Source organism: Harpia harpyja, chromosome 16 (assembly GCF_026419915.1).
Source record: "Harpia harpyja isolate bHarHar1 chromosome 16, bHarHar1 primary haplotype, whole genome shotgun sequence".
NCBI lineage: Eukaryota > Metazoa > Chordata > Aves > Accipitriformes > Accipitridae > Harpia > Harpia harpyja.
In genome coordinates, this window is record NC_068955.1 from 8,099,632 (window position 1) to 8,160,579 (window position 60,948).

Below are 60,948 nucleotides of genomic sequence, written 5' to 3' on the forward strand. Positions count from 1 at the left end.
GTTTAAGCCATAGATGTGTCATGGAGTTCTCCAATGCTATAATTAAGTCTGGTTGTTCTATATTTCAAACATTCATCACAGAACCACACAAAGATTTAGACTGGAAGGGACCTGTGGAGGCCACTCAGTCCAATCTCCTGCTCCAAGCAGGACTGCATTCAAAGGTAAGACAGGCTGCTCAGGGCCTTATCCAGTCAAATTTTGAAAACTTCAGAGGATGGGATTTCTCTGGACCCTTGTTTCAGTGCTGCACTGCTCTCATTTCTTTCCTAATTTCTCCCTTTCCAGTTGGTTGCTGGCTGGCTCTCTATTTTTCAGAGATCTGCATGCAGGGACTCCAGATATCTCTCCCAAGGAATAATACTGTACTTGTAGCCACCTTTTCATGTACTGTCAGGGTTCTCTCTCCTATGAGCACTCTTGGCCTAGGAGATGGTGGATGGCCACCTCCACATCTCAAATACAAGTGCGACTGTTGCCCAAATACCCATGTTCCTAAAAACTGCACCCCAGCACCATCCCTTGGTTCTCCCACCACCTCAGACACCTCCCAGGGGCATCCTTGATAGAGTGAGTCATTCTCCCGTCCACACTACAGCTGCCAACTTGCACAGACTGACGCCATCCTGCCATGAGACATTCCTCCCTCTTTGCTGCTCATGAGGTGGTACAATACTGTTTCCTCCCTGGGCCTCCCATCAATGAACCTTCCTCCCTGCCCTCCTCCACCCTGGCCACACTGGCTTTGGGAGACAGTGCTCTCCCTGTAAGATCTGGGATGGCTTCCATCGTATGACATGTATTCAAGGGACAAGCAATCATACCTGTGACGTTCAGGGTGACACTCTCTTGAGCTCAAGGCTGGATTTCATTTTAGTTTTAGGGCTCTGTTTCTTCGTCATTCTTTTAAACCCTGTATCTCTGGGTTTGCATTTGCCTCAGAAGTTTGGAGTGAAGAGTCCCATCTGTTCCTCTTCTCCATGCTGTCAGGCCTCTTCATCTTGGGAGCTCACAGTTTCTGCATCCCTCTCCCTCAACCCTTCAGAAAAACCTGTTTGAGTTTTCTTGATCATAAAATAGCAGGAGTAAGCTTTGTTCTGCTTCTCTGCAGCACATTTCTGGGTGCAGTTTGTTCCTACTGAAGACAGCCAGGATGAGAACACAATTTGCTCTTCAGACATCTTGACTTTGCTTGTGAGTCCTCTGGACTACCAGAGGGGTGAGGAAGAAAGGGGATTTTACAATTTACCTCATCCTCAAACTCCAAAACACTGTTACTAAGAAATATTCGGTCAAATAGCTTTCTTTTTCTTGGCTACAAGAAAACTGTCTCAGATGTGGTTCTCTCCTCTAGCCACACTGTAAATGCTCCTAGTTAAATACTGATGTCCTGTAAAAATAAAACTATGGTTGTGCCTGATGTCGTCCTGCGCAGTTCCCAAACCAAATCACAGCACTTGCCTCAAAAGACAAGCTGGCTGCTAAGGACACCCCTCACACAGACAATGGCACCACATCTGCAGTAGGGTTTAATGGAATGCTCTGCACATTAGCTCCAGTCCTGTCTTACAGGTAGGTCCCTCCTCATGTCCCAGCTCTCTTCCTAGGGTATATGGCAACAGAGGCAGAGGCAGGTATCAGCTGTGGGGCTGGTGCCTCCCAAGGAAAGCATTACCTCACCACCTCCAACTCCATCACACACTGTGTTTGGACAGCACTGAGACTCTTGATTATAGGCTGTTAGCACAGGCTCCCTGACAATAGCATTGCCTCACTGCACTGTCAAGGAAAAAGACCAATTTGGATAAAAGAAGCCAACAGCAAACAGATGACAAAGAGCCTCACAGCTGCCACAATGGGACAGAATCACTTTGGCATGGTGTGGGATTGCAGCCTCTCCCTGAGGGGACCAAGCAGGGCACCCCATGTACCAGGTGCTTTTATTGCTCACAGCAGAAACTAGAGTTAAGCCTGGTTATGTGAATGTCAGAAACATCTGTGTTGTTCCCTCTTCCGAATCCTCAGGTCACAAGCACCTGCTGATGAGGATATCTCTGAGATGCATGGTGTTACCTGTCTGAGAGAAGAAGAGTCAATGACCTTTTCCAAGGCATAGATCAAAACCAGTTCCTGAGACCCTTAGCAGCTCCAGAAGTCCTCTTTTGCCATGTCCTACTTTAGCCATGTAGTCCATGCACCACTGAATATCAGCTACCTCCTGCTTGGTGCTGAGGTTAGAATGGAGGATTGAAGTTCCTGGTCCCACATCCCCACATGCTCCATCCCTGATTCAGAAGCTCCCAGTGAGGAGCCAAGAGGTGCTCTCTGTCCTACTCCTGATGCTGCTAAGTCAGTATGAGAAGTGAAGCCACACAAACTTTTGGCCACTTGTCAGAGAGCCATGGCAGTTGAAACACATCAAATCCAGCCTGACTTTCCCTTTGCAAATTATTCAGGATCAGCTCACAAGTCCCATATCTTTATCTGTAACCAAACTTGCTGAGCAGCAGTTTTGTGTCACAGTGAGGTTCCAGCCCAGTTCACAGTGAGCTTTGCAAACCAGCAAGAGGCACCAAGGGAGCTAAATCTGGCCCAATACAATGGCCTGCAGCACATTCCCATCTCCAGCCATAGACGTTGCTACTAAGAAGTTATTTGCTGCAGTAACTCCTTCTCCATCTTACTTTGTAATGTCACTCTCTTCCCAGAATACACTGGACCAGGTAAGATATTTCCCCTCTGTGGCAGAGCTTGCTTTCTGACCTATCATGCATATTCTCCAATGTGTGCTTAAAACTGGGCTTTACCATGGCAGCTCCGTGCAAGTGAGGAGAGGGAGCAGGGTTAGAGTCTAGGGAATGGGTAGCATTGTTGCTGGGGTGTTCCCAGTCCCACTGCTGGTGCTCACCATCTCCTCTGCTTCCACAGCCCCAGAGTGTGTGCCTAGGGTTCAGACCAACAGTCAAAAATCAGTCTTATAGGGAAAAAGTCTCTTGGTTTGAAGGTAAATTCTACTGAAAATTCAAAACAAGGCATGAGATAAAAATAATTGCAATGCATACAGCTCCTCTCCACAAAGCTAATGCTGCATGATTGCAAATTCGTCCATATGTAGATGACAACAGATAGCCTTTAAGATATAACAGCATTCCCAGAGCTACAGGATGCAGCTGTTCTGCATCTCGGGACAAGCCAGGTCCTTCTGTGGACTTCAGCAAAATGATACAACAAATGATCCAACTTTGAGAGAAAGTCTGATCCCAGGTCTGAGTCTGAAACTGCTGGCAGGCACCTTTAGAAGATGCCTAAAGAAGCAAGAGTCCTTCACTCAGGTGCAGGCTGCTGTGATGCTGGGAGAAAATGCAGCTTTGTGAACAGGCACCAGCACAAATGTGCATGAAAAACATATGCCTGCTGGCCCTGGAATGACAGCTTGGGTGAAATGACTCTTCTTTTCCAACTTAGGGAGATTTCTGAGAGAACTGCTTTCATGTCCTTCTTTGTTAATAGCTGCAGGAAGAAGAGCTGCAGTTCCAGCCCTATCCTACATGTGCTGAGCACTGGTAGACCAGTGGGGTAAGAGATCTGTGGCTGTAGCAAAGGATGCTAGAGGCTTTCTTGGCTTCCTCCATAAGAGTCAAATCTTTAGAAGGGAGGGCTTGGGGCTTTCCAGGAAATGGCGGAATCAGGCCAGGGTGTTTCTGGACCCCCTTCTTTCTTATTTAGAACAAAAACCCATAGCTGCCTGGTGCACTGGACTGTGAAGGCTGCTGTGACCTACACAGCACTGCCATGGCACTGGGTAGAGGCGAGAAAGCTAGAAGTGGACAGAGGTCTCTGATCTTAGATCAGGCACACCAAGGAGCATCCTCCTTCAGCCACAGTTACATACACCCAGTGGCAGCCTGATGATGACCTTTTCTCCTCCTTTTCCTGACCTCTGCCATCGATGGAGGTGCCATGTGTGAGGAATTCCCTGTACTCAGACACACCTCAGTGCTTAGATACACCACATTCAAAAAGCAGCCTGCTCCTTTCCTTTCCTCCTCCTGGCTGCCTCTGCAAGCCACTGTGGCTGGGTTTAACCTGCAACACTAGCAGCAGTGCAAAGAACCACACAACAGGCCTGTCCTAGGAAAACAGTGTGAGAAATAGGAATAGGTAACAATTCACCTCCTTGTTATTAATGATGCGCCAAATGAAATCTGGAGTCACAAAAGGGCTGATTTGGCCCTTTGCAAAACATGGGCTCCCCAGTTAGGAACCAATACTCAGTAAACAGCTGTCCATGCGTGGCATGGGGAAGAGCTGACACACATCTCTGATGCATCACAGAAAGTAGCCCCATGCCACCCAGGACTGGGGGCAAAGTGGAGTGCCCTTCTCCTGCACCATCTCCACCAGTCTTTGCACAGAGCAGCAATGCCATGGGGACATGGGGAAGCTCAGCTATAGCCTGCCACAGCTCATCTGCATGTCCCTGTGGATCCAGAGGAGCCAGCCCAGGGCTCAGCATACGGATACATGGATGAGGTTCTGAAAGCACCAGCTGCTGGCTTGCTGACTCAATGTTTCATCTTTCTTTTGGGTCAGCAGCTCTGTGTATTCTCAGGTCTCTGGATCATGGGGAAGGACACCACAGTCGAAAGAGCAATGCAGAGGGGCTGTGCATCACTCCCCAGAGCCAGGCAGGCAGGCTGGGTTCTCTGGAGGATGCCACTGTGGAGTACTCATGGTGAGTAGTCCCACTTTGCTGAACCCGAACCCCTAGTGCAGCAGGGATTCCCAGGAGCTTCCACATGTGCCTGCATGAATGGGGATTAGGGAAAGCAGCTCTTTGCCAAATCCAAGTGATATTCCAGAGACAAAGGACTAAGCCCATAGTAAAAGCTTTGCAAGTGACTGCTTTTGCAAGCATCTGATCCCAGCCCGATTCCCTCCCAGGCCTTTGCCCTGAAGGAGGGGGAGAGAGGGGGGGATCTCCATCTCAAGTCTTTGATAAAATGCTGTTGAGAAAGCACAGTAGGTTACTCTATGGCCCATCTCTCAGTAATTGAATGCTGAGGGTCTCCTCTGGGGCATGTCGTTGTTTACGGCAACACTCATGATTTTCAGATGCTCGTTACAGTTTGCCGTTAGGTTGCTTCATAATTGCTACACCAAGGTATGGACCAAGTCCTGCTTTTCCTGTTTCAACTGTAAATACAAAAGACAGTTGATTGCAGGGCATTGTAGTGAGTTGAGAAAAGTTTTGACAAGTCAGCCAAGTCCTGTTGTCAGTTGTATGTGCAGCTCTGAAGCATTAGGACCTTTCAGTGTGCAGGGGGCTGTGCTGCATCCTTCAGCCTCCGGATGGAAGATTATTTCCGTTCCAGATTTGCCAGAAATATCTCTGAGTTCACATTTCCAGGGAATTCTGCAAGTTCAGCCTGCTACAAAAGTCCATGACCTGCTCATCACCACTGAAATATCAAGGGGGTGAAGAGACCTCAATTCAACAGTTTTCTGATCTTCTCCCACTCTGTTGGCTCTGAGCCATGCTCAGTCCATCCTCACTACTTCAGCTGTGTTTGGTGTGCAGAGCCACACTGAAATCTGGCTCTCCCTGCATGGCTGGAGAGCTACTTAGTCTGCCCCAGCCTCTCCCGATCCCTCTGCACACCTCTTCCTTTCTCCAACAGCACCAAGACAAACATCAGAAGGGGACAGAGGGTTTTCTTTCTTTCTTTCATTCTCAGCCGAACCCCTGCGTATTGTTTTGCTAGGCACACTGGTCTTCCATCCTAGGCTACTAAGAGCCACAACCAAAAGCCACCACATCACTACAGGTAGGAAAAGCTGGCTAATACTGGGGCGCAGTATTAGCACTGCACTGTGAGCAGTGCCAAGAGCAAACCTTGTTTGCAAAAGGGGCACAGCTAGGTCAGGGAAGAAGCAGTAGTTTTTGTAATTAAACCTAGCTTACTCGGAGTTTCTGGTGGGGTTCAAAATTGGATCTTAGTGTCCCTGGAGGAAGAGGAGCTCAGCACTGCCCACAGAGCCACTGGCCTGCTGGGGCAAGACAGGGGGAGGTAGGCAGAGTGTTATCCAGCACCCCTACACAATTAAACTAGGTAAAATCCAAGGAAAGGCATCTCATGGAGATGGGATTCAAAGATGCTCATTTGTCTCCTTTGACAGGGAAGGAAAGCTAGTTAAGGCTTGGAGGCTATGTTTTAGACATCTCAGAGCAGACAAATCCCACCTCAAGTGTGTGTGTGTGCAGCGAACACTGCACCGTTCAGCAGCTTGGAAAGATACAGCTAAAACTGCTGCCAGTTTCTGCCCATACACCACAAGGATCATCCCCTTTGGACAAGCACAGCTGTTTCATGCATTAAAGGCATGACTGCCACAAATGACTAATTTCTCCTGCAAAGCCTTTGCAAGAATCCAGGGCTGTGAACAGCACCAACTGCACGGCCAAAGTGTTTAGAGCTGAATTAGATACTCACTGGAGTTTCGCAACTCCAAAGAGTTATTAAAAGCTGTTGGTGCTGTGGTGTGCCCCCAGCAGATGGTCAGCAAGATCTGCTCTATTCGCTCCTTTCTGAAGGATCTCTGGGTGAAATCAAGGCAGTGAAAGAAAAGCTGCAAGAGTCCCTGCCCCCCTACAAGAGAAGGCTCGACACAGCAGGCTGTTTATAAATAGCTAGTTTCAGGAAAAGGCACTTTCCGTTCTGGTGTCAGTACGCTGTAAAGAATAAACAGCTTTCAGAGCTGAAAAAAGCCCTCCTTATCTTCTCAGTATGCAAACCCTGCATCTGCCTCCGTGTGCTCAGCAAGCTCAGGCATTCAGGGCACGGCAGCTGGCAGGAGTCCCTTTGGCCTGGCAGGGAGGCAGGCAGGGGACCCTGCTTCATGTCCTGCACAGAAATGTTTGCTGCAGTTTTTCATGGCCACAAGGCAGAAGGCAGACTTGTTAACGCAGGATGTTCAATCACTTCCCTTATTTCTCCACTGCTGACCTGGGTTACATGGGATCTCAGAAGAACGATGAGGGGCTACAGCATGCTGGAATAGTGCCCACAGTGTGAGGGCACTGCCTCTCATTAGAGGACTTCACCACACTTTCACAAATCACCCGAGCTGGACCACAGGCTAAAATACATAGTAGACTAAGTGAATTTTCTGTCAGTGTGGGACTGGCAACAACGGAGCTAGGAGCAAAGGGAGAGAGCCTGCAGCTTCTGCTCTGAGCACAGGGCAGCTCAGCCCAGCAGCACCGCATAGGAACTTCTTCAAGGACTCAGTTTAAGCCAAGTAGCTTTCAGACTTGTCTAGTAGAGACAGTTTCTGGAATCCTGGCACTTTCTGAAAAGCACACCCTGACTTTCCCTTTAGTCTTCATCCCTGGGAACCCAGGACTATTTTGATGCCCTATGGAAAGGGGTTGGAAGTGGGACAGGAAGGTTTTTCCATCTGTGGGATGGAGGTGAGACAAAGCCCTACAGATAGCTGGGTCCACTTCCACGCCAGGGCCTTGAACTCAGCTCTTCATAGTAGCCAGTGTAAAGCAGAGGAGAGTAGGGACGTGGGGCAAGAAGCCTTTCCTCCCCATCCCAGCATGGCTGTCCCCAAATGAGGAGGGACACTCAGGTGCTGGGGGCTGATTGCTTAGGGGCCATCAATGGTGACCGCATCGCCCTGGCACGGACACCGCGAAGCAGCCGCGGTACCCTGACAGAGCCGGCGAAGGCGAGAAGGGTCCCCAGCCCCCTGGCACCCAGGGCCGCCCAGGAACTCCCACGGGGCGCTGCTGCCCCCCGGTGGCACTGGGCGAGAACCACAGCCCAGTCCCACCACAGCGCTGCGGGAACTGGATGCTGGGGGAGTCCTGGGTTTCACGCCACTGGGGTCATTTTTCAGAAGCTGGTGCCGGCCCTTTCCTTCCCACAGCCACGCTGTTTGTTCCGAAGACAGAGGGATGCCTGGGCTGTGTGTAACGATGCAACATCTTCACATTTTGCACCCTCAAAAATCAGAGCGAGGAGCCAGGGCCCTGGAAGTCCTCCTTGCTGAAGCAGAACATACTGTAAGTACATCAGCATTATGGGGATCTCCCCCAAAGCTATTTCTGTTGCTTTAACTTCTTCTGCAAAATTCCTTTTCTGCCCCATGAGCTCCCCACATCCTATCTCTCCGCCCTCATTGGAGCAGAGCTGATCCTGGTCTGCCCATTGACTCTGCTCCTGCACCAGCACTTCACGCATTGGGGACACCCCCCATTAAACTGCTTAGCAGGCCAGGAAGTTACAAGTGCCTTCAGATACTTTCCGTGCCCTGGATCCAGGGACACTGGACGTGCCAGGGAGTGGCAGCATGGCCCAGCCACTACAGCAGCACAGGACTGGATTCATGCACCTATCGTCAAAGAATGACGGTCTCTTATTAAGTTTAAATCAGAACTTAGGTGGCACAGTTCTCCTGTCTAGGTCTGCCACAGAATTCCCGTGCAGTCTCAGACAAATCATTTAATCTCCACTCCATTCCAGTTTCCTGTCTGCTCAACGATGCTGAGTTCATATTTCATAAAAGCCTTGTGATTATTGTCCCTGTGCTCACATAACACAGGTATGAAGTGCATGATAGCCCATGCTGCTGTACCCAGGAGCATCCTTCTCCAAAAATTTCTTCTGTGGCCATGCACTAGAAGTGGGCTGTAGCACTGAGCTCCACAGACTCCCAAAATCCTGCATCACCTGGCAATACTGATACCTACTGACCTCGTCCTCAGGGCAGATACACAGAAACTGTCCGACTGCACCTAGTCTGAGATCTGCCAAATCCACTGTGCTGCCTGCATGAGCAGCCACATCCAGCTGCTCCAGCCAGAAGCAGAAGCAATTTGCCATGAGACACATCTTTAGAGAGCCTGCGCTTTGATGCGTGCAGCACAGTGGCCCTTTGAAAATTGCTGAAAGCCTCTCTGGATTACCTTTTACTCTCATTGTCATCCCATCCTTCTGCTAAGCATCCCTCGGTGACTTCCTACAGCAGTGAGTTCCATAGGCCAATTACATGAATTGTTTTGACTTTCTATCAATTATCACCTTGTTCTTGGTACGAAACTTGTGGCTGACCGAATTTTTCCAGCCCACTGGCTTCCCAGCCCCAGGACTGGTGGTACGCAGATGCAGCTGTTCTGCTCCAGGACCACATGTTCCCCTGGGCCTTCAAGCATCCCGCATCTCCCCGTCTGAAGTGAGTGCTGTTGTCCAGTTTGTGCAAGGTTTTCCAGTATGAGGAACTTTACTGACTTTAACAGTGAGTCGTGACTTGTAAGAAAAGGTTTTGCCTTGTGCTGGCTCAGCCATATCACATCATTGTCATACAGATGCTCTTGGTTTGCCAGCTATGGAAATCCGCACCTTGTCCCTGGTTTACCACTGCCAGATGCCATCTATAGCCTTATTTGAAAATGATTAGGACATTTAGCACCCTCCAGTCCACCAGCATACAGGCTGTCCCTGATTATATTGCCTGGCCACTGGAAAGTAAAATGGCAAATAAATGCCCAGTGAGCAAGCAGTTTCTCCGGAGGAGTGGGGGCATGCCAAAAGGTTCTCACCCTCTTGGATGCTCAGATTCTCTGCTTTCCTGATGAACACTGCCGTAGCCTCTCCTGAAATAAATCAGAGCCAACAATCTTCATTTCTGCCTGGTGTGAAGACTGGTTATTGCTGTAAGCACAGCAGGAACATGGAGGTCTCGCCAAGCCACACGGTGAGTTTGGTGGAGGGGAAGCAAGGCCTGGCTGAGTGCATGGGATGCTGTCTGCTACACAGGCAGCAAGATAGCTCTGCTGATGAACCCAATTCCATTTTGTCCACACAGCCTACAGGTCAGTTCCTTCCCAGGCTTTATTTCTAGAGACTTTCCAAGGATTTTGAGGCACTATAGAAAATGAAGGCAGTCTGCCAGGTCTCTGCCATGGCTTGATGTAGAAACTCCTCCATGCCAACACGGACCAGATGGTCAGACATGTTATCACCAGTGTCCTGTCCTCTGCATCCCAGTCATCAAAGTGTGGGATCCTGGAGAGGAACTCTCCTGCAGAGCTCCAGCTCTGCTCTTTTCCTGCAGCATGGTCAGGAAGATCCTCCAACTTAGAGCAGTACAGATGTGGCATGTCATTTGAAAACATAGCAGAAACACAGGTCATGCTTAGGTAACATACCCAAGCAGGAACGAGTGCATGTTGCCTAAAGAGGTTTCCAGGGCTTCCCAACCACGCTTTTCCTTACTGCTCAGATTCCAGGCTCTCCAAACATCGGGCATCCATGATCTGCTCATTGCCAGCCAGAGAGCACTTCCACCTGGCAATGAGCTGCTTCCCACTGCTGACCAGAAGCAGGAAGTAGCAATTATATGAAAAGTACCTCCAGAGCAGAACTGATCCTGACAGGCAACTCTGTCATCACCTCCTTGCCTGCCAAACATTGCTGTGTTCACTAGGAATGCCACTTTGCACCTATGCACATCTGTGGTCTCAAAACTAAACACAGCAGACAGAGCTGCAGCTTGCTTGGCTTCCAGGCATCACCTTGATTGTGATGACCCATGGTGCTGCTGTCTTTGTAGTTTTCCTTCTCTGTATCGTCTCTGTGCTTCCAAATCTTCCTTTCGACTGACAGGCCTGTAGTGCATCCAACCAAGCAGACAAAATGTTTTCCACATCCTGTTTCCCTCTCCAGGGATTACTCCAAATTAGATTTACCTTTGTGAAGTTCTTTGAAAGATCTTTGAAGACTGTCATGAACAGGCATTATAGGCACTCTGGACGTGCTAGTTGTTTTCTTCCATGATTGGATTTAGCCTATGAAGAAGATCCTAAATTCATGCTAGCAGCATGCAAGCTCATGACTTTTGTTATGGTAATGAATGCAGTGTAGATAGCTGTGTGTGAATCCAGCCTATACTTCCTTGCATGTGTATGCTCCCTCTGCCACACACTATTGTTCCCCACAGCAGTTTCTTGGGGAAGGATTGTTCCTTCAGTCCAGGAGAAATGTACCACTGAGAAAGGATTAATCTTCCTTGGAGGGCTGGAGATTTTTTAGATAAATCTAGAAGATGAACTCACACTGCTGAGTCTGTAGGCAGATATGCAGTGCAGGTGCAATCCCCAAAGGGCACCAGCGAGCACTGGTGGAGGACACATGCATCACCCTGCATTGTATATGCCACAAGCTTCCTTAGACCCGAGAGATTACCTCAGTGGTCTGTGAGTCAGTCCTCTTCTTTCTACTGCTCATTTGTTCCACAGGCTTCATTTCTCTATAGATAGTCCTATTTCACTGAAGAAGTATGCAGAAGAAGATACTGGTAATTCTGCGTTTGAAGAATTGGTTCTTCAAACACTGAATAAATCCCCCAACTTAAAACCACTGTAAACTTTTTTCTTATAACCAAGCTTTACTTTTTCCACAGGGATGGACAGAATTGGAGCTGGGAGTTCCAGGTACACAGCATGGATTGATTTTGCAATGAAACAGTTATGCCTGATGATGATGAATGTATACAGAGTGGGAAATAGCTGGCATCATGAAGCTTGAGCTGCACTCCCTTCCTCCCCCATGGGTCAGTCAATGTGTGCAATGAAATCTCATGACCCAGAGATTCCCTTCTTTTTGAATTAACATTTTTATTGGTTTTCAAAAAAAAAACCAACTCCCAGGGCACAAAAGCACCTAGGGAAGATCCTGGCGCTTTTCAGCCAGACAATATCATGTGTAAATTATCAGGCCAGAAATTTACACAATAAAGCTTGTCCATCTTCAAGAGACTGGCTGTTTGTCTGTCACCTCTTCAGAGCTGACACTGACAAAACAGAACAAAAGAGAAAGATCTCTTATTCTCTCAGATGAGAGTGTCATTATTCTTCAAAGGAAGGGGTGTGGGATTTTATCACAGCAAACGCACCACACTAAAATGGACACTCTTTCAGAAGAACAGTTCATCCAGGAGAACATACTGTACATCTCAGCTGCAGCCAAACTGCAGCATAATTACAGATCGTCAGGAACCATGAATCCGATGCAGCCAAGACAGGGATCTGGATTTTTCGCAGTAACTTTCTGTCAAGAGACAAAGAAAACCCTTTTAAAGTGCTGCTTCTTTTCTTTAAAGTGTATTTTCATCTTCTGACAATGGTTTGCTTATTTAGCATATGTAAAAGAGACCACTTGCAGTACAAATTACTTTCTACCACAGCCAAACACCACCACATGTTGGCTTTACTTCCATTTATTTTATGAAGCCTTTCTTAGGAAAATATAATTTCAGAGGGATGAGGGTTATTTCTCCTAGAATACTTCTGAAGCTGAAAAGCAAGTTCCAGTTTGTTAATACTCTTAAACAGAGTAAAAAGTGGTGCATCACTAAAATTTGTAGTACTGTTTATTGGTATTTACTACGTTCTATTTCAAATTAGTTTCTGTCACAAATGGGGTCAATCTGGGAATTGTCTATGCTACCTTTGGTGCCCTCTCCAACGCCTGCCTTCTTTGTCATAAGCAAGGCCTATTTGTGCTCACCACAGATTTGTTGAACGTGAACAAGTATTTTAACAGTTCAGAACCTGCAAGTATTTGCCTACCTGCTGTTTCAAGCAAATCATTGGTCAAACCGACTTCAACAAACTGCTCATGTGCTTAAAGCTGAAAAAATATCTATTGCACATACAGGTTTCATCCATAGCCCTGCATTATATTTACCATAACTTTGACCTATTGTGGACACTTCTGCAATTAGAAATTTGTTACTGTATCAGGCATTTCTCAAAGAAGTATTTACACTCTTACTTTTAATCATACATACACTGACTTCTTTACTTCTTACGGGGCATGACCTCAGATTTTTTATTTCAAGATTGGATGTACTTTCTTTAAAATACTATAGCTTCTGCAGTAGGTAACAGAAATGGATGTTAACTTATATTTCTTTACTCTTGATTTGAAAGCTAGCATTGCATTACTAGCTGAACAAAAAGAGGTAAGTGGAGAAACTGTGCAAAAATATTACGAATTTTTTAATCATTTCAAAATGTAAATTGTTTTCAACATTTAAAAAGGTTCTATAGTTTTTATATTTCTAATTATTTTCCTCCTAGTTTATATTCTGATATTGCTAAAGAGATTATTTTGTAATCTTTGTGAATCCACATTGAAATATTTGTACTTTTTATATCAAAATACCTCATTTTTATTGTGCTTATCAGACAGAAATGGACACACCAACAGCTTCACTAACAAATAAACACTGAAATGCAAAATCAAATACCAAACTGGACCAAATCAAAACTGAATTGCTTCAGCGAGCTGACATGTCCACCTCCCCCAGTCAGCACCTGCTACCTGAAACCAGTGAGAACACCTACTCTTTGGTCACCGATTGGAGTTTGCCTTCCACTAAAGCCTTAAAAATGGACTTGCCTATGTAATAAATTTCACAGTAACTTTGTTAATTTATTGGAAGGCATCATTAGCAGTGAAACAATTTTCTTCTTCAAAGGCTGTATTTTCAGGTAATGGGGCTATTTATACCAGCAGGGTGAATACCACTTCAGTATCTTCAGGACTGGTGCAAATGTTTTTGTTTGTTGATGTCGTGGTTTAACCCCAGCCAGCAACTAAGCACCACGCAGCTGCTCACTCACTTCCCCCCACCCCGCAGTGGGATGGAGGAAAGAATTGGGAAAAAAAGTAAAACGCGTGAGTTAAGAACATTTTAATAGAACAGAAAAGAAGAAACTAATAATGATAACACTAATAAAGTAACAATAGTAATAATAAAGGGATTGGAATATGCAAGTGATGCACAATGCAATTGCTCACCACCCACCGATCGATGCCCAGTTAGTCCCTGAGCGGCGATCCCCCCACCCCCACTCCACCCAGTTTCTATACTAGATGGGATGTCACATGGTATGGAATACCCCGTTGGCCACTTTGGGTCAGCTGCCCTGGCTGTGTCCCCTCCCAACCTCTTGTGCCCCTCCAGCTTTCTTGCTGGCTGGGCATGAGAAGCTGAAAAATCCTTGACTTTAGACTGACTTTAGACTAAACATTTCTTAGCAACAACTGAAAACATAAGTGTGTTATCAACATTCTTCTCATACCGAACTCAAAAACATAGCACTGTACCAGCTACTAGGAAGACAATTAACTCTATCCCAGCTGAAACCAGGACAGTTGACTACAATCATTTTTTCAATCAGTTATTATTCCCTCCAGTGGTGCCATTACAAAAGCACCTATAATTTAGTTCATTATATATTTTAAGCTGAAATTAAATCAGGAAAAAAGAAACTAATTTTACAGCATTGGTTTGATTAAAATTAGTTATCTGACCAAACAAATTATGCAACCAATTATTTAAATTAAATTGCTCTGCCGTCTTGAAAAAGGCATTTCCCCAGGAGCCAGTATATGTGTGCCAGGTTTTGTGATGCAATTTAAAGTAGTATTACGTGGAAAAAAATCCCGTAATTGTCTTTGACAGCTCTATAATAATGGAAAGATAAGGGATAGAGTTTAATCGCAAATTGTTACGTATGCTTTACTTCTAAACGCTTATCCATTATTCTCCCACTGCTTTATTGACTAATTATTCATTCTAGGCCTTTTAGAAAGCCGAGAGCATTCACTGCCTTTCAGAGGCGCTACAGCAGGATTTGTCGAAGGAGGCCTGAAACGTCGGCTACCATGTTTTGCGTTGCACTCACGCAAGCACAGGTTACGACCCAAACAGCCTCGCCTTTCCCCGGACCTGCGGTGACACCTTCCCCCGCTTCCCCGGGGTGGCTCCTGGCATTCCTTCGGCCGCAGGGTGAGGCGGATCAGGACGCGGCCCGTTCTAACAAAAACGATCAGCTCCTCGACTCGGCTCCCCCGAAGCGGTACTGCGGGCCCTGGCAGGGACAGGGGCGGGCACGACCCTCCCTCACAGCGAGCAGACGGTGCCGGAGCTCGGCCCCAAGCCCTGCACCCACAGCCGCGGCTCCCCCTCAGCGGCCGGCCGGGCCTCGCGCCGGGCGCGGGGCGGGCGCCCCGTTACCATGGCACCGGGCGGGCTCACCGGCCCTCGAGCGCGCAGGCGCCGGCGGCCGCGCCTCGCGCATATGCGGGCGCTCCGTCAGCAGCACCGGGCAGCGGCGCATGCGCGGAGGCCGGTGGGGCTCTGTCAGTTGGGCCCGGCGGAGCCGCGCTCCCTCCCTCCCTCCCTCCCGCCCCGGCCATGTCGTACGGCCCGCTGGACCCCTACCGCCCCGGGGCGACGCCCCCGCCGCGGGACTTCGGCAGCATCATCCAGACATGCAGCACCAACGTGCAGCGCATCGCGCAGTACAGTGAGTGCGCCCGGGCCCGGGGGGGAAGGGGCGGCCCGGGCGGGCGGCGCCCCGTGGGGAGCGCGGCGGCCGCCTCGCCGGCGGTGCGGGGGGGGTCCCTCCTCGGGGTCCCTCCTCGGGGTCCCTCCTCGGGGTCCCGCGGGAGCCTCCCCCCCACCCCCCCACTCCGGGGCCGGCAGAGCCTCCGCCAGGGCGGTGCCGGGCGGACCGAGGGCCTCCCGGGGGTGGGGGCCTCGCCTCCCCGTGGCCGCGGACGCGCGCCGGCCGGGAGCCGAGCTGGCTCCTCCGTACGCTCTAATTAACAGCTTACATGCTGCTGCTGGCCTGGGCGAAATTCGTGCTCCTGTGGCTCTTGGTGCGGTGTTTATGTCGCTTTTGCCAGGCTGCGCTCTTCCCCGGCGGCACTGAAACCCTCTGTCGCCCCTGGCAAGAGCCCGGCTTCTGGTTCGCTTTTAGGTGCCTTCAGTGAGGTGCTGAAGTGGAAGCAGGGAGCCAAAGGTTGTCACCCTGCCTTGCGCAGGGTGCCTGGGAGGAAGAAGCTGCTGTTGCAGAGATTTCTGAAGGCTGATGTTAACTTGCCCGTTTCCTCTTAACTGCGCTGGCAGAGTTCTGCAGGGAAGCGTTCTGCTGCTGAACAGATTGCTGTTAAGTAAATGGTGTTGCAGTTTCTTGGACATATGGTTGTTGTTAGAGAAAGTTATTGGTATTGTAAGCTGCTCATTGAAATCCTAGTATTGATTGCTGAAATACTGCTTACTAAATGAGTTGCTTCCAAAAGAGTCTTTGATACAACCCCTTTCTAAGGATACAGCCTTTGCTAAAAAAGGCATTAATTGTCCAAGTAAGTACCCATGCAATTTTTTAAGGGGCAAGGTCAGTTGAACATGTTTGTTCCTCTGAAAGTTGGTAACTTCTCCAATTCAATTATACAAAGCTATTAATATTGCTGAAACTGCTTTGCTTTTGCTCAGTCATGTTCATTTCCTCTTGGTATAGGCATGGCTGCTAGTTGAATTGCTTCTAAGTTCACCACATAACACAGGTTGTCTGGGTTTGGTTTTTTCTTTTCTTTTTTTTTTTTCCCCTTTATACCCCCCCCTCCCTTCCATGGGACTTCTGTGAGCCTCCCCTTCTAAGTAGTTCAGCTTCTCTTTCTCACAGGACAAGCTTCCACTGTCTCATGACCAGCAGCCATCCTATCAGTGCACTGCCTATTTCAAATGAAACAAATAGCCTTACAGTTTTTATCAAGGTGGGTGGGAACACACAGAACATCTGACTTAACATTACGGTAATTAACTTTATTACGAGTTTTATAAAAGCTTTCTGTTCAAGCCTAGGAGAAGAAGAGATATTGAAGCCTTAAGCCTGTCCTCATTTCTCCTTTCATTCCCTATAGGGAAAACAGCAGGCAAACAGTGGACACAGCTGACTATTATTCAGCCCTTTTGAGAAACTCTGTAGAGTTAGCATTTCACGCAAAATGTACAGAATACTGGTGAGCTGAGCTGGCAAAACTGTTGCTTGCAAGACTGTTACATTACCTAAGCATCTAGAGCAGAGATTGAAATGTTTTAAGTAATCTTAAGTGTAAAATAGTCAGTATGTGGTAGGCTTTACGGCCTAAAATTGAAAGGGTTTGGAGACTGAAAGCTGTTGACTGAGGGGGCTCTCTGTGTTGATATGTGTACCCACTGTCCAAAGAATAAAGAGCTCCAGCCCCTTCCTTTGGCCTCCCAGACACTTTGCTCTCATTTTGTGTAGACTCTCTGTGTTGCTGTTGGCTGAGATAAACTAAGCACAGCGAATTGCTGAACCTGGCTCAGACCAGGGCAAAAAGCACATTGCCTGGCATGGAAATGGGACTCACACAAGAATTTCCCCCAATGGAGAAGGAAAAATACATCACAGAGTATCTAGATGTTATAGCACAAATGCCATATGCAAAATCCTTGATATTTGCACACAGAGTATAGTCCGTGTGCCATTTGTCAGTTTAACTTGACTGTGAACTTTTCTGACCTTCCTGTGGCTGACAGAGCTGTGAAATATGTGCAGTCTTGCTTGCTAGAAGCCATGTTCAGCTCAGTGTACAGTTGCTAAACAACTCCTCGCGCTGTGAGCTAATAGAAGTCTAGAATTCTCGGCGAGAACACTCTTGCTGGATGCCAAAGCTAGAATACTTGCCTAATTACTGATTAACTCGTGTTGCAGTCTTAGCTGAGCTGCCATTGTTATAAGCCATTGGACATCACTTTAAAAGAAGTGGCCATTGTAGGAATCTGATGTTTCTTCAGCAACACATTTAATCAACTGAAGTGGCTTCCTCCAGGCTGAAAGCAGAAGTTAGACCAGTAGGATGTCACTGAATTGGAAGTAGCTCTTGTTAAACTTATGGGGTATTTCAACTCAATTCAGCTGCCTATAGAACTATACTAAGTTGATCCTTCTTGGTCTTGCCTCTCTCAATGTTTGATGGGATAGCATATGATTTCATGATCAATTTGAGCCAATCAAACTTTGTACTGCTGTCATAAGTGGCGTGCCCGGCATCTTTAGTAACGCTAAAAATTGTGCAGCTGCAGAATAAAGTGGATCAGCTTGTTGATCTGTCAAAATATAATCTTCTAAGGTAAAGGGAGTAGGGAGAGAAGATGGTACTTGCTTTCCAGGTAGGTTAATGGTTTGATATGATTCATTGTGTGGTTGCATGATCATCACTGCCTACACAAGGAAAATAGTGGAAGAACATGGGAGATGAGGGGAGAAGGAGGGCTAGAATATTTCTTCTTGCTACATCATGATTTCAAATTGATGCAAGCTACCCATGAAGTGCACCATTGCTATCTGCTGTTCTTGAAAGATCGCTTGTGCCAGTATTGCAAAAGGTTTGGGCTATCATGAGTAGAAAAATTCAGATTTTTTTTTTTTAAATTCACAGCAACCCTTGGCTTTTTCTTATTTTGGTTTTTTTTAAAAGAGTACTAATAATTTAAGTAACTTTAGAATATATAAAAGTGGCAACACAGTGTAGTAAAGTTGTTCTGCAGCAGTGATAGCCTGAAATACAGAACTAGCAAGGCTGGTAGACAAACAGCTATGTTAGTTGGTCTAAAAAGGCTGAGGAAGAAGAGTGCATGAGCTTTTAGCTCCACAGACTTGTCTTCAGAGTAGGTATGCCTCACTATTGCTTTCTTACCTGAAAGTTAGTCTGTTAGGCTAGATCATGTCTAAATGGGAATGTTTAAAATACACTTTGCATTTAAAGCAAAGAATGTAAGTCTTGTCTTACCAGCTTGAGTTAAGTCAAACATTGAGAGAAATCTTTTGTGGGAAAGCTAGAAGAATATATTCAAGAAGGAATAAAATACCTTGGAACTTGTCTTATTAATGCATCTTGTGATCTCTTTATCTTCAGCTGCTCAAATAAAGAATTTGATGAGCCAGCTGGGAACCAAGCAGGATTCCAGCAAGCTTCAGGAGAACTTGTAAGTATTAAATGAGCTAATATTTATATAAGTTCTCTTTCATTTCTCTCTACTCTTAGAGGAACTGGGTTACTTGTTACTTGCTTTGGGGAGATGCTTTATTAGATAAATTTAATACAGTCCTACAAACCAAAAATTACTAGTTGCCTTAAGTAGTTTACTGGATGAATTAAGGTATTTCTGCAGGACTCTGGAGAAGCCATTCAAAACTGCTGGATAGGAATGGTTAGAAATGGTATAGTTTATTTTAAAAGAGTAGTAATACATCAGCCATGCATTAGCTGTACTCTGAGGACTAGCCATAGTAGCCTCACTTGTGGTTCAGAAGAAATGAATGCTGTACCAGGTACTTGGTCCTCACATAAGAGCAATAAGGAAAAACAGCAAGGAAGACCCATAATTGATGAAGAAGTAGCTTGTAGTACAGATGGATTTAGGCACTAGAAAGATTAGCAATCTTATATGGCAGCCAAAATGACACATGTAATTTCAGAAGAATAATATGCCAGTGGGGAACAATATAGAAGACATTTAAACAGGCATAGTCCAAACCAACTCCTAGAGAGACTGAACAGGGAATCTGTATGTCTGTGCGTCTTCTACAAACTTGTAAAGCATAAATAGCAAGTTATGAGAAGAATAATTTCTGGAGTCATAAAAGAAAACTTGAAAGTAAGTTCGTCCATTATCTCTTCATGTGACTGTACCTTGAATCTCTGAATATGCAACTCCCCCATTTTTTATAATAGTTGATTTTTGGTTAAGTTCATAACTTGTGGTGATAGCTACATATACTACATTTGAAGGATGAAATCAGAGCCCAGTTGGGAGAGAAAGGAATTTGTTTGCTTGAGCTGCTCAGTTGACTTGACCTGTATTTAATTGGTAGATTAAAGAACTAATCACTGGTGACCAAACAAATGTGTTTCCATTTAATTTCATTGTAGAAATGGCCCTCCTCTTCAAGGTGAGAGTGGTTGCACTCCACAAATTGTCAGCTGCCATTCGAATTTAATAGAAAAATGCATGGGTGGTTTATTCAGCTCACACATTGCAGTTCAACTTATACAATAATGCAGGCTGAATAGTTTGATTTGTATATCTATTGGGCAGAATAGGTGACTTTCATTTAAGCATCTTGTATCCATTGAATGCCAAAAAAGTAATGGTTTAGTATTTTGTGTCTTCCTGGTTTACCGTATCAGGTTTTGTGCATATGGCTGCAAAATAAAACTTGCAGTTCTGTTTTCTGTGAAGCACTAGCATTCTTTCTAATAAACTGCATCTTTGATGTACAAGGTGATGTCTTTACATTAAGCTCAGTGTAACTAATGTCTTTCTGTATTGTGGTACTAATGAAGGTGCTGCTGCACTTGATCCTTTGCAACAATAGCTTTGAGTTGCAATGTTGTTGGAAAACAAAAAGGCTCAAGGGAAAGCCGTGCATTTCCCAAAGTAGAAGCTGGATCATTCCTCTCTCTGACCACAAATTTTCACAAAAATGTAAGAATTTAATCTCTCTGAGTCTCTGTACTTTTATCAAATGTACATTTAACCAATGGAGTTGGCAGTTGTCAAGTGACAATTAGTTACCAATCGGTACCCCAAGGAATTTGCCCTAAAAGAGTGATTATGTTCACTGAATAAAGCTGTCTCTCCCTTGAATTTCTCTCTCTTATGCCACTGGAGAAAAATACCTTTTTAAAACTACTGAATTATAGTAGTTAGCAGGGAGCACAGAACTTCTTTGAATCTTTTTTTTTTTTGAACATAGTCCTGAGTCAAGTTGATGGTAAAAGCTAAAAGTACATCTCTGTTCCATTAGGGTAAAAAAAAAAAAAAAGCCACCGTACAGATGTGTGATCTCAGAACCCCTACTTGGTCATTATTTTGGAAACTGAAATCCTCAGAGACTGCTTTTTATGTAGAAGCTTGTGTAACTGCTTTTGAACTTTTATTTCAGACAACAGCTACAGCACTCTGCAAACCGCCTTGCCAAAGAGACCAATGAATATCTAAAGGAGTTGGGGTCTCTACCACTTCCTCTGTCTGCTTCTGAACAGGTAGGCACACAGAATTTTTCTGGTTGTATTTTTAAATCACTCATTTCATGAAACTAGCTTAGACCACAACCTCACAAAGCTTGAATTGGCACAGCAGAAGAGACAGCAGCCTTTTGCAATGAAGAATGTTGCTGAAGTAGGGAACACATTAAACTGGCTACATCCCGGCTGCTTATGTGACACTGGGAAAACAACGTTTCCCCATGGCAAATAGGTATAAAACTTAATCGTGTGAGATAAGAAGCCCTAAATGTTTGGGGATAGCTGAGGATGCAATTCTGTTTTTCCGAGTAAACTTCTGAAAAATAATATTGTTTACAAAGTGCCTGGTGATGCAAGGCAGTGTTTTAGAATAAGAACTCATAGCAAACTGCATGTCAGTATGAAATGTGATCATGCCAAAAAGCTTTCCCTTACATGTGACTTATTAGCCGGGGGGGAAGCTGACTCATCTTGCTCATATTTGAATAAAGCAAAACATAGTGAGGCAATGACTTTATGTCTTGTCAAATAGTCCTTCGAGTTCCCCTTCTCAATGGGAAAGGGAAGCAACAGTCCTCTGCTGTTTCTTGCTCTACTTTAAATCACTACCACAATATTAATACATCTGCTTTTGTGATACTGTTGTGGGATGATTGTGGATATGGGTCAGCAGATGTTGTCTTAGTCTACTTCTGTATTTAAAGGTTTATGTGCCAGTTGTAAGCATGGCCACATTTTGCCTGTTTGTTCAGCAAATATTTTTCAGTTAATCTCCCTCTGGTGAACAAAATCCTGTCATGTGCATCTTGCTGAATGCAGCAGCGACTTTTGAAGCCTAGTGAAGTCTATTGGAGCAGTCCAATCAAAATCTGCAGGACCTGGCATCAGCACACTGAGGATCTCCTCTGGCCGAAGGGTTGTTGCTTCCAGATGGCTCAAATGGAAGCTGTAGTAAATTATGAGGCTGCTGTAGTGGCTTATAGAAAAAATGAATTGAAAATATTTATTTCCTTGAAATGGCTGTTGAATTGATAGAAACTTGTCAAAGATTGCAATACTGGAAAGCCTGCAATTTGAGACAGCTGTTGGGAATCTCTCTAATGGAAGACATAAGAACTGACCAGAGTATTGAGTGTCCTTGGGACAAGCTTTTTCACAACTTCATTTCCCATAGCTGGGATGTCGCAACACCCAAAGGAGATGGTCTGTGGAGGCTAAAGTTGAGACTGTAAAATGAGGATGAAAAGGAATATTGCAACTAATGTATTTGGAAAAAAGAAAAACTGAAATGTTTATCGGGACTAAGGATATTCTCTGATCAAATAACAGCAAGCTTGTAGTGTGGCACAGCTGGGAGAGACTGTGAAACTGGGGTAATGTGTGTTGTCATTAGTTCTGGAAGTGTGGGGCTTCCTGTATTTGTAAGAGAGTTAAGGGGGTTGTCTTATCAGGACAAGAGAAAGTTAAGTACTACCAGGTTGGCTACGTAGAGGAATGGAGGGTAAAGGCATTGTAGGTATCCAAAAGGCACATCATTAAATATGGTAGATTACTGGAATGTGATTTGAATAAAAGTAATGGTGTAGAAGTCCTCTCTACTTCAGACTTAAAACTAGATTGAAATTAGAGAACCTTAGTGCACAAAACTGTTCTGCAACAGGCAAGGTGTACAGCATTTTTTGCAACAAATTAAAATATGGTGGGTTTTTTATTCTCTCCAGTGTCCCAGAATGCTGGAACCAAAAGGTTACTTGAATGCCAGCATTCATTGTTGTTGTTATTATGATGATGTTTTTTTAAGAGTCTGACAGTTACATTATCATGAATGGGAATATCTGAACACTTGTTTTTGTTTCAATTCTTTAGCGCCAACAGAGGCTTCAGAAAGAACGTTTAATGAATGACTTCTCCATGGCCTTAAATAACTTCCAGGCAATACAGAGGCGAGTGTCAGAGAAGGAAAAAGAGACTGTAGCAAGGGCGAGAGCTGGCTCCCGTATCTCTGTAAGTATTTATAGGAATTTTGTATTGATATAGTGAACTACAAGTCTTTAGAGTTCTTGTACTTACCTGCCAACTTCATAGCTGTCTACTGACACGTTACTGAGTGCAGATGAGGCCTCGGTGCATTAGTTTTGTCATTCCAGATGTTGTAAGTAGGCACTCATTTCAGTGTGTTCCTTGTCATTGTTAGTAGAGGAGGGGAGGAATCCTGGTAGTTGCAAATGTTGTGGAGGATGAGATGGGGAGTCTAAGTATAGTTAATAGCAAAGTATTGCAGGCTGCTTGTTGCTTGATGTTAGCCCTAGACTAGAAAATGTAAGAGGTCAGTTGGAAGCTTATCACACCTTAAATTACATCTTAAATCTCACACTATGTTTCTTTATTTTCTTATAGCTTCTGTCCTGCTAATATCTCCAATGTACGTTCAAACCTTCTCGCCATTATGTTTTGACAAACCCCTGTGGCTACTAAGAATTCATAATAAAAAAGCCAGTGAAAGCATTTTTCTCCCCTTGCCTTGGGGTTTTGTGTTAAGTATGCATTCTTAATTTCTACAAGGGAACGCATTTATCCATTGGATTATGATCTAAATTTTTTGCTACATGTTGAGAAAGGAAGTGACAAATGACAGCTGATCTGAGCAAACAGCCTAGCTGCTTTTGATTGCTCAGTTGCCTCTGATTTGCAGAGACAATCTGAATCTGAAAATTAATCTAAAGATGAATCTAAATCTAATCTTAATTAACCTAAGTAAGATCTGAATGTTGAAGTGACAGTGGCATTCTCAAAGAACTCTTTGGACAGTATATGCCTTTGTCTTCAAGATACTCCTGTTGATTTTGAGAGTGGTCCTGGTAGTCTGCAAGACTAATAACTCATTTATCTCTTCCAGGCTGATGAGCGGTTCAGAGAAGAACAGCTTGTTTCATTTGATAGGTAACAGCTTCTGGTACTCTTGATGGTTTACTTTTAACTAAATATAACTGAAGTTTTTGTGGTGAGATGTTATTGTAACTTGGGCAGGGCTCTACTAGCTGAATGCAAAGCAGAAAGATCTGAAATGCAATTATTACAGTACTTGTAATATACAATGTAAAAAATTAACTGCATATGACAGTATTTTATCCTTCTTAAACATAGATTGTGATTGCTGCACTGAGGGGAATAGTAGAGACCCTAGTATGTGGCAGTTGGAAGCTCCTGGTTTTCTGGACTGTGAGCACAAGATTACCAGACAGGACTTCTGTCACTGTGACTCGTTCCACAAAGAGCTGTATATTTATTTCATGGGTTTGGGTGTTCTCTAGCAGCCTAGTTGGAGCTATTACAGAGTAGTGGATGAGGCTGCCTTAAATTCAGAAGTCCTGGATACTATGCACTGGCAAATTAATCCTAGAACGTGCACAAGAAGACAGCATTACTGTCACCTGTCAGATAGCTGCATAGTCGATGGGTTTGTAAAATGTTTTATCAACTCTACAGTGTGGTAAAGAGAACTCAAGACGCTCCATATCTGTGATTACTGTGTCAGTTTGCTGTGTGTATGTTTGAGAAAACTGGGATGAAATATGTTGGCCCTATCTGTATAAATCCTTTAACTTTCTAAATGAAGAGACCTAGCTTACATGTCTTACATCCTCTCTCTGCAAGCAGCATTTCATCTGATCAGCTGCTTGGTGTGCATCCCCTTCATTAGCCCTGTGCTTTCACATCCTGAGTCAGGAGTGAAAACCCCAGGTTGTTCAGTTATACAGATGCTGTGATGAGTTTGAAGGCCTTGCACACTAAAGCAGGGGGAACCAGACAGGTACCTGTTCATGCACAAGCTCTTAGCTCTGTGAGAGAGAGTGGCATACAGCATCTACTCCACATTCAAAGTCATTCTTGTGTGCTACATGTCAGAAACTTCTGCATTAAATATCTGAAAACCCTGCTGACATCTTAGAGCTGAATTGCTGGAATAGTCAGCTGTCTCTGACCTAGTCGTGTAGTTTGTCTTCATTTCTTTTGGCATTTTGCGACTTTAAAACTTACTGTTTAGTGTTGTATACCTAACACTGGAATGTTACAGTGCTTTCCAGCACAGTTCTCTGTGTTGAGAAGAGGGAGATGTTGCCCTTGAAGAACTTTCTATGCTGAACATATAGATGGCCTTTATTATAGGTGCAGCCTTCACTACAATTGGTGTAACTTGTGCAGCAGTTACAAAGTACCAGCTCATCAGGAGAGAGGTAGACTGGGATGCAGAGTTATTTGGTTTTAACATCTCTTTGTGTGTGTGATTTAATTTGAAGTTCTTACTAGACTAATAAAATACTAAAACAGTTATCTCCAAATGCCAGATAGCAACTGAGAGTCTTTGAATCGAGATGCTTGTCAGGTGTTCTTTTGTTCTGATAATGTTGTGCTTGCAGGCTACTCTGTATCAAAACTTTCACCCTGATTTCTCCCTTTCGGGGGATAGTGAGAGGGAAGGAAGGTACAGGTATCAAAAAAAAAAAAAAAAGCAGAACTGAAATAAGGTTTCTTCTATAATGCTATAGATAACTGTCACAATCCTAGAAGAGAGCATTCTATGCATGTAACTCCTTTCCAGTTTCTTCACTTTTCCTGATCTGTCCCTTTTTTTTTTTCAATTGTTCCAATTTGTAACCGTTGTCACAAATCAGTCCTGTCTCTGTATACAGTTGCAGGGCCAGGAACCTAGGGGTTGTTCTGTAGGAAACTCTTCAACTTTAACTCACTGGTGCTTTGCTATAAATGGAGTGTGGAGGTACCTACACTCAGAGAAGGAGTCATACTTTCTTTCCATCTCTTTCTAGTGGTGAAGATTGGAATCAAATGCAGTCTCAGGAAGAAGATGTGGCAATAACTGAACAGGACCTTGAACTCATTAAAGAAAGAGAAACAGCAATCAGGCAATTAGAGGTGACCGGTAGATCCTGCACAGTTAACAGTATTGGGAGATAAACCAAAGAAGTCGTGCAATGCTAACTAATGGGATGGGCTGAGGAGATCTGAAGGTGGAGGAACAGAGTTCCTTGTAGAGAGGATTGATGCCAAGATAATCTCCCTGCTCCTGTTGAAGGAGACTAGGTATTATTTTCCTTTGGTATTGACTGGTGGTCCTTCAGAGATGGTAGGAGCAACTCATGATACAATGTTCATCTCAATTCCATACTGTGCTAGTTGCTAGTGTGATGAAACAAATATTCAGTAGCAGGAATATTGTAGGCTCCTGTGTTAATCGCAAGTTTCATAGACAGTAGCATCAAGTCACCAGACAGTAAATGACTGTATCTATTCTGACACTTTGAGCAATGGTCAGAAGAGGTACTAAGAATGAGGATTAGAGAAATTGTAACCAATGTTTGTTATAACTTGTTAAACTGTTGTCTTCAGGCAGACATTTTGGATGTCAATCAGATATTTAAGGATTTAGCCATGATGATTCATGACCAGGGAGATATGATTGGTAAGTGTGTTTGTATAACAGGAAGTTTCTTCTTAGTTCAATTACATGTTTTGCCTGCATAGATTAAATTTTCCAGTATTTTGTATAAAAAGTATTATATTTCTGATTTTTTTTAACCACTGAAGCTTTGAAATATTTTACAATGAGTTCTCTTATTTTTCCATAGATAGCATAGAGGCAAATGTGGAAAGTGCAGAAGTCCATGTGGAAAGAGCCAGTGAGCAGTTACAGAGAGCTGCCTATTATCAGGTAAATTCTGTATGCTTGCATTATTGTCAACGTACAGTTGAGCAATAATGGAACAGGCATAACAAGACACATACAGAGGACTGTAGCACACCAAACAAGTTATTAAAAACAGCTTATGCAAGCTGACACTCACTCAGAATTGTGCTGTAAAGAGTAGATAAAGTACTCGAGTCAACACAGTATTGAAATTAGCCTTCTACTTCAGAGGATATAGAGTCAGTCTGTTTTTTCACATAGGTGTGCTCAGCAAGTTTAAGTGTTTAGCTGTCTTTGCTGTTCTCAGTAGTTAGCAGAACAGTTAAACAAGAACAAATTCTCATGTTTTATCCATCTTGTAAACATATTAGCCAAGACACTGAAGTACGAAAATCCTTGCCCAGACTCGGGAAACTGCTGCAAATCCTGTCACCAGAACCCTTCTAACTGCTGAGTTTCTATCCTGTAATCTGTCCTCCCTCTCCCATCAAATCTCTTGCAGTGGTTCTCACTGCTGCTTAAATCTCCTTTGTGTATCATATTCAATGTTTTCTGTAGGTTCCTTTCATCATTATTGTCCCTGTAGGTCCAGGTCCTGTGAAGGAATAAGGGTTCTGTTTCAGTCAGTCCTATACAGAGTTTTGCTGCTGGGACTTCAGGCTTCCACAGAAGATAACAGCTTGAAAGTGTCCAATTTTTTAAGTTGGGAGGTACTAGAAGGCAATAAAACTCCAGTGCTATTTAGCACAAGGGAGGGAAAGTAGCTTTTACCATCTGGCAGTATTTAGTAGTATTCTCTCTCTCCATGGTTTCCTTCACAAAGTTTTGACTTCTAAGTTTGGGAGCTATTGGACATGTATTGGATGTGTTTTTCTGGATGGAGAAGGAAGTGGTTATATATAACTATCCTCAAATCCTTAGATACCAAGTTAAAAATATTTGGTGTATATGGACAGACTTTAGTTTCCTATGATGAATAAAGTGATCAAAGCTGTAAAATCCAAGTACAGTAAATATGCATTAAATCATTTAAACTGTAGAAATGCAGTGCTATTTCCAAACCAAACCCAAGTGGCCAAGGGGAGATTGTATCGGAGAACTGCTTAGCAGTTTTATTAGTCTTACGTGAAAAATCTAAATAGCTAGAGGTGTTTGGCTTTCCTTTGAAGCCATGGTGGTGTCAGTTAGGATGAAAAGCATGTGGTAGGTGTTGTCAAGTTCTCCTTTTGTAGCCAACTTGAAGTAAAGCTTGCATTTTCCTTAAGAGAAGCAAAACTTGTCATATTTTGACTGAACTGCATCTCTTAGACCACTGTGCTCCTAAAACTAAAAACACTTATCTGTAGGATCATGCAGTTTAAGGAACGTGTAAAAGTGTTCAGACTACACTGGTTACTTCTCTTGAATAAGTATGAGTATCAAGTGCTCTAGTGTGCCAAAGTTAATGTTGCTAACTGGTAGACTTGCTTTTTCTTCTTGTCATCTGTTCCTGGTGTCAGTGGCTTTTTTTTCTTCTTTTATTAGAAGAAATCCCGTAAGAAGATCTGTATCCTGACTCTTGGTCTTGCTGTGGCTTCTATAATCATAGGATTCATTATCTGGCAGACAGCAAAATGAAATCTTCACATGGAACCTAGTCTCATTGCTGAGATTTTTTTCCCTCAGAGCGAACAGGCTGACTAGTCTTGGAAATGAATTGACCATCCTGAGAGAGCACAAGCTGGAACTACTTCTAGTAATAGATATTAGCAACTAATGTGCAGATAACTAGTATTTGGAATTAGTGAAACATGGAGACAGTATTTATCAGTTTATATTTTTATGTAACTAAAATATTGTGATTTTGCTTTCTGTAATGTATTTATTCCCTGTCCCAACTGTATGCTGAAGTGTGATCAATAATTGGAGATGTCTTGTTTTTGACAAGTGGCACAACTTTAACATTTTATATGTATAAGTAACTTTGTTGGAGTGGAATAAGAATGACATTCAAAGAGGGCACAACACCAATTCACATTACCTTAATGCAGCAGTTTCTAAAGTCTCCAGTATCTGCCCCATGGTTTTATTAGTCTCCAAGTGGCTGTGGTTCTAGATTCTCTTGAAGAGAAAGATGATGTTACAGATTTGAAAGGCAAGGAGAAGTATGGATGGATGATAGTTGGAACCACTGTGTGCTGGTCAGTTTAGCCTTGAGACTTGTGACTGTGTAGTTTAATTTTCTGAGAGTGGTTGGGGTGGTTCTTTTCCAAAATGCATCATTTGAGGACAGGATGTTCTTTGACTTACAATCTAACAATGCAACTTCCTTAGAGAAACTAGCTGGTGGTTTATTATTGGACAAATAAATATCTTCCAATGCTGACTCTCAAGCACTAGAAATACAATGTTTAGCTGCTTGCTCCTAATTATTTTTAGAAGCTTCCAGGGAGAAAATCACACAAAGATGAGGAATTGGGCACCTAAGTTTACAAGCTAGCAAGGTAGATGAGTATTAGCAGAAATCTTGCTTCTGAAGTAGTACTCTTAAAGCTCACTTGTAGTGTACCAGTAAATATTATGTGTGGCTTGTGAACATCTGGTATTTTCTATACTTTATGAAACAAAGTGCAGAACCTGAGTGAGTCAAGTGCTAGGTTTTTCAGACTGAGGATGTGCATGCAAATGAAAAAGATTGCTGGTTCCAACTGTCTTGCTAGTAGAGCTGGACAGAATGTAGCAGCCACTCCCTGCTTTGATGTAGCTCTGAACTGAAATGCACTGAGGGAAGAGTGATCTGTCCAAAGCCCAACAGAGTGTGGTAAATGCAGCATACTGACCCATTTTGTATTTAATCCTTATTCCATGTCTCCTGTATAATAAAGTAAATGTGAAAGCTGGGAAGGGAGGGTGTTCTCCCAATTGCACAGTGGTTTGCACTATTGCGCCATCATTCCATCTAATAACCATCAATAAACACTTTTAAAAGCCTATGTCAGACCTTCTTTCTCTTGCAGTTTAGACACTGTCATAGGTATGTTTGCAGTTCCCTCTGTAAGCAGGGTAGAAGACTTTGTATCAGGAACAGCAGTGTTTCCTCCAGCTTTAGTTCTGTGGTCCCTGATTAAGAATGAAACTAACTGGAAACACTGAATTACTTTCATGTGGACATACACAAAACTCCTCTGCAGAGCCCTGTACAATAGCTGATCACAGAAAAAATAATCTGATGCCTCGGAACAGTGTTGGGTCAGCTTTGACTATATGCCCGTTTCTGGAACTTGAAGCCTTTGCTGAGCCTGTAAAATCTGACTTGAAAGCAGGGGAACTGTGTGTTGTTCTGCTCCTTATTTAAAATATTCCTCCTGAATGGTAGAGCCTGCTGCTTTGTGCACTGCCTGCTGCAGGGGGACAGTCCTTCGGATGTTGTGCCTCCATCTGAAAATGAAAGCACTTGCCTCCTTGCCATACTTAAAAGGGAGCCTGGGTGCATGATTTGTAGGATAATAGCCTGTTTTAGTGCTCTGGAAACTGGAATTGAGGACACCAGTCCAGCTTGCTGACCTCAGGACTGCTGTAATTTCTTGACTCCTTTCTCCTCTTTCTTTACATCATTGAACTTAGCAGTGGAACTGCTGCAGGAACTATTTTTAACAGCAGTCTTGACTAATGTTCCTTAGTGTGAAAAATCACCATCAGAAACTCTCATCGCTGTTGCTGCAGCACTCTGGCACTAAGCGTTCCTGGCTCTCAGATGTGTTTTTTCTACTGCTCTGAGAGTTGCTGGAAACTTATTCTGGGAAGTCTGGCGCTCGCCATGAGAGCCAGCAAAGGGATAAGCTTGTCGTGGTAGCTATCCCTGCCCTGCTCAGGGGTGCGAGGGCCTCTGAGCAACAGCTCTTAGGGGAGCCGTGGCTCACTGGGATGATTCTGGCAAAATGTGGTTTTTCCCTCACAGGAGCTCAGGTACCTGTACGTGTAACAAAGTGCAGGACCCCTGTTACCCGCCGTCTAACTGTTTTTCTGTCTGCTGTTCAGTGGAAAGTTGAGGCGCTGAAACACGTGCTAAAAGGGGGTTTTGAAAACCTGCTACAGGAGGGCTCGATCCGGGCTATTCCCCTGGTGTTCGACTGCTGCCCGGCCCCCCGCCCCCGTCACCCCCTTCCTCCTCCCGCAGCAGCGAGGGGGGCGGCCGCCAGCTGCGACCGGGAAGGCGCGTCGGTGGACGGGGCCGGCGGGCACAGGGAGGCAGCGACGGGAGCCGGCGCGGCTGCCCGAGGGCCGGAACCTGCCTCCGAGCGGCCACCGGGCCGCTGCGCCCAGCCCCGGGCGGCGGAGCCCCGCCCCGCCTGCGCCGCGCGGGGCACGCTGGGATCGCCTCCCGCGCCGGTCCTCCAGCTTCCCATCCTGCCCTCGGCCCGCCTGAATGGGGCAGATGCAAGATGGCGGCGAACGCGAACGCCGCCGGCGGCGGCGGCCTCTCGCTCTTCGAGTGCCCTAGCTGGTGAGCGGGCGGGCGGGCTGGGGCCGCGGCCGCGGCCGCTCGCCTCTGGGGGTGCCGCCGGCCTCCCGCGGGTCTGCGGCGGAGCGCGGGTGCCCGCCGGGCCGGGGGAGTGGCGCCGGGCCGCGGGGCCGGGCCGGGGGAGCGTGGGGCGGGAAGGGCCGTGGGGCTGAGGGCTGCCTGGCCGGGCCTGCGCTCCCTGACCCCGCGGAGGGGGTGGCTGGCTGCCGCGGCGGCTCTTGGCCCGCCGGGGGTCCAGGCTCGGGAGTGCAGCGCTGCGGGCGCATCCATCGGCAGCGACGGCCTGCGGGCTGCCTCGGCTTCACGGCGAAGTGCGGCGCCGGCTGGAGCTTAGAATGCTTCCCGGAGATGCTGTGTCTCTTCCCAACAGCTTAAACAGAATACGTGGTGCAGTACAGATTAAATCTTCTGCTCAAGTTTCTTATTCGTTACGAGAAATCTATCAGCTTGAAACTAGCCTGCATTTTTCTCTTATCTTGAGCTAAGAAGTCAGGGCAAAGTGATGTGTTGGAGAAGCAGTATCAGGACCATGAATATGGCTGGGTTTAGAATCGTAGAAAAGTCTGCGTTGGAAGGACTCTCTGGAAATCATCTGGTCCAACCTTCTGTTCAAAGCAGGGCCTTAGATTAGGTTACATGGGGCCCTGTTTCATTTGCTTTGATTTTTTTTGATACATTGCTACATAGATCTTTGCTGTACCCTCGTCTCTGGGTGCCAGAACATTGATTATTGGGGGGATGTGTGCAGTTATATTTTAAATCACTTAGAAAATGACACAGTGTTACAGCTGAAGAGTCAAGCACTTGTATATTGGTATGAGCTAGCAATGCATGTGCATGCATGATTGCAGTCTTTAATTGCATAGTCATCTGGTTTTTACTACAGGTCCCCTACCTTTTAGTGCTTTGATGATAGTGCTCAGTGAATGGATGCTTAGTGAATACGCTTTTTAATTTTGACATGTTTTATAAGTGCCTGCTTTAGTTAGTAAAACCATTTAACCCTCTCATGGAAAAGAATTGCTTATGTATTTTAGTATTTTATTTGTGCTGAACCTATGCAATAACAAACATCTGTATGAGGCAAGGTGGTGCTCCATAAAATGATGATGTGATAGAGTAGATAAAGCAAAAAATTATTCAGTGTTAGTACGTTCTGGATGTTCAACATGAAATTTGAAATATCGTATCTTTAATTTTTTTTTAGTGCTTTTATTCAACAGTGTTCACAACTAGTGTTATATTCAGTGGTAAATTTGAATGACTTCTGCCTTCGAAAGCTATAGATTGAACAGCTGGAGAAGTATAACTTGTGAAATCCTTAGTTCCAGTAACTTGCATGCTATTGCAGAAGAATTCCTAAATAAATACCATCTGGAGGGGAGGACTGTAACAACTATAACCGTGAGGGCCTCTTCAACTACATACTTTCTGGCTTCTGCTACAAACAGGTCAGGGTCTTACAGACAGAGAGCTTTCTTCTCTGTGCTGACCTGATTTGGTTTTGAAGCACAATCTGTTGTGCTGAATGATAGAGAAATGAGGTGGAAGGGGTGTCAGGGAGATGATCCAAGCCAGGGTTTCACACCCACGAGGAAGGGGGTCATGTTCAGGTGCCAGGGCCTGTTTCATTCTGACATTTCTAAGAGTTTTGATAACTTGCTTTTTGCAACCTGAATGTCCTTTTACTCTAATGTTCTAAAATCCTTCTCGGGTAAAACAAGGCTCGTATATGGACTCTATCCTTATGCATTTTAAGGAAGCTCTTTATTTTCCTTTGTACCTATTGTACATATGCACATTGTAATATTTGAGAGACTGAATTTGGGCAAGCTGTTTGTTTATACTGGTATAGTGAAAGGCGTGCCTGATACAGTTTGATCTTAGTCAAATTGTCATGTGTAGATGTGGCAATTAGTATTACTGAAAGATTCGTTTTAGTGTGGAAAAACTTAACATTTTTCTTTAACATTCCTTTTGAAATAGGTAAGCTGTTGTTTCATAAGTGTAAAAAAAAAAAAAAAAAACCAAAAAAAACCCCAACAACCAAAAAACAACTGTAGCAGGAAGCCAATACAGATAGCCTATTCTGCTGAATAAGCAACTGAAAATAGGAAGTATTAGGTAGTTATGGCTGGTGGCATTCCACTGCCTCATCCAGTAGGAGGGAGGAGCTCTTCTACCAGGTGGATTTATTTACTTCTGGTTTATTTTTCTAGTCTGCAAAAAAAGTAGAATATATTTCATGGTAAAACTTTACATGACTTCCACTGGCATCTACTGAATTACAGATTCTAGCTCACAGTGTTAAAGTATTTATTTCTTTCAGAGCAAACCAAAGAGCACACAGTTATGATATTGAATAAGTGATGGGTCTTTCACTGGTAGGATTCTCCAGAGTGAAAATGGTTTGCAGTAGCAGGCTTGGACCAATAGTATTGTTACCTGAAGCTCTGACTACCAGAAAGTCTCAGTGTAAATGTATCCTGCAGGATCCTTGATGTCTTACACAAGCACTGAAAAGTCTTCTGTATAGGTAGCAATGTAGATCTTTGTAGGGAGAGCTTTGGGTGGCCAAAAAACATGGAGTTGCAGAGAGTCTTCATGGTCAGCAGCAGCTTCTTCTGTAGTGAATTATCTTCAATCTCATCAACCTATATTAAAATCAAAATCACAGTCTTTACTTATCTATTTATTTTTCTGTCTCTAAGTCTACCTGGACTTCAGAAGGGCCTTTGACACTGTCTCTCATGGCATACTCCTTGAGAAGCTGGCGGCTCATGCCTTAGACAAGCGTACTCTTTGCTGGGTAAAAAACTGGCTGGACGGACGAGCCCAGAGGGTTGTGGTGAATGGAGTTAAATCCGGTTGGTGGCCAGTCACAAGCGGTGTTCCCCAGGGCTCAGTATTGGGGCTGGTTCTGTTTAATATCTTTATCAATGATCTGGATGAGGAGATCGAGTGCACCCTCAGTAAGTTTGCAGATGACACCAAGTTGGGAGGGAGGGTTGATCTGCTGGAGGGTAGGAAGGCTCTGCAGAGGGATCTGGACAGGCTGGATCATTGGGTCGAGGCCAATCGTATGAGGTTCAACAAGGCTCAGTGCCAGGTCCTGCACTTGGGTTGCAACAACCCCATGCAGCGCTACAGGCTTGCGGAAGAGTGGCTGGAAAGCTGCCCAGCAGAAAAGGACCTGGGGGTGTTGGTCAACAGCTGGCTGAATATGAGCCAGCAGTGTGCCCAGGTGGCCGAGAGGGCCAATGGCATCCTGGCTTCTATCAGAAATAGCGTGGCCAGCAGGAGCAGGGAGGTGATTGTTCCCTTGTATTTGGCACTGGTGAGGCCACACCTTGAGTATTGTGTTCAGTTTTGGGCCCCTCACTACAAGACAGACATTGAGGTGCTGGAGTGTGTCCAAAGAAGGGCAACGAAGCTGGTGAAAGGTCTAGAGCACAAGTCTTATGAGGAGCGGCTGAGGGAACTGGGGTTGTTTAGCCTGGAGAAAAGGAGGCTGAGGGGAGACCTTATCGTGTTCTACAACTACCTGAAAGGAGGTTGTAGTGAGGTGGGTCTGGGCTCTTCTGTCAGGTGGCTGGAGATGGGATGAGAGGAAATGGCCTCAAGTTGCAGCAGGGGAGGTTTAGATTGGATATTAGGAAAAATTTCTTTACTGAAAGGGTTGTCAGGTATTGGAACAGGCTGCCCAGGGAAGTGGTTGAGTCACCATCCCTGGAGGTGTGCAAAAAGCACATAGACAAGGCACTTCAGGACATGGTTTAGTGAGCATGGTTGATGGTTGGACTCGATCTTAAAGGTCTTTTCCAACCTAAATGATTCTATGATTCTAAGTAGAACTGCCTTGGGGACTGCAAACACAGATCATGTGATAAATAGATCTTAAATATAATCAACAGAAATAGGTTTTTTTCCCTTGTCTTTAAGTTGTTGCCCGTGCTTTTGAGGTTTGCCTCCATCATTGTATCTGTTCTTTCCTAACATGGATAGTGTTTCAGTATCCAGTTTCCAGAAAAGACCTCTCGACTGAAATTCAAAGTTTTAATTGGTTTTAAGTTCTGGCCTTGATTTAGTTCTTATGCTCTTACAGGTTATTTCTTCATAGTTCATAAAATATTTATTCTTTCTTTTCTTGTGTTTCCAAGAGTTAAAACTAGCTCAAGACAGATGAAAAATAATGAATGCTGTCTTAGTAGTACTTGCTTATGCTGGTACTTGTTTATGCATGTACTGTAATTCCTCCATATGTGTTAGCAAAGACATGGGCTATGCATTTAAAGTTGGAATAAAGATGTTGCCACTACTTTGTATGGATTAAAATTTAGCCATACCATGAGATTAGAAAATGTCTTTAGGTAACAATTACATATCCTAGCTTTATTAAGACTTTCCATACCTTCTGAGGTGGTTTTAGTGAGTAAAAGTAATTTACGTGAGGTGCAAATGATCTGGGGTGTAGTTTTGAGGTGACCATCAGATGTTTAATGGATACTGCCTGTCACTCCTTTTGTCCTGGTTTAACCTGCATTTTGGATTGTGAATCTTTCTTTACTCTCTGTCTTGACATGTCATTAGTTGGGATGTCAAGCTTGTTCTGGAATGTACATAAATTTGAAGTAGTATGTTTTAAAGGCAACAATTGTTTCTCTTCAGTTTCTATGAGCCACAAACAAGCTGCTCGTGGCAATGACTGCACACAAATTTCTGGAGAAGATGAGCTCTTGATTTCTGGAAGTTCCACCTTGTCCTTGAAGTTGGGCATGAAGGTGTGTGCAGTAGTTACATAGGCCAAGATTTGTAGGAAGTGGCTAAATTTAGGCTTCTGAGTCCACATTTAGAAACCTAAATAATTGACCTGATTTTAAACTAACACAATAGAATTAAAGTTGTCCTGTCTATGTCCTTAATCGCTACGACTCAAAAGGTCTCTTTAGACTGGGTAGGACGTACTTCAGTTAGGCTGCTGAGTTTCAGCTGGATATAGCTGTTGTGTCCCAGTTGGCATGTCAACATTGAATCTTAGCCTTGTCGAGGAGATACTGTCAGCTAATTGGTAAAACTTCAGCTCTGTTATTCAGTACTAATGGCTAGCATCACATCCCAAAGCATTAATGGCTTTGTCTTCTTTTTCTGAAATGTTTTACTTTTGTTATTCAATATGTTCCTTCCAGGAGCTTGGGGTTTTCTTTCTCTTCTTGGCTGTCTGTCCCTGATTTTTCCCATTACTCTATACTTCTGCAGTAGAGGGTTTGCCATCAGTGGCAGAAATAATATATATAAATTCCTCACAGAATCATCCTGGCATAATGCACAGAGCATTGGAGTGGCCTGTAGAACACAAGGTGAAGAAACTGAAGAAACACATTTTTCTAATACAGAAGAAAGAATTTTTGCTTGTAGGTGGTTTAATATTTTAAAAACTTATGCTGGAACTTCTTTTTGTTCAGTGACATCCCTCTTAAATATTTCATTGTTCATCATTTTAAGCAGTTGGTGCCTTCCATAAGGCCAACAAATCCATACATGTGGCTACTGTGGGAAAACCTGAACTTTACTGTGTCCGCCTGCTAGACTGTATTTTGAAGGAGCTAATTATTCAAGGCCGAGAAGCAGATGTATTATGTCTGCCAAAGACTGACTTTGTCAGATGAACCAGCTTTCTTCAAGACTTTCTTTCAGAACACACAGGAAATGATCATTTTAGGAAGCATCAGAGAGGCTTATACAAGAACTGTGAGTGTATAAGGAATTGATTTTGAGGAGGCAATAGCAGTTGTATAGAGTCTGTGGGCTGGCCCTTTTAGTGTAGCTTTGTTGTTTTGGCTTTTTTGGTTTTTTTTATTAATTACCTTGACAAAAGTGACCACAATACTTGTTAGTGACACAAGCATGGTTGACATAGAGGCCAGAGTATTATCCAGTCCTTTCGCTATAATTTGAAGACCAGAACAGATACAAGATAAAATGCAGAAGTGTAAGATGGAAGATAGGGACTAAGAACAAGAACTACTTCTTAAAGCCAGAAACTTACTATTCGGAAGTAAAAGGACACAAGTTCGTATTCAGAAACAAAAGGACATATATACAAGTACATAGGCTAATCACAGAATGACCATCAATCAGTAGTAATATATAACTCTTCAAAAATAAAGACTAATACTGATGTGTAATAATACATATCTCTTTGTAAGGTAGGGAAGTGTCAGTGCTGTTGTAAAAGGCACTGACACAAATGCATAGTCTGTTACCTGTACTTAATGAAGCTCTAATCAAACTGAAATAGATGCAGTGGGAAAATCCATTGATGGGGAAGCAGCAATCTTATTTTGAGACACAATAGAGCTTTAGTTGTCTATTAAAATAAAAACAACACTGGTTTTCACTGGCTAAAGTATTTTTAAAGAGGGATAGTATTGGGGATTTTTTTTGTTTTAATAGCTGAAGGGAAAGAACAAAAAATTTAGGATGGAAATGAAAGGATTTGATCAAAAATTTAGGATGGAAATCAAACTGTCAGAATAACAAGGCTTTGGAACAGCTTCCTGGTAGGCATAAAGGTTATGGTCCTGTCTTTTCTTCCTCTGATTTCTACAGGTAAATTACACTTCCAACATACCTGTTCTCACTGAAAATGTAGGAATAATCTTATCAAATAATAATTGCATTGTTGCTCACTACTTAATACTCTTTTTTCTATTTAATTCAGTGGCATTTGAATTCAATTTTTTGATGCCATAAAACCTGTAGTTCTCTCTAATAGAATATTTATGGCCCAGCTCCCAGGAATTACATTTCGTATACAATTTCCAGATTTCACTGTATTCCATGGAGACTTTGTTCCTGAGTAAGTAACCAAGGGAACCAGAGTGAACCAGTAAAATCTAGTGCTGTGAGGAACTACATTGTAACAAGAAAATGTACGTAGTGCCAAGGTGAAGTTGGGCAAATGCTTTAATACCAATGGAATGCTTTGTTCAGTTGAAGCAGCCACGTTTCTCATCAGAAATCTTCCATAAAATACTCCTAAAACACAGTGCAATTTTTTTGTGTTCAGGAAAGGTCTGTAATCATCAAGTTTGAACCACAAGCTTTTTTAACCATTTCTTACAACTAGAAGCTTGGTGAGAATTATTTTAATGCTTCTAAGAGTAGAGGAAATCATAAATGCCTCCCATCAACCTGTTGTTTTTTTTTTTTTTAAAGTTCTAATGCCCTAACCAGATTGGATCAGAATTTTTGGTCAGCTCTTTATTCAGTCCTCTTCCCAATGGGAAGAAACAATTCTGCATGAGCTAAAATATTTACCCAAAAGATTTTGGCCTTAACTTTGTCATAATACCTTCTTGTATTGTCGAAATAAGTCACCTAAACAAATCCCAGTGCTAGCTTGGTCTCAATTTCTGTGGTGTGTATGCTGTGCTTTGAGAAAGGCATATGACTCATTTCCATCACTGATGCACAAAATCAGCAACAACTTTGCATTCAACCAACATCTTGGTAAGAGGAGGATTTTTCTTTATTCTGATTTCCTTCTTCAAGAAAGAGCAAAAAACCAGCCATACTAATTGAAAACAGCAGCCCAGATGGTTTGCTATCATATTGTGATAGTGACCAATAACTTACATGTAAGCCTTAAGTATTCCGTCTTCTTGTATGCAGTCTGGACTTTTGGCTGTCAGAAGCAAAGGGGTTTTGTGAGCTGAAGACTCTGTCTGGGTGGTCATATTTAACACCTAACACCACACCTAATCTCCACAAATTTTTTCATTTTTCTTTGTTAACTTACAGTTTAATTCCACAACACCGAGTGACAGTTCTTTCCACAAATTATGCAAGTGTTGGAAAAGGTACTCTCCTTGTTTTCAGATCCAGTGCACCTTGCTGCTTGTGTTTCAAGAAATAATGAATACACTAGTTTTGTACCATTCATTAAGAGGACAAAGGAAATGGATACTTGCCTGGTTTTTTCCAAGCTTCTGAAGTGACGTACTCCTTCTTTTTTCTTTTCTTTTTTTTCTATTTTTCTATTTTTCTATTTTTCTATTCTTCCTCCTTCCTCCTTCCTTCTTCTTTTTTTTTCCCTTGCATGAAGCCATCCTTACTGGTTATCATCCTTGTGCCCTTCTCAACAAGAGAACCAGAACTAATACATCATTCAAGATGTGAAGACATTTTTATAGTTTCTTCCTTATGATGCCTTTGCTTTGTCAACTGTTGATGAGTGTTCCTCTGCTTCTTTCTGAACATAGTCGTGATGGCTCTAGATCTCTCCTGAGCAGCAATAAGGAGCCTGGAGCCCCTGGTTGTGTTTGCGTGGTTGAGGCAATCTTTCTCTAGCATGTACTGGCACTCAGGAGTGCCAATTTCTGCCCCTCGCCCAGGATGTTTTCTCAAGCAGTAGTTCATTATCATGAGATTCATTTGCAGCATTTGAGTCTGATTTGAGTTTTCTGCATAACTGTTGTCATAAGTGATTTTTCTCATTGGTTCATTGGCTCCTTTTTTCTAGACCGCATGTAAACATCACAGAGTCCTTGCAGAACCCTGCGCTTTCCTGACTCGTAATCATTTACATTGCTTCATGGATTAGTGGTTCTTTTCCCCGTCACACCTTAATTTCCATAAGACCATTTGATAATTTTGTCAAAAGCTTTTTTTAAAATGCCAGTCTACTCTACTGATAGCCTTGTTTACATTTTCTTGGTTGTCTCCAGTAATTCTGGTAGGTTGTGTGATACTACTTGCCTCCTCAAAACTCATGTGAATTCTTTCTCTCAAGTATTAATTTTAAGTATTATCTCAGTCAAAGGTATAGGAAGCTGTACTACAGATAGTTAGCCTAGACTTCTCTTCAGTCTGGAAAAGGAACAACTGAGAGATAAGTTGGCTCTCTTGAATAGTGAACAGAAAGTCTGTAGGGGGCAAGTGTTTGCTGTCCTTTTGAGGAGAAGACCTAGAGTTTGCAAAATGAAATTAATAGCAAGCAGATTTGTGGCCAGATAGTGGAGAGGGTGCTTCAGCTACATGTAGGTGATCTATGAAATTGTTTGTGTAAGATTCTGTCAAATGCATTAAGTTTGCATGGGTTCTTAGAGCAATTTAGAGAGCGCTGTTTAAACAGATAGCAACTATGGCTCAGGAAGTCCTTGAGTTGGTAACTTGGAAACTGGGAGAGTATTCCTGTGTGAGGCACCTGATACTGGTTACTGGAGGTAGTTTTTATTTTGCAAAAGGTTCCTTACTCTGGGTTTGTCAGTTTGATCTGCCTGATACAATTTCACAAGAATGTGAAAGCTAAGTAGAGTTCTTGAAGTCACACAGAAGCAGCACTGCTCTCTTGATTAAATAGTGCTCTCATTTTACAAGAGAAATGGTCTAAAGGAACATAAATACAGTATTTTTGGACCACTGTGTAAGTAGTATGCATCTTGTATGCAAGTTTTGAAGAGTATCGTTTTAAGGAAAGTTCACCTTGCGGTGAAAAAACACCAAAACCAAAACACACACAAAAAACCCCAGAACTCAAAAATCCAACATCCCATTAGAAATATTTTGAGTATGAAAACAGCCCATTTTGTAACTCCCCATCCATTGTACAGGTAGCGAACAACAGTTCTGGGGTAGAGTGCCAGTCTCAATTCCCTACTCATTTCTCATCATCTGTGAATATGCCCACTTTCTCTTGCAAGAAGTCAACTGATTTGGCTAATAAACATCAGTTTTATCCAGATACCGCATTCACTCCTTTCCCAGGACATTCAGTTCATCTTAAGTAGAATAGAAACTATTTCAGTGCTTGATTGTATTCTGTCAAACAAGATGTTCTTTCAGCGTGGTCATTGTTGTCTTTGGAGCCTTACAAAGGCTGAAAGGAGCAGATTATGTGTAATTCAAAGTAAGGTTTATCCTTCTTTAACCCAAGAAAAATGTTTCCCTGGCATTGGAAGAACTGTCATCCCCACATATCGTCACGTTTCCAAAGGATAAATACTGTTGAGTATTGAAGTGCGGATTAGATGACTATTCTAGTCTGGCTGTTAATTCCTATCTGTCTGCTAGTTCTGCTCAGTAATAGGGTTTCTACAGCTCTGCTCTCTACAGCTTCCTGAGGAGGTGATGTGGAGAGGGCAGTGCTGATCTCTTCTCCCTGGGATCCAGTGACAGGATGCTTAGGAATGGTTCAAAGCTGCGCCAGGGGAGGTTTAGAGTGGACGTTAGGAAACATTTCTTTACCAAGAGGGTTCTCAAACACTTGAACAGGCTTCCTAGAGAGGTGGTCAATGCCCCAAGCGTGTCGGTGTTTGAACTGGTCAGGCAGTTGGGCTAGATGATTGTTGTAGATCCCTTCCAACTGCAATGTTCTATTCTACCAGTTTCCCAGTCAGAACTTGCCTTTACTGTATGTAATTTCCACATCATTCCTGAAATATGCTTTAAAATCAGTGTCATCAGTTGATACCTTTGTTTCTCTGACAGTGAGGGTAGTTTAAGCAACAGATTGATAAACGGTTAAGCATAGAAAACTGGTATTTGATATCTCTTAGAATGCTTGGCTAAATACCATCTGGGTTTTGCAGTTTGTTACTTCTTTTTATCAATTCTCATAAACTTTCACTTTCTGACACTTTGACTTCCTTGGACTCATTTTTAGTGAAGAAAAACTCTAGTGTGGGATGTCCTCTCACCTCTTCTCTGATCCAGAGAATTCATTTAATGATACTGTTATAGTCACATTCTCCTTGCTAATCAGCCTTGTTAATTCTCTGGAAGGCTTCTTTTCTCACGTGTAAGCCTTTAACGGTTCATTGGGCAGTCTAAGCATACCTTTTCTCAGTTAAACTTACTGAACTAGTGATGATTAACAACTAGTCCCCTTGCAGGTCTTATTTTAAGGTCACTTGCAGAATGCTGACCTGTAGAGAGCAGAAGACGTTCAGGCAGTGGGGACTGTGATACACAATCTGGAAGGTACAGAACAGCTTCTTGTTTCTCTTTTTCAAACGCAAGCACTTGTGCTGGAGCCAAGTTCTGATGTGAGCTCATTTGTCTTGGAGCAGTGCTAAGCCTGGCCTGGCTGTCCGTATGTGCTCTACAGAGAAGAGACTCTGTTGACCTCAAGTAATTCTCCATCCTTCAGAACCGTGTAGGAAAATTAGTTTAGTGGATATTTTAGCACATTAGTTAGTGGGAGAGGACTTTTTTTTTTTTTTTTTAATCTTGGAAATAAGAGGGGAAAAAACTGCTCTCTAATAGCACGGTACCAGCTTTCTAACAAACTTTCTTCTAGTAGATTTTTGCAAGAGATTTCCTTTTAATGTTTTACTTCCTTGATGCATGACGTGAGGGGTCTGATGGGCAGAGCATGTGAGGGGTTGTTGATACTTCCAAATACAGCCATTACTTCAGATCTTTGGTGACTCTGGAACTACTTAGTTTTGGATATGAAACTGGAAAATCTACTTTTTTCATTAAAAGGCTTTTCAAGAATCTAACTTCAGCAGCATAAGCTGTGACATTGATTTAATCTGTTCCAAAGAGTTTTTCTACCAGAAATTATTTCTGAGAGTTTGTTTTGATGGTATCATAATCAGTATTTACAGCCTTAACTGTGTTCAGTGTTTTGCAGGCATAGGTAGATAGGGGACATACTGTCCACATAGGATTCTCAGTCCAAAAGAAGCCAGAGAATAGATAAATTTTCCAAACACCTTAATTTATAGCTGAAGGCACTATCTTCTGCTGCTGCTGGGCTTTTTTTCTGTGTTCAAAATAAAGTTGAAGGTAAAAGCAGAGTAAAAATAACAGCAAGGGTGAAACTAAAAGTAGAGGGGTTAATGAAAAATCAGAGATTGTATATGTCAAAAGATGACCATCAGACAGTCAGGATTCAGTTTACAGAAGAGGAAAGTGGTTGTTCTAGAGCACTTGGGAGCTTTCCCGTGACCTAACAGGTACATTGAGGATGTTGCTAAAATTATTTTAGGACAGGCTGACTGTTGAGTATGCAGGAAGAGATCACTGAAAAGAAAAGCAGAGGCCAGACTGAGTAAGTGAGTGGACTTGCTTGTAGAGTTAATTTGTTGAAAGGTTTACCTATTTAGAAGAGAAAAAAAAAAAAAAGGTGAGGGAAGCAGCTTTTGTTTGATCAAAGTAAGGCAGGCTTTGTGAAAATTATCAAAACTTGTGTTGCAGAGTAATTAGAACTTGGCAATTTCAGTGCAATGGAGAAAAACCAGTTTGTCAGTGCTCAGGGGCAGAAAGAGGCAACACTGAGAAGTGGACATGAATCCATGAATGAAACCTGTTTTTTAATGAAAAATGAGCACTGAGATCTGAGGGGAACACGTGAAGAGACAGCAATACTTAGGTGTAGCCTGGCTGTATGATCCTAGAGCAATACTTAAGAGGAGGCGGTCCCCTAGCTGTACTGGAGTGACTGGAAGGGACAGTCCTTGTAGAACTCACCAGATGGATTGTGTATCTTCATTGGAAGCATTTTTACTTGCTGGTCTTTCCCTCACACCAGTGTAATCCCATTTCTAGGAAGCAGTCACCATTTTCGCAGATTGCCCTAGAGCTTTGCATCCTCTGCTTTTGCTGCTGCTGTTTGTTCATCCAAAAGAATAAGAATCAATATCAGCCATATCCATCTTATCCACAGTCTTAGAGAAGGGCTTGGTAAGAAAACTTGTGAAGGTCCCTACTGGTGTATTCAAGAAGGGCCAGAGAGATCTGAGCAGGCTAGTATAATGGATTTGGAGCATGAATGGAAAATACTTGTGCAATACTTGAGAAAGAAATGAAGTAGAAATAATAGAGGACTGTGTTCTTGAATGAAGTTATCTAGGAGAGCACATGTATAGTAACCAGCTGACCTGAGGACACAGAAGAAACCTTCAAGTTGTAAGGCACATCCCAGAAACCTGAACATCTCTATTTAAACCCCTCAAATAACTTCAATTACAAGTGACCTTTCTTTCTTTTCCAGCCATGCTGAGAATGTCACTACCTATTGTCACTGTTCCTTTGGCTTGCTCTGTGCAGTGAGCAAAGCAGTAAATAGGAATGTGATCTCCTCTGTGGTTGCTCTTCAGAAGGGCAGCAGTGTAGCTGAGAACTGGGTCACTGTTATTGCCTAGAAAGTTGGTCCAGCCATAGAGACAAGCAGCAGTGCTATTATCAGTGAAGAAGTACTAGAGGTGCAAATTTTTAGATATCTGAGCAGAAAAGATCATTTGCTGTCAACAGCCAAAGATCCTATGTAGTGAAGGGCACCGTATTGATACCACAGTGGTGTCCTGGTTGTGAGCACTGTAAATACCAAATATGTTTTTGATGCTGCTAATCCTCATGGGTTCTCCCACATATTAGGATTGTTTTGCTGCGCATTGCTGAGTCCCACATGCCTCTGTGCTCCCTTTACCCAAGTGGGAATAACGCTGTCTGAGTGGTGAATCTGCTTCACAGGAGGTGAGCAGGGATGGAGCTATAGGGCTGGGGGAGCTGAGCTGGTGTTTGTTTGAGAATTTGGTGAAGAAGGATTGTCCTGTCGTAGGGTAGGGGTCCCTCTGCCATCTAATACTGTAGTGTCTTCCATGTTACCTGTGTTGATAGGAAAGTTTGATTATAGGGTGAGTGTGGAGGAACACTGGCTATTGGTCAACTTTTTTATAATACTACAGGTGTGTGTGGAGCCCCTTTCAGGTTTTTTTGCAATTACCAGTCCTAGAGGGGAAGGATGGTAGAAGTTTCCATTCCTCTCAGCAGCTAAGGGTAGAAAACTACTGTTTTGAAGGTAACGTGAGAAAACAGAGCCCTTCAGCAGGCCCTTAAGCAAACAGTCCCAGCGTATCCCCTTCTCCAGTTGTTAGCCTCTTTCTGGCATTGTATCATGTTCTCTTAGGAGCTGCTCTGTTCATTTTGTAAATTAGCTATTTTTCACCTGGAGAAGTAAAGCTTGAAATGCTTCGTGTCCTGTTAGCTTAACTCTTATTGTAAAAAATCATGTTTTATCTGTTGTCAGAAGGAATCTGCAGGGAGGAAAAGAAAATTATGGTATTTTCGTATTTTCCCCAAAATAAGTCTGCTTATGTTTGTGTAGGTTTGGTCTGTAGCTCTAATAGAGCATTATCTCTAACACTAATAAACTTTTTATTGAATGTTTTGATACTATATTTTCCTTTTGTTATTTTCCAGGGCAGGGAAACCACCACCTGGCTTACATCTGGATGTAGTCAAAGGAGACAAACTCATTGAGGTATGAAAATAGGTTTTCTATGTATTTGGTGTATCATATACATAGGCACCAGCATTAGAACATTTCCCAGCATTTGCCACACTTACTCATAAGTATTTCCTTTCTCTCTCATATTTATTATTTTCAAACCAGTTTGTTTTACTCTGAAACTGTAGAATGAAGTGAATTTTCCCTTGCTTGTATTCTAAGGCTGTCTCATGCTATGCAGTGCTTTCATCAGTTGTCTTCTGATTAGATGCACTATTTGAAGGGATACAAAACTGCAGGGTGCAGCTAGCAAACAATGGCACTTTGATTCCTGAACATTAAACCTGTCCTAGTAAAAGAGAGAAGAAATAAAATGTTTGTAAGGGAAGCTCAATACTTTGCAGAGCCTTATTTCTTCCAAACTTAATTTTGGATCAAAGTTGACATTTTGTTTCCTACAAGGTACTTACATATGAGGTATCAGACTGCAGCCAGAAGGCACCTTGTCTTAGGAACTTCAGGAGCAGAAACTCTAGTAACATGGGGAAAGAAATCTCAAATACAGAAGAGTAAGAGTAAAAAAAACTCTTCACTTTGTACTGCTTGTTTGAGATACTTGTCTGGTCAGTTTATTTTTTATTTTGTGTTAGAGTAAGGTTAACTAGGCATCCTGTATTTTATAGGATTATTGCCCTGTCCTACAGTATGATTTTTCATCCCATGTTCTAAATCTGTGAACAGTGTTGTGATTAGCACAGATACAATGAGTTATTTTTATTACAGCAAAGGAATTTGTCTGATACACACCAATTCATTTGCTATTTCATTTTTTGTCTTATATCGCACTAAAAGTAGTAAATAAAGGCTCTCTAACATGTTTGACAGAGGGGACCCAAGCCAGTGAATGTATTTTAGCCTGGAGAAACTCCTAACTTGCAATCAACCGAAACATAGAAATGTTTCTGGGCAGCAAAAGTTTGCAGAGTTGAGCCAACTTTTCTGTACAGAAACTTGGAAAATTAAGAACTCTGTGTTAGATCAAGAAAGATTTAGGTAGCTTAAAATCTTGGCTGGTTTTTGATGTGTGTGTTTTGGGTTTGTGTGGTGGGATTTTGGTAGCAGGGGAGGGGCTGCAAGGGTGACTCCTGTGAGAAGCTGCTAGAAGCTTCCCTGGCTCCAAGTCGGACCCACCGCTGGCCAAGGCTGAGCCCATCAGCGACAGCAGTAGCGCCTCTGGGATAACATATTTAAGAAGGGAAACATGCAGCAGAGGGGGGAAGATGGGAATGTGAGAGAAACCCCTCTGCAGATCCCGAGGTCAGTGAGGAAGGAGGGGAGGAGGAGCGGGGGAGGAGGGGATGCCCCTGCAGCCCGTGGGGAGACGGCAGGCTGTCCCCCCCCAGCCCAGGGAGGGGAGAGGGAGAGCAGATGCCCACCTGCAGCCTGTGGAGGAGCCCATGCCAGAGCAGGGGGATGCCCCCCAAGATGGCCAGGACTCCATGAGAATGCCCGCGCTGGAGCAGTCTGTGACTGAAGATCAGCCCGTGGGAAGGACCCATGCTGGAGAAGTTCATGGAGAACTGTCTCCTGTGGGAGGGACCCCACACTGGGGCAGGGGACGAGCGAGGAGTCCTCCCCCTGAGAAGGAAGGAGTGGCAGAGACAATGTATGATGAAGAACCACAACCCCCATTCCCTGTCCCCCTGTGCTGCTGAGGGGGAGGAGGTGGAGAAAATCAGGAGTGGAGTTGAGCCTGGGAAGGAGGGACGCATGGGGACGGTGTTCTAAGATTTGGTTTTACTTCTCATTATCCTTGTTTTGATTTGATTGGTAGTAAATTAAAGTGATTGTGTTTTTTTCCCAAGTTGAGTGTGGTTTTTGCCTGTAACTGTAAGTGGTGAGTGATCCCTCCCTGTCCTTGTCTCAACACATGAGCATTTCTTTGTATTTTCTCTTCCTCATCCCACCAGGACCAGGGGGCAAGGAGTGAGTGAGCAGCTTCATGGTGCTTTGTTGCCAGCTGAGCTTAAACCATGACCATATGCTATCACAGGAGCATCAGACAGTATTAAGTGTTCTTTCTGGTGTCTAGCAGGAGAGTTTTACTGTTTAGAATTTGGTTAAGCTACCAGAATATGCTTTGCATAGGAAAGCAGATAGAGATGTTACAAATAGGTATCTCACAAATCAACTTGTATTTTCCCAGGCCAGAAACCAGTAAAATGAGGCTTTTCTTTATAGTCCATTACTGTTGGGTTTACAGACTGTTTTGGGAGTGTGCTCTTATCCTGGATTTAAAGGCACAGAAAATTGGCAAAGCCAGTCTTGGCTTAAGAGATCTTTGTTCAGCCTTAATTTGAAAGGAATTAGATACTAACACACATTTACTGCATCTTCAGAGTGGCTCATTAGTTCATACAAGACATGACTGAGTTGGTTTATACCTGCTACTCGGACTATGTTGGAGCTATCCTTCACTGGCTCTTTCTAGGCGCTAGACCTTTCAGATCCTTTGCGTTGTGTTTGTCTTCAAACCATGGACCATGTATTCTGCTTCTTTTGGTACTATTACATGTTCAGAATCATTTTCAGAGGTCAGAGAGCTGCAGTAAGACTTTCTCAGCTCAGCCTTCTCATTGCCATTCTAGCAGTAGCATCTGAGGTAAGGATTGTACTTGGCAGTGGGTGTTCCAGTATTTCTTTCAGGCCACATAATGAGATTCAGTGAGCAAAGCCAAATGGCAGTGACTGGGTTTTTGGTATGTGGCAGGTGGTCAAGCATAATGCAGCCTTCCCACCTGGGAGGCTTATTCTCTGAGGTGAGTTTTTTTCTTGTCATGGTTCTTTTGGATTTTTGAGTCTGGAGAGCAAGCTTTAGGGTGAAAGAGTTTATATGGAGCTCTCTGCTCAATTAATCCTCAGGTGCTAGGCAAATGACTGTCATGGGAGTCCTGGTCAGGACTGAAAAAAAAGCAGCAAAATGCCATATGGAAGCTGAGGATGCACCACTGGTTTTTGCAATGGATGAGCAAATTTGGTGTCGATAAATTGACAGTCAGGAAAATCATCCTGGTGGTGTCAGACTCTGAGGCTGTGCTGCCCAAAGCTTTTGGGCCTAAAGGAGGTCCCAAGTTGTCTTTGTAAGCCTGGGGTCTCTGTCTGTATTGGGAAAGTGGGTGGTACAAACATCCTGATTCCCTCTTCCTACAATCAACTCTCTTGACAACCTAAAAGAGGTTCTTTTTGCTGCCGTGCAGAGTACTGTTAACAGGCATTGCTAGTCTGCTATTCAAGTACTCTGAGGTTCAGTAGAGGATGTGGTTGCACAGAGGTTATGGAATGACTGCAGAGTTTGTGTTTTACCTCCTGAATATCTGATGTTGACTATCAATGTTACTGAGATCAGTGAGGTACAGCTTGCCTGCCATTCAGTGTATAATATGTGTGCTGAAGCTGTGGCAAGCAGTGACCAGGCGCAGGCACCTGTGTGTGTAGCACAGAGGTCTGCCTTGCTGTTGTACTTCGGTCTGCTGAAGTAAGAATTGGAAGAGCTGGCTTGGTGGGCAAGTTCTAGCAGACCGTTCCATGTAGCATGCGTGCCTGCTTGTGGCCTTGCACTCTGTATAATACATAGGTGATGATTTAAGTCCTCTAGACTGTGGTGGTTATGTGAAACAATGTACTGAGTGTATGTATGGGAACTGTGCAACAAATTAACAGCATTTGAATGTGATCCATCTGTTTCACTGTTAGGTACATGTGGCAAATAGTTCTTCAGTTTTGTCTTTTATGGTAGACAGCAGTAACCAAGAAAGAACATTCTTAAAACTTGTGGATTACTGAGCACTTGATACTAACCGAGCCATCTGTATCCCAGGTCTTGTCCAGGGGTCTGAGGTACACCTTGTGATTGCTGGGTCTGAAAAGTGCAACATTAAAACAAGCCCTGAAGTGTTTAAGCTCAGTGTATAAAGGATGACACTGGGTTATAACTCAGAGGCACAGAAAATTTTGGAAACATTATCTTGAAGTAAAGGCAATAAAATTATTTTCTCTTATGATTTGTTGCAATATTTCCAGTTTATGAATTTGTGTCTTTGCAAAATCTCTTGAAATGCTATCAGGTGAGAAGGGTATTGTTTTGTATGTAACAGGTGCAAATGAAAACTTACAGGACACTTGGTTTCAGCTGTGGACAAGAATGAGAAATTGTTTGACCAATTTTTATGGTACTTGAAATTGTGAGATAACTTCTTGCAGAGCTGAGCACTGAAATGTGGAGTAATGAATCAGCTTCAGATCCACTTGTTTGTATCAGAGTTGTGTTTACACAGGATTTTTTTTTTTTCAAATACATAAGAATAAAAGGAGAAGTTAGTGCTCATCTTACAAAGTGGAATCATAGAATTCATTAGTACAAAGGTATTGAATTTGGGAAGACTCAGAGTGCTGAACTGAATGAGTAAAGTATTGCATAACATTGGACATAAATCCATTGCTATGAAGTTGAACCCCAGAAAACCTAACCAGCGTTTCTCAAAAGATGTAACAAATACTGCAGTATTCACAGATCAATAGCTGGATGAAACAACGGTAATCTTAAGGGAAAAACATCAGTGAGACTAATGGAATGACAGCTGTTGATTAAGGCTTGCAGAGAAAAGCATACACTAGCATGAAGGATGTACAGGGAGGAGATTCACTGATCTATACACAGGTGGAATAAAAAAAAAAGCGAAATAATATTCAACCAGAAAGGACTGAGGAAACCATGTACTAGTTTAAGCTCTTTATCAGTGGTTTATACTTTCTGGTTAATTCTAAGAGGAGGGTCTTGTGAAAACCAGCATTTGTAAAGAGACAGAAAGGGATAATAAAGGAGCCAGGTGAAAGCAGAATCCAGTAGACTGTTTCAGTATATTGATTTCTCAGGTTTTTTATCTGAATTATACTGAGGCTTTGAGGTATGCTATTCCCCGCCAGACACAAATAGATTCGGAGGAGACACCCACATGTTTTAAATGTCCCAACTGCAGGAAAATCACTTGCATTTTTGCATTTGTACCTCACTTGTCACCAGATAATGTACTTGAAGGTGCTAGTTGCTAATTAAGCTGTGATTCCTGTCTTATCAAATGAGACATGGACTCACAAGGAAGATTTTTTTTTTTTGTAGTTTAAGTATTCGCACTCTTGTGGATTTTCTGCCAGCCTATGTATCACTGAGGGTACTGATGAAGTTGTCATTCTATCTAGCTGTTTGTTTTCACAGAACTTCTTGAAATTTAATATCTTGTAGTGCTGGTTGAAATTGGCCAGTTGGTTGGGAAGTTACTTGGTTTCGCAGTGGGTGTCAGGAGCTGATAGATCACCTAAATCTTCTTATTTTAAGAAAGCAGGCCAAAATACATAAGTCAGTAGATTTCACAAAGCATTTACCCTCATGAAATCGTGCTTAAAATGTATGCCTTGAGTTAGCTGGGAATAAGATATTAGCAGAGTATTATCTAAGGGACCAATTAATTGTAAAGTCGTCATGATGTATACTAGTATGGAGTTGAGTTGTTCAATTAATTCTTCTAGTGACCTAAAAGAGAGAATAAACATACAGAAATAAATCAAATACTTATTACTGAATACCAGATTATGAGAACTTGCAGCATGGGGGCTGACAAATGTTCAGCAGAACAATGAGAAATCCAACCTAGAAAATTTAGAACACATCTGGGGGGAAAATCTGAAAAAAAATCAGTGGGGAAGTGACATCTGAATGCAGCAGTGCTAAAAGTCCTGAAGTTCATAATTGGTGGGCAGGTAAATAGATTTAACTTTGCAAGGTGACATGTAGTAGAAAATGAGGTCCATGTCATTTTCAGGCTTGCAGGTAGGGCAGAGGAATATAAATACTATGTCTTATCCAAGCTGCCTCCTTATTTTCTGTATGACTTGGTAGTGCCACAGAATAAGTAACTGTGTAGGTGCTCATTGTGTCAGTCTTTCTGATAGCTCAAAAAAAACCCCCAAACCAACTACCTGTAACCTGTAACTGATACATTGGCTCTTTCTAGCTGAGCATATAGTTTATACAGGTGGCAAAACTGAGGAGCAAACAGCTGATTGACATGAATGCTGCTGTCAGAAAGGGAGGTCCTTCCTCATCACACAGTCCTAGCGCATATAATCCACTGCTTCACTAGAGCCAGCTGGGATACGCATCTGACTGAAGGCAAACTGATTCAGTCCACTAAAACAGTAGAAGACTAATGCAGCAATAAAGTGCTTTGCAAGCTGAAAACTTTGCTGAGATGTGTGGCAGTGCAACTGAGGAGAGGATTGTATAGCTGGGATTGGAAGGAGGGAGAGGGGAGAAATCCTCATGCTCTAGCAGGTAAAATGTTAATTGAGCTCCCACCATCTCATGAAAGCAATGCTTTCCTGAACTAAAGTCTTTTTTTCTGATGGAAAATGTATCATCAGCATTCCCTTGATCATGCTATTGAAATGTTGTGTGGGCTTTGGTAAACGTTTCAAAAAGCAAGAGAAGCCATCTGTTAATGAATCTGTAATGCATTGCTCGCCTTTGACTTGTGCAGCTGAAAGCAAGAAAACACAGGTTGGATTAAGATCTTGGAATACAGTAAGAAAGAAGGCTTGCACTGCTTAGGTACTTCAGCATTTAGGCACAAGGAGTTCCTTTCAACATTGTCTGTTAATAGAAATAGGCTGTGTACACTGTAGGATTGTGTCAACATGTTCCTTTGCTTTTCAGAGATAGTTTATGTAACTGATATTACAGTATGTAAGATCTTTTTTGAAGAAGAGATTAGAACTAGGATGAATTAAGAAGAAATGCCTAAAATTAATGGCTTACTTGAATAGACTAGTATGGATTCATATCACAGGACATATTCAGCATAGTTTTACATCTTTGTTATAAAGGTCTGAAATCTCCTGTATGTCCATTTCTATACAGAAATATAATTTTGATGTTTTGTATCAGACTGGAGATCATTTAGCATAGATTCCTGGTTTAGACACGGCCAAAGGTCATCTGCATCGAGGAATGTGTAAAAATCATTGAGAGCAGATGCGAGAGAGAATCTCTTCTATGGGACAGTCTCAAGCTTTGAAGAGTTATTATCCATCCCAGGCTGTCTTCTATTGGCTGTTAAAGAAGGGAATAACTGGGACTTTTCCATATTCAGCTGTTCTGATTTTACAAAGAGAAGATTTGAGCTTCTGTGTTTAACAGTGTCAGACAAACTGAAATACTGATTAGCTGTTGATGCTTTGTTTTGAATTTGCTGTTTATTCATGTTCTTGAATTTTTTCAGGAAGATCCAAAAGATTATAGGAGTCTAATGTGCTTCTCTGTTTGATATTCTACCTCAGAAACTCATCATTGATGAGAAGAAATACTATCTCTTTGGGAGAAATCCTGATCTGTGCGATTTTACCATTGACCACCAGTCTTGCTCTCGGGTCCATGCTGCCTTGGTCTATCACAAACACCTCAAGAGGGTTTTCCTCATAGATCTAAACAGCAGTAAGTAGTGTGACATTTAACCGGATAGAAGTATGATATTTCAATGCTTAAACATTTCTGAATCTGAGACACTCTTTCCTTTTTTTTTTGTTGTTGTTGTTTGCACTGTGTGGATAGTTTACTATAATCTGAATTAGCATCCTAGTGAAAGATTGGCAAGGGTTAGCAGCAAAGGACGATTTGTTCCAGTCAGCTTACATCTGCTTCACTTGGTGTTTAAAACAACATTTCTAGACTCTTAAAAGGCTAAGGGAGAGGAGGAAAGTGACTTGGCCTTCCCTTCGCAATTTTAATGAAGCTTTCTCTTCTGAGGGTGGTTTCCCAAGATATAAAACCTGACATAGTGTTTTTTTCCACTGAGGGAATGATTCCAGATATGCTACATTGGGACCTACAAGAATCCAGAAAGTAAATGGTGTTTGTCATTTATTTCCATGACTTTTTGAGGACTTCTGATGTGTGTTATCATAGTTCATGAGATGGTAGGTAAAATGTACATAGCTAATGTTTTCAGCAGTGCCTCAGTGACTTGTGTCTCGGAGCAACCATGTACAGTTTCTGAACTTCTCAAGAGTTGAACTCAAATACTGTGAGCCCAAGCTGATGATTAACAGACTATTTTGCATTTTGATGTTCTCAGCACATGGCACATTCTTGGGTCATATCCGTTTGGAACCTCACAAACCCCAACAGATACCCATTGACTCCACAGTTTCATTTGGCGCTTCTACACGGGCATATACTCTGCGAGAGAAGCCTCAGACACTGCCATCAGCAGTTAAAGGAGATGAGAAAATGGGCGGTGAAGATGAAGAGCTCAAGGGCTTGCTGGGCCTGCCAGAGGAGGAGACAGAACTTGATGTGAGTACGATGACACATTGTACTTAGATAGCATTTCCAGCTGAACGGATAGCATTCCCCACTCATTTGCTTAGGTTCAGGTTCTTAATTTCTTGGCCTTGAAGATAGCCTGAGGTGTCTTCTGCTGGCAGATATACACAAACCATCTCGTTCTGCCATGAGAAGCCTGTGATCATGCTGCTTCCCAGAATTAGTGACCTAATAATCCTGCTATTCCAATGGTCTTCTCACAAAGGCTTGCCAGGGAATACGTGTTCTCCAGCTAACATTACCCCAGGTCAGGGGTGATTTCCCACACTGTTCCCCATTGCCAGATAGCAGTGACTGCTGCCCTGTTTCCTACAGTTAGCTAGTGAAGAAGGAGAAAGCAGTGTATCTGGCATTCACAGGACTGTTGATGTTGGAAGGGACCTCTTGGGATCACCTAGTCCAACCCCCCTGCTCAAGCAGGGTCAGCTAGAGCAGGTTGCCCAGAATCGTGCTCAGTCAAGGTCTGAATATATCTGCAGACAGAGACTCCACAACCTCTCTGGGCAGCCTGTTGCAGCACTGGAGCACTCTTTCTTCCTAGGGGTCTAAAGTTGAAGCTAAACAGTGTGCTGTGGTCTTTTGATACGCACAATCATATGATTAAATCAGACTTCATACACTAGTTGCTTAAACTATTTCATCTCCAAATTTGTCCTTAGAACCTGACAGAGTTTAATACAGCCCACAATAAAAGAATTTCCACGCTAACCATTGAGGAAGGGAACTTGGATATTCAGAGACCAAAGAGAAAACGGAAGAACTCCAGAGTGACATTCAGTGATGATGATGAAATCATCAATCCAGGTAAGCAGTTTGCTTTAATCTTTAGTTGATGCCCTTAAGACCCTCTTTCCAGTATTCTCAAAGGGATTCCTCACGGCTGCATATAGATAAGGAGAACAGAAGTTTGGCAGTCAGTATTTGGGATCTGCTATTTCAGAGAAGCTGCCATGTGTCTCACTTAAGTCTTTGACCTCTCTGTTTCATCTCTTCTACCTGTAAAATAACTGCATGATTTGTGTAGGACAGGGATATCACACTCAGCCTCATTGTTCAAAATTCTATCAGATGTTGGAAAAATCTCATGGGTCAAAAGGAGGAAAGCGTTTTAAATTTTTTTGTCATCTTGAGATTCTGAATGGGAACTGAACTGTTTGGTTTTTGTCTGTCCCTTAATGCTTTCCTTACCTCTTGCCTAATGGATATCTGTCTCGAGCTCAGAGGTTTTCTGCTACTTGTCTATATATCTGAAACAAGTCATCCTCATTAAAAATGATGCCTCTGAAGGTGTATCCAATTCCTAATTAGTCATTTTTCTCCCTTAGCTGTTTTATATTAATGGCATTCCTATTAATGATATTTTATATGGCTAATACTCCTATTAATAGGAGTAGCTTATTAATGAGCATGCATTTTAAAATGCAGTCTGGAGCTAGTTTCATTTGGCAGTGTGTACCACCCAGAATAACCATTTTGGTTTATAAGGTTATGCAATTTAGTGCTCAGAACATCCTAATGTAAAAAGCAGTCATTCACATTACAAAAAAGATAGTTTTTTCAGACTTTCAGAGACTCTATTTGAATTCTTCTGACTCCTCTTTCAAGGTCCCTCAAGGACTTCTGGGGCTAGCTGTTGTGCCTTTGAGCACATGCAGTGCCTTGTCAGCAGCAGCTCTTGGCCCAGAACTCCAGTCTGTCTAATCAGTGCAAACTGCCCATCCATCTGTTCCCCTTCCCTGCTCTCCATTTGAGTGGAAGCCTTTCTTACCAGAATATCTGATGAGCCCACCTTGAGACAGAGCCACTAGGTGTCCTCTCAGCTCCTCGCTTTGTTTGGGCATGCTTGTGCTTACTGAGAGGTACTAGAGTGCTGGCTTTGAGAAGACAAGGTCCATGTACCAATTCTTCATATAGGTTCCTTTACCTGACAGTTGTTCTATTTTTTTCCTGTATTCTTACTGAAGGCTTCACTGTTCTTGCCTTTACAGAGGATGTGGACCCTTCTGTTGGACGTTTCAGGAACATGGTACAGACGGCAGTAGTCCCTGTTAAGGTACAGAGTAACTCCCAACTTTCTAATGAATACATCACATTGATGAACTTGCTTTATGAATTACACCTTAGAAACATAATGTTCTATGGAGGAAGGTGTTTTATTGTTAAGCAAAAGTCATGTTCATGTTTCACAATTGTCTTTTTGGCAGATTAGACCATTTCCCTTCAAATTCAGCTTTAGCTCTTTTCTTTAATAACACGTGGGATCAATGGCAACTTTTTTCCTCCCAAAAAGAAACAGTCCAGAAATTCAGTATGGTAGTTCTAAGCATCAATTAAAATTGTGGGAAGTGTGGAAAATAGAAAGTAAAAATGAGAGGTTGCTTGTTTAAATACTGTAAGTGCTAAAGATTTCATAAGGTTGTCTGCTAGAACTAGCAGGGTTTAGACTTTGCTCCAAGATGAGTGTGTTGCTGGTGCTGTATTTAATTTGAATATGCTAGGAGTAGGGAAGATTTGCAAAACTTCAGGGTAGCTAAGCAACAGTATAATAGCAATTTCACTTGTTGCTGGTATACACTAAATAATGTATGTGGAAAAGGATAGTTCTACATAAACCCCAGACTGCAGGAGAAGATTCAAATGATCAGGAGCAAGACAAAATCACCCAAGTGATCTAGAAGTTGCAGTTTCTTACAGTGGGGGGAAGGAGGGTCTGCGTTACTGACTAAAGACCTACTCGGTCTTGCATTCAGGACAAGCTCAAGACTGGCAAGCATGTTCAGGAGGTAAGAGGTGCTCAGCCTGATCTAAGTTAAACCTGAGCTTCAACTTCTGTTGCACCTTTAAGAGTTTATTAAGTGGTTTTCAAGGAAACCCAGAAGAAATCTTCTGGGACAAAGACTGAGACGTGGTCTGTAACCACTTTACATGTGGCTGCTCTAGGTGCCTTTTTGGGGAAGATGGCATTGGCATCCAGTTTAAATAGCTTGCTTGTTCCATGTATTTTGAATAATTCTTTAAATACTTCTGCCTACAGAAAAAACGGTTGGAGAATCAAGGCTCGTTGACCACAGATGATTCTGCATCACGACGTATGCAAAACTTTCCATACAGTGGAGGATTATATGGTGGTTTACCTCCAACTCACAATGAGGCAGGTTCCCAATCGCATGGTGTCCATGGGACAGCACTCATTGGTGGTCTGCCAATGCCCTACCCCAATCTTGCCCCAGATGTGGACTTGACTCCTGTTGTGCCCTCAACAGTTAACATGAACCCAGCTCCAAACCCTGCTGTCTTTAATCCTGAAGCTGTGAATGAACCCAAGAAGAAGAAATATGCAAAGGAGGCATGGCCGGGCAAGAAGCCAACCCCTTCCCTACTGATCTGAGTTGGGTTTTGTTGAGGGAGGGTGGGAGTTACGAACTCCAGAAACTGTTTATGTGCAGTATCGTCTTTTTAAAACTTCAATGTCCTAACCAGATGTTATACCAAGATTGGAGAAGTGAAATATCCTTTAAAGATCTGTCTTCAAATGTTTTTATATGTCTGTTTAAAAAAAAAAAAAAAAAATACAGCTCCCATCTCCTTTTGAACCAAAATATCTGGCAGCCTTTTCTTAGCCATTACAGTCCCCAGAGGTCTTTACTCTGAATTTTGATCCATAAGTTGAAGGGGCAGAGTCATACAATTTAATTATCATTTATGGCATGACCCTGCAAATTCATGTATTTAGGTGTCATGCTTACTATGAGTAATGTTGTCCCTGCTCGACTTGCTCATAGCAGGTCAGCTGTATCAGAAGTAAATGTTTGTGGGGCCAAGTCTTCCAGAAATCCCATTGGTATGAGTTCTAAAACTTGCAAAATACAGGTCAGCTTTTATTTTTTACATTTTCAAAACCTCACCAATGTGGGGTTTTTTGGTTTGTTTTGTTTTTTTTTTATTTTGGCTACAGCTTGTTTTAATTTCCACCTAAAACACTACAGCATCCCATTAGTTCATGAGAATGTGGAGTTGAGATGGGCAAGAAATAGGTGGGCTTCCTTAGGTGTGGTCCAGTATTGTAGGATGGATTGCTGTGTGGACAGATAAAGGGGTGCACTCGTGGATGGAAGTGAGCTTGAGTTGGTGCTAATGGCAGCATACAAGCATGGCAAGCCTAGGAGCGTTTGGTAGATAGGCACTATCTACACTGTACAAACAATAAACAACAAAGTAGTGTTGACTTTTTCCCCTGTGATAAGTTAAGGTGGAGTTAACAGAGAGGAGAACAGTTTCCTTTAAACTTGGTGGCCCTTTTAACTTAGTTTCATTTTTATTTGCAAATGGAACTTGTGAGCTTAGAGTATGTGTGAGATGCAGCAAGACACATAAAAATGAGCAGCTATCAGCAGTGTCAGAGGACTTGCATGTTTAACAGCTAAAACCACAATCTGCACACTATTTTGGCTGCTAGTAACAGTGGGTGAGAACTGAGTGCTACTTCAAGCTAGAATGTGAATTCTCAGTTGAGAATCTGCCTCACCTTGAATAAAGCAGTGCACAAGTTGGTTTCATAATACTACGTTTTTTTACTACTTCGTCACTTTTTCCCATTGAATAAAATTAGAAGATTGATTTGGATTGTTGCTCTAGCCCTTCAAATCTTCAGTTTTAGATTTCAAAATCTGATTCACATGTATTCAGACACTATGTCTTTGTACAAGGTAAGGCCAGAGCTCTGCTTTTCTTAGGTTTACTCTGGATTTTTTTACATTCTATAATGCAGTTCAGCTACGTAGTCACATTCCTTTGTTGTTTGGGGGATTTCTCCAGAAAATATGCACTAAAATGATGGTATACCCAGCTGTTCATTGTGTACAGTGCTGTAGCTACCTGGCTATTAGTGGTGTGAAAATCTGATGGTTGCTGGAGCAGCGCTGTGTTATAGTGCATCTGGTGCGCTGTATGCACTAGACCTGTTTTGGACAGATGCTCCAAAATCAGTGTGAGTTCTGCATCTGCAGAGTGATTGCTTCTATCATGTTATTGAGGTAAAAATGAGCTAGTAGCTACCCCATTCACAAGAGCAATGGCTTTAGAGACTGGTTTGTTCCCCTCCCTGCACCATCATATCTAGCTCAAACTATTATATGGATGAACGCAGTACCTTCTCCATTATATAGTTGTGCCACTCTGTGTTTAGTTGCTATTGAATATGATTCAGTCCTCAGACATTCTGCTTCCAAACACTCCATGCTGACTCTTAAAATCTTTCTCGCTTTATTTTTAGTTTTGCTTCTTTCTGGTATGTGGAATTTTCTTTTTCCAGCCAGTCTGCTTTATGAAGGCAACTCTTTAGGGTAAGACTAGTTAGGGCAAGTAAAAGTTGAACAGGTTTTCTTCTTCCTTTTTTTCTGTTTTTGGTTGGGTTTTTTTGGGGGTGGGTGGGTGGTTTTTTTTTTGTTTGTTTTGGTTTTATGCAAGTGGCTCTTTGCAAGATTTTTCTTGAAAAGGGAAGCTCTACTGCTCATTGTTTTTAAAGCTCTTCTCCTCCCTGAGTTTGAACAAGCTCTCATTATTTTAGAGCTTAGGGGCCATAGCTGGCCAGTACAGGAGGGGACAGTATAACATCTAGGGGCTTTGTACAGAAGTTTGTACACTTGTGTAATATGTAATAGGCCTTTTCACACTTTCTGTTGAGCTTTTTACCTGTAACCTTTACTATGTTGTAAATTAAATGCAGATTTTGCCAGTTTGGAGAGTGTAGTGTGTTCGTTCCCAGTCTACACTTCTGCAGTTGAGACTGTACATTGTTTTGTGGCTTATTGAAGGATTTCTGCCATGGCGAAGTGCAGCTGTCCACTGCAGGTCTTGTTAGTGGCTGGCTCAGGCTGCAGCTCTTAAAGCTGCTCCGGTGTCTTTGCTCGTGACCTGCTTTGTTGCCTTGTGCTGCAGTGTGGTGCACTTTTGCATGCAAGAGTGACACTTAACAGTGGATTTTAAACAGCAGTTGCTTTATTTTTTCCGAGTGAAGTTTTATCTGGTTCTGGCATAATCCTCTCTCTGCAAAAGTTACACTTTAGAGCCCAGCTTTGCTCTTCTCATTGCCCAGCTTGCTGCCTCTGACATACAGAGTGGCCTTGGGCAGTCTAAATGCACCATCCTTTGTCACACCGTGTCTCTGCAGCTTGTCCTAGGCTCACTGAGGAGAGCTGTAGTGAAAAACAGTAAACTGGGACCTGGTTAAAGATAACCGTGGTGCCTGCAGTGTAGGGTTGAGAGGTATTCCCAAGCTTTGCTGAATTTAGTAATACTTAGGCTATAGATTAGTATTTCTTCTCAATCCAGCAATATCATTTCAGCAGCTGGGGCAGTTACATTTTCATTACTGTGTGTCAGCAGAAGGCTGAATCTTCACAATTCACATGCAAGCTGCTGATCTGCCATAGGTAGAAATAGTTGGTACAGGTTAACTACTTAACTTTGTGGTCTGACATTTTAAGTGTTGGTGTGGTTAGCAGTTAATTTCCTGTATTAAAGAAAGTATTAAAAAGGAGTCAACTTGCATGATAATCTAAAGCACACTCTGCAGTGTGGAATGCAGAGATGGGAACAAAGAAGTGGAGAAGAGTTTGCATCTGAATAAATGCTTGAGCTAAAGAATAATGGCAGTGTTTTCCAGGAACATCTGTCCTTGCAGCATTCACTGGATTGTCATTGTAACCCCTCTTCTCTCTTCTGGTTTTGAAGTACAAGAGTGCAGCACCCAGCAGGTATCCCAAGAGCTAGTAATGAGCTGACAGAAGTTGTTCTATTCCCAGTGTGCTGTGCAATAAGATGCCAATATGTTAGACCCTGTGACGACATGCCTAAAAGAATGACTTCTTGGAGAGGAGGTGACTTCTCCCTGGGGCTTTTTAGGAGAGCAGGAGTAGCTTCCAGTACAGAACAGGTGAGTGTGCGAGCTGAAGTGTGCCCTCATGCAATTATACCAGGTGCTTCGAAACACTCAATGGCATGGCGAAAGACCGCAGTAGAGGGTTGGACTGGAAGACATGGGTTAGGACAAGCAAAAGAACTGGGGCTGTGTAATGGCTATTACTGGGCTCAGAGGTCAGATGCTATTTAAGAGGGGTTTTTTTCAAAAGCAGTCTAATACAG

General features: G+C 42.9%; 2 protein-coding genes and 1 non-coding gene across 5 annotated transcripts; all 3 read left to right on the plus strand.

Moving 5' to 3' along the window:
* Positions 1 to 15,195: 15,195 nt before the first annotated feature.
* On the plus strand, positions 15,196 to 29,600 carry STX12 (syntaxin 12). 2 transcript variants are annotated; one of them, XM_052810739.1, is made up of 9 exons: positions 15,196 to 15,391; positions 18,810 to 18,879; positions 20,843 to 20,942; positions 22,791 to 22,928; positions 23,821 to 23,864; positions 25,751 to 25,856; positions 26,331 to 26,403; positions 26,570 to 26,652; positions 28,153 to 29,600. In XM_052810739.1, exons 1-9 carry the CDS (start codon positions 15,280 to 15,282, stop codon positions 28,243 to 28,245), a joined length of 819 nt encoding a protein of 272 aa, XP_052666699.1. In that variant the 5' UTR covers positions 15,196 to 15,279; the 3' UTR covers positions 28,246 to 29,600. The 2 variants fall into 2 exon arrangements, with proteins under 2 accessions (XP_052666699.1, XP_052666700.1); XM_052810740.1 differs by lacking the exon at positions 15,196 to 15,391 and adding an exon at positions 16,543 to 16,643.
* Positions 29,601 to 30,815: 1,215 nt separating this feature from the next.
* On the plus strand, positions 30,816 to 57,404 carry PPP1R8 (protein phosphatase 1 regulatory subunit 8). Of its 2 annotated transcripts, XM_052810737.1 has the most exons (7): positions 30,816 to 31,111; positions 45,341 to 45,401; positions 52,761 to 52,914; positions 53,555 to 53,775; positions 54,465 to 54,609; positions 55,794 to 55,858; positions 56,840 to 57,404. In XM_052810737.1, the coding sequence occupies exons 1-7, from the start codon at positions 31,050 to 31,052 to the stop codon at positions 57,191 to 57,193; spliced, it is 1,062 nt and encodes a 353-aa protein (XP_052666697.1). In that variant the 5' UTR covers positions 30,816 to 31,049; the 3' UTR covers positions 57,194 to 57,404. The 2 variants fall into 2 exon arrangements, with proteins under 2 accessions (XP_052666697.1, XP_052666698.1); XM_052810738.1 differs by lacking the exons at positions 30,816 to 31,111; positions 45,341 to 45,401 and adding an exon at positions 51,612 to 51,756.
* On the plus strand, positions 49,210 to 49,375 carry LOC128153170 (small Cajal body-specific RNA 1). Its single transcript, XR_008238866.1, has one exon. It is a non-coding gene; the product is annotated as a small Cajal body-specific RNA 1 (non-coding RNA).
* Positions 57,405 to 60,948: the final 3,544 nt, after the last annotated feature.

What these genes read in the sequence shown, in the direction of transcription:
- STX12 (XM_052810739.1), top strand. Translation starts at nt 15,280, where the DNA reads ATGTCGTACGGCCCGCTGGACCCCTACCGCCCCGGGGCGACGCCCCCG. An exon ending in CAGCAATCAGGCAATTAGAG is followed by an intron (nt 25,857 to 26,330) that starts GTGACCGGTAGA and finishes TGTTGTCTTCAG; the next exon opens with GCAGACATTTTGGATGTCAA. An exon ending in AGAGAGCTGCCTATTATCAG is followed by an intron (nt 26,653 to 28,152) that starts GTAAATTCTGTA and finishes TTCTTTTATTAG; the next exon opens with AAGAAATCCCGTAAGAAGAT.
- PPP1R8 (XM_052810737.1), top strand. Translation starts at nt 31,050, where the DNA reads ATGGCGGCGAACGCGAACGCCGCCGGCGGCGGCGGCCTCTCGCTCTTC. An exon ending in AAGGAGACAAACTCATTGAG is followed by an intron (nt 45,402 to 52,760) that starts GTATGAAAATAG and finishes ATTCTACCTCAG; the next exon opens with AAACTCATCATTGATGAGAA. An exon ending in CGGCAGTAGTCCCTGTTAAG is followed by an intron (nt 55,859 to 56,839) that starts GTACAGAGTAAC and finishes TTCTGCCTACAG; the next exon opens with AAAAAACGGTTGGAGAATCA.